Raw genomic sequence first — 72,089 nt, forward strand, 5'->3', positions numbered from 1 at the left:
GTCTCAAGGGGGGATCGTGCTGGATGTGGGTCAGGGTCAGGGTCATGATAGTACCCCTGGCGCGCAGCTCTGAAGGAGTCCCATGCAGCAGGGACTCTTCACGCGACCAGGTTTCGGGAGTTGCTGATAAAAAGGGCTCGCGGCTGGCCTGGGGGCGAGCCACGTGGGTCCTATAGGGTCCAAGGGAGTTGGGTAAGGTCTGGGCTAGGGGCTGGTGCGGCTGGGTCGCTGCTGTCTCGAGGAGAAAGAGGGAACCGTGGGGGAAAGCCATCAAGCGCGCAGGCTACTGTCATCTGGTTAAGTGCTTCGTGCATGGCTTCCTGCGTGGCTTAGGGGCTTGGGCTGGGTGTGGCTCAGGTCTGGGCGTGGTCCGGGGTCGCTGAGGGTCCGAGGTGATCGTTCGTTAAGTGGCTAGAGGTGTCCTAATCGGCTAGGAGTCTTGGGCTAGGGAAGAGTAACACACTGAATTTTTCTGTTCTGTCCAGGAGTGTTTCGAGCAACCTAGGGGCAAGTTCTTGGGCTTGGGGCTGGTCAGTAGTATTCATAGATGGGTTGGCTTGAGGTGGCTCAGGCGTGGCTCGATTAAATTGGGAGATGGCTCGGGTGGTTCATGGAGGTGTCAATTTCGAAATTTTAAGAACAAAAATTGAATACATGGGTCCACGGTGGTGGCTCAGTGACTTGGACGGGTAGAATAAATAATAAAAATTTTATGTTTAAAATTTGGGATCAAAATAATGAGTTTTGGATTTATCGGAATTTAATCGCCGTACGAAACGCTAATTAACGAATTAATTGAAACGCCTAGATTTTACTTTAATAAAATTATGGAAAATTATTTTTAAGCTCAAATAATTATTAAAAGTCTAAATTTTGAATTTGAGAATTTTATATTAAGGTTTGGTTTAATTCGTGATTAAAACGCAGTAACATTCTATATTTAAAAAATAAATTAAAAGTCCTCGATTTATGCAAAATGAAAATATGAGAAAATTCATGTAGGCTTAAATAATTATTTGGGACATGTTAGGGTCAATGAAATTAAGTAAATGTCAAAAACGTAAAATTTTACATCTAGAGGTAAAACAGTCATTTTACACCTGGTAATTAGTAAACGTCATGGCAGTGTCCTGAATGTTGTTCTATATGCTAATATGATTATTTTCAATGATTATGGATTTTTATGAATTTATATATGTTAATATGTCAATTTTAAATGTTTATGAATTTTTAAGATGTTAAAACGTTTATTTTAAATGTTTACGGATTTTTAGTATGTTAAAATGTTTATTTTAAAATGTTTATGATTTTAATATGTTAAATTATGATTTTTAAATGTTTATGGATTTTTATGATTTAATCTTGAAATTTAAAAGACATGTTGTATGCTTGGTTTAAAAGAAAAACGATATTATATGCATGGTTTTATTAAGTGATGGAAATACGAAATGTTGAAAGACGTGAAGAGATTGTGACTAAATATGTTGAAATATCGTAAGGGTTATGGTCCCAGTGAGAGCCTGACGATCGTATTTCCGTTGATACGAATAAGAATACGATGATATAATAATATGAATGGGGATATCGTGAGGGGAGAAGGCCCCAGAGGGAGCCCATTTACGAGAAAAGGCCCCAGAGGGGAACCCATTTATGGGAAAAGGTCCGCGAGGGAGCCCGTCTATGAGAGAAGAGCCCCGAGAGAGCCCCGACGATCGCATTTCCAGATGAGGATATGTTAATACATAAGGCCAAGGCCCAGTTGACCGGTGAGAGTGTTGCTGGTGTTCCCTGCCGCCCAGTACTGTGGTTACATGTAGATGGATCCATCGCCCAAAACGTTTAAGAATACGAGTCACAATCACGATCTGAATTCAACAAACATAAATATGTAGATATGAATATGAATATATTTGTGTTTATTTAAAAATGTTTATGTTTAAAGTTGATGCATAAGATTATGAAAATGTTTTTATTTAAAAGTTTTATGCATCATGAAAATGTTTACGAAAATGTTTATGTTTATGCATCTTCATGAAAACGATATTTTAAGTACAAGTATTTTTCACTATGTATGGGCTGTATTTCTCAAATATATAGTTGGTTGTTTTATTTTAAAATGATGTCCAAAATATTTTATGTAATTTTTGGTGGGCTTTTTTATAATTAATTTTAAAATAAAAAAATTTCAAAATTAATTTAGATTTTATTTTTTTTGCAGAAATACCTCAATCCGTGCTTGGTAAGCACGGACGCCGCTCCACGAGAGCACGGTCCGCGCTTTCCAAGCCCAGACGTGCTCCAAGTTGGAACGTCCGCGCTCCGTAAGCGCGGATGCTCCTACGTGGCCCTTACCCCTTCTCCGTTATTCCTCCCCTCACATGTCTTATCCTTCATCACTCTTTCATTTTCATTTTCTCCGTTGTTCGGCCAGTTTCATTTGCTCTCGCTTTCTCCTTTTCTCCTTTTCAGAAGATCAACAACCTTTTTAAGAATGGCATATCATCGAACACCAGAAGATCCAAGTGTCCTCTATTTACAAGCGACATATGTCGTCAACAATTTCTCCCGTAACAGTTGATGATATTGTCAAAGATAAGAGGTCAGACAATGATTTGGAAAATATACACCAATAATTACATACACAATCGTGTACTTGCATACTTGATTGATATGAGTTTTATGGAGTTTTAGAATGTGGTTCACAAATTTTTTATAATCATTTGATTACTGCTCTTGTTGAACGTTGGCGACGCGAGACACATACATTTCATTTTACATGTAGTGAAGCAATAGTCACGTTTACAAGATGTTTCAATAATTTGGGGTCTAACAATTGATGGTGAAGCAGTCACTGGAATAGATATGTCACATAAAGTTGAGGAATGGCAACACATCTGTTTGGATTTGTTAGGATTTATGCCATCATCAAAACATTTGAAAGGTGGTCATTTGTCTATGACTGCACTATACGATCATTTCATATCTAACCTTGTTAATGATGATATTTCAGAAGTAGATGTTGTCAAATATACCAGGTGTGTAGCGTTAATGATTATTGGAGGAATAATGTTCCCTGATTATCAAGGAGGGTCTGCTAGACTAATATTTTTGCAACTGCTACGGGATATTGATAACGTGAAGTCGTATAGTTGGGGTAGTGCAGTTTTAGCATTTCTATACCGTGAATTGTGTAACGCTTCACGTGTAGAGAAGACTTCAATGGCTGGACCTTTATATATCCTGCAGGTATAATTAATGTAATGTGATTATGTATCCTATTTATTTATTAATATTTCATTTCTATATTAATGTCTCGACCTTTATATATCCTTTTTATTATTATAAGCAGATATGAGCATGGAGCAGGATTAAATGTGTTAACCCCGACCGATATGGGCTAACATTAGTTGTGCCTCCATTGATGCAGATGTTATTATTCCAGTTTCTCCGTATGGTGCATGGTAATATTTTAAAAGTATAGTGGTAATATCTAATTTATCTGTTGTAATATTTTGATAAGTAATTGTTTTTGTTAAATTGTAGGTGAAAAATTGGATTTAGCAACACACATTCGCCACACATTCTGTAAGAATTATAAGAGATTCTCTAGATCGCATGAATCATAATGAGGTATTATACAATTTTAATATTTAATAGTGATCAAACGAATTGTTTTTTGTTTTGATAATTGATTATGTAATTTGAATTTTTTTATTTTTTCAGTTTAATTAGATCATTTATCCAAAGAATGACATAGATGTGAAGACGATAATTGGTTCATACGACAACAAAATTTGGCATCAGAGTTTTTGCGGAAACGAAACAGAAGAAAAGAATAAAATTCTCAAATCTTGAACTTGTCTTTCGATCACCATCCCAGAACGCTTCCTGCTCCTCCTCATTCGGTTGTTCTTCATTGTTATCTGAAATTTGTAAGGGGTGAGTGTTTTGGGAAACACTCAGCAATTGGGGGTCAATCGATTCCAAGATACATATAGAACTTAGTTTTCTTAAAACGTTTTTTGAACAAACTTTCAAAACTTAATATCCTTAACTTAACATGACAGAAACGAATCGAATAAATGACAGAATTTATCAGATGATTCAAATCAATTCAGAAACAGATCAAATCAAACGGACACAACAATGTTACTCATCTCATTTCCATGGTCAAATTGTCTCCAATATGTTAGTCCTCTAGGGGGTGAGGCCAGAACATGGTTTTATACCCACCAATGGGGGCCACAACAGAATTACAACTCTCGTCCCATTTAAACATCGAATCGTAACAGTGCAACAGAATTCAAAGTAACAGACAGAACTTTTCAGATTTTCAGATTTCAGAGTTTTCATACGGACACAGCGGAATCAACGAATTTCGAAGCATAGAAGAATCACATAATCGATCGAAATTTTAAATAAAACAGACTGACATTTTCGAAAATAAGGACACACATACATGCATGTCATAACTTATATATTCAAGATTTAAAAATACAAACAAATATACATATCAAAAACCCACTTACCGTATTTTGAAGGTATAGTCCTAATACTTGCTTGGTTTTTGAACAGACTTCTCCCAAAATTTGGACAACACTTCGATTATTTCGTTGAGTAGACCGAGACTTGATTTTTGCAGCACTTCAACGCGAATTTCTGATCGCCTGCACTCCGAAATTTCCCTCCCTTCCTTGATCTCCTTTGGCCGAAATTTGAGAGGTATTGTGGTGTGCTTTTTCTCAACCAAGTGAGTGGTATTTATAGGGAAAAAAAGACCTTCCACCTAGCCCCTTTTGGTCGACCACTTGGAGCCCAAGAAATGAAATAATTGCTATCATAATGGTGGTCAAAGATATGCCAAGCACCAAGAGTCATTTCCTGCATCATTAATGTGTCCTGGTCTCCTAGCTCCTCCCTTAGCTCCTTCATGGATTATCTCAAAGGACATTTCTTGCATACTTAATTTGTGTTAACCTTTAGCTCATCCCTTAGCTTCTTCCTTGGTTATCTCAAAGGTTGCTTCTTGCACATTTAACTTGTCCAAGTCTTTAGCTCATCTTTTAGCTCTTTTTTTGGTCATGTTAGGACAAGCTTGGTTGAGCTGCTTTGAGCTGAAACATCGAGTCCTTGAGCTGGGGTTTTACTCCTCCAGTGATAACTCTTTGATGGATGCGATTACTTGCAGCTTGGCCTCCCATTGAGTTAGTCCCCGAGCTTTGAAGCTATTTTCTCGAGCTAAGTTAGCTGAAAATCTAAGTTCATATTTAATTTCTAGAGTTAGAATGAAAGTTGTTGAGCTTGGTTTAAGTTAAATTTCAAATTCAAATTTCTTACACGATTTGCTTCGGATCGGAAATTCCGGGTTCTCACATCCCTCCCTCCTTAACTTTCGTCGTCGAAACTTGGATCAGCTGGAGTTTGTGAACAAATAAGGGTATTGTGAACGCATTTTATCTTCGAGTTCACAAGTGGCCTCCCTTTCGGTATGATTTGACCACTGTACTTTGACGTATGGAATTGTCCGGTGCCTCAACACTTGGTTTTTGTGTCAAATATTCGGATAGGAACTTCTTCGTATTTGAGTTCTTCATTAAGATTTCCTTCTATTATCAGTGGTGTCATCTTGAGTACATGACTCGGGTCTGGGACATATTTCCTCAGCTGTGAGATGTGTAAAACATTGTGAATTCTAGACATATCAGGCGGCAACGCTAGACGATAGGCTAAGGTTCCCACATTTTCCAATATCTCGAACGGTCCCACATATCTTGGATTTAACTTTCCGGATTTACTGAATCGTACCACTCCTTTCATTGGCGAGGCATTGACAAAAGCCTTTTCACCGATTTATAATTCCAACGGTCTCTTCTTCAAATCGGCCCAGCTCTTTTGTCTATCCTGAGCTGCCTTGAGTCTTTCCTTGATCATGGCTACTTTATCAAAGGTTAATTGAACAAGCTCTGGTCCAGTAATAGCTTTTTCTCCGACTTCGTCCCAGTATAGAGGCGAACTACACTTTCGGCCATACAACGGCTCATATGGAGCCATCTCAATGAGAGCTGTGGTAGCTGTTATTATAAGCAAATTCTATCAACGGTAACTGCTCACTCCAATTCCCATGAAAATCCAATGCACATGCTCTCAACATGTCCTCGAGGGTTTGAATTGTCCTCTTGGTTTGGCCATCAGTATGAGGATGATAGGTTGTGCTGAGAGTGACTTTGGTTCCCATTGCCTTTTGAAAACCCTTCCAGAACCTTTATACAAATCTGGGATCCCTGTCAAATAATATACTTGCTGGAACTCCATGTAGTCTCACTATGTTGCCCATATACAAGGGGGCTAACTTATCCAAATTATAATTCATCCGTACTGGCAAGAAATGGGCAGACTTGGTCAATCTGTCAACGATTACCCAGATTCCATCATGACCTTGCCTTGATCTTGGTAGCCCTACAACGAAATCCATGGAGATGTTATCCCACTTCCACTCCGGTATTTCCAACGGTTGTAAAAGTCCTCCAGGCCTTTGATGTTCCGCCTTGGCTTGTTGACAGACTAAACACTTTGTAACAAAGACAACTATATCTTTCTTCATCCCGTTCCACTAGTAATTATTCTTCATCCAAAGGATACCATTCTCATCAATTTAAAATTCTGGAACTTTTCCTTCCTGGATCTGTTCTTTAATTTTAAGGATGGAGGTTTCTTGACTCTGCTTCAATTTGATGGTCTCTCGGAGACCTGGTTGTACTGATAGTGAAGATAATTTCACATTCCCATGGTTCATTCGGCTCAAAGCATCTGCCACCTTATTTGCCTTATCCGGATGGTAATTGATTGACAGGTCATAGTCCTTGAGAAGTTCCATCCACCTTCTTTGCCTCATATTTAATTCCTTTTGAGTGAAAATACACTTGAGGATCTGGTGATACGTAAACACCTCACATTTTACTCCATAAAGGTAGTGTCTCCAGATTTTTAACGCAAATAATACAACGGCTAACTCTAGATCATGCGTGGGGTAATTCAGCTAATATGGTTTCAATTGCCGTGAGGCATAAGCAATTACCTGACCCTCTTGCATAAGTACACACCCTAATCCTTCCTTTGAAGCATCATTGTATACAGTGAAATTCTTACCATCCTCGGGAAGAACTAGTACTGGTGTGGATGCGAGTTTCGTCTTCAGAGTTTCAAAACTTCTTTCACATGCTTCATTCCAAATGAATTTAGAATTCTTCTAAGTAATTTTGGTGAGTGGAATAGCTATTGAAGAAAATCCTTTCACAAATTTCCTATAGTAGCCTGCTAAACCCAGAAAACTCCTTACTTCAGTCACTGTCTTTGGTTGTGGCCAATCATTGATTGCCTCCACCTTCTTAGGGTCTACTGACACCCCAAATTCAGAAATTACATGACCTAGGAACGCCACACTTTTTAAACAAAATTCACATTTCTTGAATTTGGCGTATAGTTCTTTTTCTCGCAGTGACTGCAAAGTGAAATGCAGATGTTCTCTGTGTTCTTCTTCACTGGGTGAGTACACAAGAATATCATCTATGAAAACAACCACAAATTTGTCGAGGTATGGTTTGAACACTCGGTTCATCAGGTCCATAAATGTTGCAGGGGCATTTGTTAGGCCAAAAGGCATTACTGTGAATTCGTAATGTCCATACCTTGTTCTGAAAGCAGTTTTAGGGATATCCTCAGTTTTGACTTTCAGCTGGTGATAGCCAGATCTTAGATCGAGTTTTGAGAAAACTTTGGCTCCTTTTAACTGATCAAAAAGATCGTCAATTCTTGGGAGTGGATACTTATTCTTGATGGTTATCTTGTTTAACTCCCGGTAATCAATACATAGCCTCATACTTCCGTCTTTTTTCTTTACAAAGAGCACTGGTGCTCCCCACGGGGATGCACTAGGGCGAACCTGCTTCTTATCCAGTAATTCCTAAAGTTGCTCCTTTAATTCAGCTGGAGCCATTCGGTATGGTGCCTTTGAGATTGTTGCAGCACCAGGGACCAAACTGATTTCAAATTATACTTCCCTATCAGGTATCTCTTCAGGTAATTCATCGTGGAAAACATCTAGAAATTCTTTAACAATTGGAATATCTTCCAACTTTAGGACTTCTTCCACTTTGACTTCATTGATTACTGCCAGATAAATCTCTTCACCTCTTTTTATGGCCTTCCAGGTTTGTGAGGCAGATAGTAGAGATTTTCGTTCTTTGTATTTCCCATGGTATATGACTTCCTCCATAATTGGAGTCTGAAGTCTGATGTCTTTCCTCTGGCAATCTACTATGGCATGGTTTTTAGCTAACCAGTCCATTCCAAGAATGACGTCAAACTCAATCATGTTGAGTTGGATTAGTTCTGCCTCAAAATCATTGTCTACTGATGCAAATTTGACAATTTCGATACATTTTGCGGGTTTCAATTATTTTACTGGCAGGTGTTGCCACTCTTAACGGTTCACTAAGAATATCATGCTCAAGTTTAAGCTTCTTAGCAAATCTTTTAGAGACAAATGAATGTGTAGCACCACAATCAAATAAAGTATATGCAGGCATTTTGTTGAGTAAGATGGTGCCTGCCACCACTTCGTTGGTATTATCAGCTTCCTCTTGGGTTATTGCATAAACCCGAGCATTAGTCTTGCTTTAATGTTGTTTGTTGGGCCCCACCCCTTTGTCCTTGTTGTCGGGACAATCCTTAATTCTATGACCCACCTTTCCCCATTTAAAACAAGCACCTGTCTTCCGATAACATTCTCCAACATGTTTTTGTCGACATGTTTTGCACCACTTTCCTCCGGTGTGACCAGCACTGTTAAAATTTCCTCTTGGAGGCCCACCTGAATGATTCGGCTTCTTAAATTTGGGGCCATGTTGAGTAGTTTGGTTGACCAACGGTCTCTTATTCATATTTTCATCTTCTCGGCGCTTAATATCTACTTCCGCACTCATTGTCGCGCCCATCAAATCACAAAAGTTGTTTGGTTCGAACACCACCAAAGCCGATTGAATCCGGCTGTTCAGTCCTCTATTAAAACGATGCATCTTCAAGGTTTCATCAGACATAATTGTTGGAACGTAGGTTCCCAGATCATTAAACCTTGAGGTATTCCAGTACTGTCATATCCGGTGTCTGCCTGTAATTTTTAAATTCATTCAGTTTCTGCAGACGAAATTCGGCTGGATAGTATTGTTTCAAAAACTCTCTCTTAAAAATCTGCCAAGTGATATCTTCCACTTCGGCAAGAGATTGTGGCACGGGTTTTTCCACCATTTTCGTGCTCTGTCTTCAAGAAACGGTGTTACAACCTCTACTCTCAATTATTCAGGCAGCACTTCAAGTAGGTATAATTGCGATTCGACATTTTTGAGCCAATTATGAATGACTTCCGGGTCTCGGTTCCCGTCGAATGTTGGAACTCAATTTCTTCTGAGGGATTCATAATGGTATTTAATCCCACGCGGTTGTGGTTCTTGAGGTGGTTGGATAGCGTTAGCCAATGGGTTCACGAATCCTTGCAACGTCGCTGCTACGATAGTAGCTATCGCCATCTTATCTTCTTGACTGAGATTTACTCTTGGAGGTGGTTGTGGGTTTTCATCTTGGTTGGCGCCACGAGGGTTACGGTTGTTTCGGGGTGGTCTACCTGCCATTTCCTATAAACATGTATTTTATTAATTTGTTTGCCACAATATTTAATCAAAGAAATAATTTCATTAAATTGTAGAGATTTTTTATACAACCAATCTTTTCAAAACAAATGATTAATCAAATATTTCTAGATACAATTGAAGCCTAATCTTGAACTCTCTCTCTCTCTACTCGTCTAATACTTCTCCGTATCCTACTACTTCATTAATTTCTTCTTCCACATGGTTTTCTTCCAGTTGTTCAATGAGTTCTTCCATGTTGACCATCTCATTTTGTAGATGCTCGATGTAATTCTGCAATTGTGTGTTGTGGTGATCGAGATTGTTTACTTGATCCTGTAGTTCTTGTATTGTTGATTGACTTACCTTCTCATCGATTTCTTTCTCCCCAATTCGTTCTTCAAGACGGCGTTGCGTTTTGAGGAGACTATTATCCCGGATTTCGAGCGTAAAAATCCTATCTTGCGCTTTCTTCAACTCTTGCTTTGTGATCTCATGCTGACGCTCCAACTCTAGATGATAAGTAGCATAACGTCTAACGTCTTCGCGTAGTGCTTCTCTTCCACCCTGGCCTTACAAAGATCCTCCATCATGCACACGTTATTCCCGTCTAGCTGGAAGTTATCTCTCTCGAGTTTATCATTTTTTTCTTTCAGTGTTTTAATTTCTGACTCCTTTTCCTGAAGTTGTTTTCGAAGTTCATTTATAATACTTTGAAAGTCCATGTTGGTTTCCTATAAGATAAAAACATTTTTATAAATAAGATACTCATCAATTTTTAAATATGAAATAATATAAAGTTTCAAAATAATTTGGTACACATAATATGTTCTCAGTCACAAGTTTACTACAATCCAGATACTTTATTATAATGCTAATCTAATCGAACATCTCTCCGTCGTCGCTGTCACTGGCACTGTCGTCTCTGGCCACCTCCATCAATGCTACCGACTCTTCCTCCATGTTCTCTATCACCAAATGTAGGTAGTTGTTCTGCTCTTGAAGCCTCTCCATGGCGTCGTGAAGCTTGGAAATGTACCTTTCTTGTTTGGTGTTCAACTTTTCTTGACGCTGACGAGCCCTAGTAGCACGTCCTCTTTCTGTTTCTACTTTCTCTAGCAATTCTCTGTTCAGCGAAGCCGTACGCGCAATGCAAGCTGAATTGGTGGGTATCTAAAGAATTTGGCTCTCAGCCAAGTCCAGATGATGAGCAAGTCGATGTACGTCGGTCTCGAGTATGTACTTGATCTCGCTAAGCTCCTGTTTTTCCAGTTTCTCCCTCGCCAGTTGCGCCTTCAAAGTCGCAATCTTCCTAGCTTGATTATCTATGGTAAGCTGACGCATATGAAGAGCAGCCTGAGCGCGAGTACGTGGAGCAGCCATTTCTTAGGATAAAAATGGAAGTAAAGCATCAGAATCATATCAAAGATAGAAAGGCACAAAGTGGTCGTGGAAAATTTTTGATACCAAGAATTGCGAAGCGATTGAAGGGATAGATTTTTGAAGTTTATTCGAAATTTAGGAAACAAATTAAAGTTGTATTTCAAGAATAGATGTAAGTTGGACTCAAATTGGGATGCACTAGGCTTTTGCAAAAATTTGACGAAGTCAGTCAAAACCCGAACGGGAGTATGAACCTGGCGGTTCTGATATCACTTAAATGTCACGCCCCGAGTTCGAAGCATCGGCGACATCCGGCATTGTTTATCAATTACATTGAAAACAATAAAGCCTCGTATCAAATCAACCTGTCTTTTTCATAAATAAAACATTATCTTTACATTGACAATAGAATAGAAATTACATCAGAGTTTTTGCGGAAACGAAACAGAAGAAAAGAATAAAATTCTCAATTCTTGAACTTGTCTTTCGATCACCATCCCCATAACGCTTCCTGCTCCTCCTCATTCAGTTGTTCTTCATTTTTATCTGAAATTTGTAAGGGGTGAGTGTTTTGGGAAACATTCAACAAGTGGGGTCGATCGATTCCAAGATACATATAGAACTTAGTTTTCTTAAAACGTTTCTTTAACAAACTTTCAAAACTTAATATCCTTAACTTAACATGACAGAAACGAATCGAATAAATGACAGAATTAATCAGATGATTCAAATCAATTCAGAAACAGATCAAATCAAACGGACACAACAATGTTACTCATCTCATTTCCATGGTCAAATTGTCCCCAATATGTTAGTCCTCTAGGGGGTGAGGCCAGAACATTGTTTTATACCCACCAATGGGGGCCAGAACAGAACATAGTTTTATACCCACCAATGGGGGCCACAACTGAATTACAATTCTCGTCCCATTTAAACTTCGAATGGTAACAGTGCTACAGAATTCAGAAGTAACAGACAGAACTTTTCAGATTTTCAGATTTCAGAGTTTTCATACGGACACAGCGGAATCAACGAATTTTGAAGAATAGAAGAATCACATAATCGATCGAAATTTTAAATAAAACAGACTGACATTTTCGAAAATAAGGACACACATACATGCATGTCATAACATATATATTCAAGATTAAAAAATACAAACGAATATACATATAAAAAACCCACTTACCGTATTTTGAAGGTATAATCCTAATACTTGCTTGATCTTTGAACAGACGTTTCCCAAAATTTGGACAACACTTCGATTAATTCGTTGAGTAGACCGAGACTTGATTTTTGCAGCACTTCGACGCGAATTTTTGATCGCCTGGACTCCGAAAATTTCCCTCCCTTCCTTGCTCTCCTTTGGCCGAAATTTGATAGGTATTTTGGTGTGCTTTTTCTCAACCAAGTGAGTGGTATTTATAGGCAAAAAATACCTTCCACCTAGCCCCTTTTGGTCGACCACTTGGAGCCCAAGAAATGAAATAATTCCTATCATAATGGTGGTCAAAGATATGCCAAGCACCAAGAGTCATTTCATGCATCATTAATGTGTCCTGGTCTCCTAGCTCCTCCCTTAGCTCCTTCATGGATCATCTCAAAGGTTATTTCTTGCATAATTAATTTGTCTTAACCTTTAGCTCATCCCTTAGCTTCTTCCTTGGTTATCTCAAAGGTTGCTTCTTGCTCGTTTAACTTGTCCAAGCCTTTAGCTCATCTTTGAGCTCCCTTTTTGGTCCTGTTAGGACAAGCTTGGTTGAGCTGCTTTGAGCTGAAAGATCGAGTCCTTGAGCTGGGGTTTTATTCTTCCAGTGATAACTCTTTGATCGATGCGATTACTTGCAGCTTGGCCTCACGTTGAGTTAGTCCCCGAGCTTTGAAGCTATTTTCTCGAGTTAAGTTAGCTGAAATCTAAGTTCATATTTAATTTCTATAGTTAGAATGAAATTTGTTGAGCTTGGTTTAAGTTAAATTCCAAGTTCAAATTTCTTACACGATTTGCTTCGGATCGGAAATTCTGGGTTCTCACATTTACCCAACCAAGTGGATTTGCAGGAACCTCTAATACTATTCCGTGAGTTGAATATTGCAGGAACCTCTACTACTCGACCTGGTTTGTTCAGTGAGTCAGGGATTGCTGACTATCATTCATTTGGTCAGTAAGAATTTCGAACTCCGTATTGGCCGAACATACATAGTTTTACAAATTTTCTTAATGTTGGTCCTTAACATCTTTTGCATGACAGTTGACCCCAGAGGGATGTTATTTCACCTATCATTTTTCCAGGTTACTCGAACACGAGGAAAATCCTGAAAATGTAGGATTAAGTAGAGGGATGAGAAGACGCAATCCACCAGATTGTGGAACAGGGAGACATTTGTGTCATTTCAATTACGACGATGATTCTTCTGTTTAATTGTAACTATATCATTTTTTTGTTTAACCGTTTCCATTGTTTTATCGTGAAATTTTTATTTTTTGATTGGTATCATATTAATTATGACGATGTACAAAATAATTTGTGTCGGACAAAACAATGATACACAATTAAACAAAGCTAAAATAAAATGATACAAACAAACACAACCACAAAAAAGTTCTAATTGTTGATCACGACCCATCCTCATCATTTTCTGGTGGTGGCACTATCGAGTCATTCCTTGCTGCTGATAGTCATACTGAAAATGAAACGGAGGAATGAACAGCGGAGGTGGAGGGATGGTCCCTGGTTCAACGCCCCTGTGTATTAGCATTGTGTGCATCATGGACTCGACATAGGCGATATGTTCACTGTATTTCAAGTTGACTTGTTCCTGATGAGCCATAAAGGCAAGAGCCTCATCTATTTTTTCGTTTTGGGACTGTCTATGCGGTTGTGGGCGACGCGGGGCGGCGGTGTTCGATCCACCTGTATCTCCCGCATGCGTCCTCAATTCCGCCTGTTGTTTAGCGTATTTACACTGCAAGTCCTATCCACAAATGGGCTTCATTGGTTGCAGCCACTCCTCATCATCACGGAACACAACCCCTGCCATAACACACAACTCTGATATGATAGTAGGAAAGAAAAGTCCAATGTGTCTATCATGAATGCTCATCGTTATTTGAGAATAAATGAGATTTCCCATGTTGGTTTTGTAACCCTCACATAACGCATATAGCACCACGGCCCACTCTTTTTGTACTTCACTCTTGTGTGAGACCGGCATCAATTTCCTTTCCAAAAACAAATACCAAAGGGCATTATCAGTCGTAAGATACTTCTCGTCAAAACAACTCGGTGACCCCCCTACTGGTTTCCAGATAGCCCCTGGATGACACAGGGTGTCGATTATCACAGCGTAATCAGGGCCATCAACCAAAGCTTGGAAAGCGGAATCATCAACTTCGGGTGTTTCTAAAAAAAACATTGATTGTATCCGAATCAAACGACACAAGTTTACCTCGAACAAAGGCCTTTTCATCCGTCCTCTCACCCGCATTTGCATAAAATTCTCGCACTACTGATACCAGCGCTGCTCTAGGTTGATCTCCAAATTTTTCTCATCTCCGCCTCTCCAACACCACAAGCGGCCCTACGTATCGATCTTCAAATTGTCTACGAAATCTCCGCTCAGTAATCGGGTTTCTATGAATCTTGGCATGCTCATACCGAGCCCAAGCCGCCTCACTTACAAATCGAGTTCTATTGAAAGAAGAAAAGGAAGAGCTAGGATTACCTTCCACTTTCTTGGGAGCTATGTCGGTGAAGATGAGTCGAGTGTTGACGTGTGAATGACAAGGGATTGATGGAGAGAAAAATTTTAGAGAGATGGGGAGAGATAGAATGATGATTTTTTTGTGGGAATTTAGTGGTTGGGAATTGGATGAGGATAAGGGGAAGGGGAAGAATATGAAAGAGAGGGGAGGGGGTGTGGGGACTCGCGGTAGAAATCTACAACTGGAGCGCGAGGTCCGCTTGAAATTTTCCAGCGGACAAATCTACCGCCCGAGCGTGACCTGGCGCCCGAGTGGTAGAATTCTACCGCTCGAACACCAGAGTTGTGTTGTAATTTTTCCAGAGCACCTCGCGCATGTGCGGTAGAATTCTACCGCTCGGGCGCGATCGGTGCGGTAGAATTTTTCCATCGCACCTCCTAAACGGTAGATTTCGAGCTCATCTCGTGATCGAGAGGTAGAAAACATTTTATTTTCTAGCGCATTTTGCAACCGAGCAGTAGAAAACACTAACTTCACTCTACACATTTTATTTTATTCTTCTTAACAAATAAAAATCCAATTTTTGTTGAACATGTCCAAGAGTTTTTACGAATTTACAAAATGCATCATCGATGTTGTAACGCACATGGGCTGTTCCCGATTGGGTTTAAGTCCCATCATGGTTATCCCATTACCCATTATTCATAGAATTTCTCCAGCCCAGACACTGGAGGTTTTGCCTTCCCAGGATTAGAACCCAAGACCTCCTGGACTTATATAGATCTTGGCAGCAATCCTGGTACCAGTTGAGCTAGCCAATCGGGAACAGCCCATGTGATCTCAACTGGTACCAGAATTGCTGCCAAGATCTATATAAGTTTTTTTGTAATGCACATGGACTGTTCCCGATTGGGCTTAAGCCTCCTCACGGTTATCCCATTACCCATTACTCATAGAACTTCTTCAGCCCAGGCACTGGAGGTTTTGCCTTCCCAGGATTAGAACCCAAGACCTCCTGGACTTATATAGATCTTGGCAGCAATCCTGGTACCAGTTGAGATACTAGCTCAACTGGTACCAGGATTGATGCCAAGATCTACATAAGTCCAGGAGGTCTTGGGTTCTAATCCTGGGAAGGATAAACCTCCAGTGCCTGGGCTGGAGAAGTTCTATGAGTAATGGGTAATGGGATAACCGTGAGGGGACTTAAGCCCAATCAAGAACAGCCCATGTGCATTACAGATGTTGTCTCTGTCTAACTACCGGTCTGTTCATCTCATTTCTCATTTGAGTGGTTTGTCCCTACCAACTCTTCTTCTTTCGCGTCTAACCGGGTTGTGGTGCAACTAAAAATTTGGAGTATCCCAGTATCGCTCATCTGCTAGAGGTTGGAATCTCCCCTTGTACGTTGCTACGTACTCAGCGATGTTATACCATGAATGCACAAGTGTTTTCGGATCTAAGGAGTGCCACTTAGCGGTGCAAAAAGCATGGGAACATGGGATACGAAAAATCGTCCATTTACCACACAAAAAATCACTCGTTGATAGCTTCACCACCTCCATATGTTGGCCACAAATTGGTCTTCCAACAGTTGCAACCGAAGCAGTTTGCTCACGTACATCATATTTCGCAACACGCACGATGCCCTTATTCTATCAGAAATAAGACACACCATTTTCACCACGAACAACATGTCTGCCTAGGTTCTCCAAGAACCATTTCCAAGAATCTGTTGTTTCTTCATCAACAATAGCAAACGCAACATTTTGTGCTTGTATTTGGTATACAAGTGTGTTCCATCGACACTAATTACTTTCCGGCAATGCCGAAACCCATCAACACATGGCTTGAATGCCCCAAAAACATAGTTCATTGTCTTACTCATTTCAGTGTTTGCTTTTAGATGTTTCACTCCACAACTGTGCCTTGATTATATTTGGACAACGCACCCATATATTTTGGAAGTAATTGAACGGAGCTCTCCCATGTACTATAAGCAATTTCCATATCACGTTTCAAACTTCGTCATGCCTTCGTGTACGAGATTTGATATCCATATTTATCTTTCACATTTTCGATGATATACTTAATCTTGTACGAAAGGTCACATCGAACAACTCCCAAAAGCGTATGTGCCACCATATCACTGTTCAAGTTCTTATTGTCTATACCAACAGTGGTAGATATACATGTGTGAGGCCCGCCATATTTCGTTATTTTCCAATAACCAGTCTTGGCCTTCAATGAAGCGCGAAGTCCCCATCGACAAACGACCGTAGCGGAATTATTTTTGCACCGTAACTTCCACAAAATGTGCGTGCTATCCACGACACGGTACTCACGTCTGACCACTCTGACTGAATAATCCTTTACTGATGCAATAAGATCATTCTTATCTTTCAGTAACATATTAACGCATTATTCACTTTTATCCGGATTGTAATAGCTTGATTGCATGCCAGAAGGTACATCGAAAGAATCAGGAATCTCTTCTCCAAAAAATTTATTGAAAAATGATGGCATTTTAGAAGTGATTGAAAGAAATGGTATTGTATGCCTCTGTAATGTGCCACGAGGTTGTTATTGAGATGATGTCCCCTCATCGGGATTCGTAAAATTATTAACTTCATCATCATTATCATTCACTTCTTCTTCTTCAGACTCGCTATATGACATATCAGGTTCTGAATCAGTCCTCCAAACATCATCATTATTGGCCAGATCCAGACAACGAGCACTGATATCTAATGTCAGATTCGGCCAATATGGAGCATGATTTTGTTCCGACGAAACATTAATATATTGATCCCAAGACCCACTTATATCATCGAAATTTATATTACCGAGTCCTTCAGTAACCTGTGGAACATAAGATTCTTGATCCTGGAAAACACCATATGTAGAGGTAACGGGTTGATTATTTAAACCCAAATTGGATGCATGTGGAACGTAGGATTCATGATCATCAAATCCAACATGATGCTCAATTGAATTGGCTTCCACGTATAAATGCAACACGTGTATATTTTCACATTGCATTATAAACTATAAAGCATCATCATCAACGATATTGACTTGAATTTCATGCCAAGCTGATCTCTCCATGAATGAATATTTTGTTGACAACTTCATAGAAAAATTGGTTGGATCGATTCATAACATTTTATGCACAACTTCAAACAACTCCAACAAATTAATAGATCGTAATACTCGTATCGATCTAACAAATGGAATGTTATATTCAACCGATCCATTATCGATAACTACATGACCACCGAAATACAAGAGTACATCGATGTTAGACATTTTGCAAATGAAATTTGAGAGAAAAAATAAGATGAGATTGATGTCTCATTCGTCGATTTTATCATCAGTTATATATACATGTAGACTACTATTTATATTTGAATTAATTAATCAATCACGTGAATATTCAAAAATCACGTCAAAATTCAGAAATACAGCGTTTACGTTAAACGTTCAGAATCGAAAGTTCACGTGAAACTTGACGAAATGGACGAACAATGATAATCGAAAAATGAGAAAGAAAAAATATATTAAAATAATCAGTGTTTGTGCTTTGTAAGCACAGACGTCTCCACGTTGGAGCATTTGCGCTTCGTAAGCGCGGAGTCTCCAACGTGGAGATACATCCGTGCTTACGAAGCACGGAACATCTCCACATAGGTCATGGTTCGTGCTTCGTAAGCACGGATTGATGTATTTCTGCAAAAAAAAAAAAATTAATTTAATTTTGAATTTTTTTCTATTTTTTAAATTAATTATTAAAAACCCAATTTTTGGTGGTTCGGTCGATGCTAGGGAGGTTTTAAAAAAAATTCTTGTATTTTTTAAGCAAAACGAATAAGCAGACGTTTCAATTGGTATCAGAGCAAAGATCCTGTAAAGGGTTGTGCCACCATCAGCGCTGGAAGGATCAATCATCAAGCCTCAACTTTTAAGTTTAAATGCTTTATATGATTTTATGATGTTATCTGCTTAATTTTATGAATTATATGTTCACGTCACATGTTTCATAGCTTTATGATAACATATGATTTATATATTTTAGAATTTTTATACATAATACGATATGAAATAAGAAATTATTTGATTTCAACGCATGTTGGCTTTGTGGTGGAATTGGACTATGTTGAATTTTGGGTTTTAGTATTGACATTCTACTTTTTGGGCCATAAGTTAATCATGAATATTATGAATGCTTTGGGACACATAGATTTTCTAAGAAAATATTTATGATTCGTGGTTACTAGTCGAATTAATTTTTTGAAATTACACATAATTAATAATTATTCGAGGATTGCAACGACTTGGGAATATAAAAATGTATAAATTGGGATTTTAAATTTTGATGAAAGGTAAGATTGGTTATGAGAATTGATTTTTGGGTAAATAAGTACAAATTTTTGAAATTATGTTTTGGGAAACCTGTAGAAGGAAATGAAGAATACCAAAAATTTATGAGTTAATCGTAGGATTTTTGAAATTAAGGACCGATTAGGATGATTTTTGAGGAAATTAAGAATAGAGTTTGCAATTTTTAAGTGATTTGGAGGCTAGTTTAGCACTAAGAGAGAATTGAATGGGTTAAATGATAAGAATTTTCGATAATTTAGACTTTTAAAGATATTTAGAACCTTGAGATATCTGGGTTATAAGGTTATAAGAAATGTTAATCAAGGGTTTTAAGGATGAAACAATATTAGGTTTTAAAAATATAAGCGTTAGTGGATGCGATTGGGATTTTAAGATTGAAATTTGATAATTTAATGAATATTTTGGGGTATAAAATAAGGAGAATAATGTACAATAAGTATGGTCATCCATCTTTTGATATTGGGAATTGTAAGAAAAAATGAAACTCGAGGTTATAATAGTAATATCACTAAGTCATTATGGGTTTTTTAATTTGTGATTTGAAAATAAGGATTTAGAAGTAAAAATTAATTGAGATCAAAGAGACGTAAGGATATTCTAGAGCTTAAGTTTTATCAGAGTAGCGCAGAAGAAGCGTGTATATTTGGTAAACTAGAACTAAGTCTAAAATTTTAATTATTAAGGATAAGCGAATTTCGAGGACAAAATTCAATTTAAGGGTGGAAGATTGTAACGCCCCGAAAATTTAAAGGTCCATGTAAAACACATGCACGCAAATTATTAAATTCTTTTGTATTTTAATTATATGATTTAATTACATAAATTAATTATGTTGTGCATATTTACATGTTTAAAATGTATTTTTCTATATGGTTGCATTAAAATGTATTTTTATGGGTTATTCGAGTTGCGATCAAGGAACGGAGACCGATGACTGAAAAATAGAAAATGTTTTTTTTATTAAAAATAATTGTTTTAATTATTTAAAATATGGGTGTTGGTTTTTCATATTTTTGAAAATATGGGATTTTGAGTTGATTTTATACGCCGGGGCGTAATTTTTATCGCTGTTGGATTTTCAACAAAAATACGAACTTTTTTACAACTCGGCTAATAAATTCACATTTTTACCAAAACTATTTTAATATTCTAATTAAATCCTAATTAAGACTAATGGGCCTAAATTGTTGTCTTAATAGGCCTAAAGCCTTGTTAGTGATTTAATTAGTATATATTATACAAAACCCTTCCCTTAACCCTATTTTCCCATGCCACTTTTAAGAATTCTGTTCTAACTCATTCATACTCACGACAACACACACCACAAATTGAAGAGGAAAAATCGAGAATTTCCAAGGGACTTTCAAGCCAAGGTTCTTGCCTCGTTCTTCGTCATCATCAACGATTAATCGTGCGTTAAATACGCAAAGACACGTCATATTCTCTCCTTCACTCATCTATTACACCATAATATTTATTTGAACATGTTTTGAATGAAAACAAATTGCACATCATGATATTTTCGTAACTATGCTTATGTGTGTGGTAAACTCTTGTGTTTTGGTTCAAAAATCATGTTTAATTTGTGTCAAGGGCTGCCATGGTTAGGGTATGGATTAAGGGTGTTTTACACAAAGTGTAAGTGTAATGCCCGGAAATTTAATCCTAGTAATCTGTAATTATTGATTTATAATTTGATATGATTACGAAAGGATTAATCGGGACACGAAATAAGATTTTACATGAAGGGTGCAATTTTTGGACAGAACTAGTGGCACCCGAGCGGTAGAAAATGACCGCTCGAGCGCCAATGTTCATTAGGAGCATGTTCGGGCAGAAGAAGTAGCGCCCGGGCGGTAGTTTGTGACCGCCCGAGCGCCAATGTGTAATCCGAAAGGAATCAGACAGAGGACGCCGCGCTCGAGCGGTAGTTTATTACCGCCCGAGCGCCGACCGAAATTCAAGGAAACAAGCCACGTTTCGTTAACCGACCAACTTGATATATATATATATATATGCATATATACGTTCAATTCTTTCAGAAGAAAACGGAGAAAGGGTCGAGGGAGGTTTAAGAAAAATCCTTACGCCTTTTCTGAGAAATCCGTCCGTCCAAATTGTAATCTGACTTCAGTACTGTAATCCTATCGACGTAGGCTACAACTGGACGTAAGTTTTGCTACGTTTTGACATGCTTTGAAAATATGCTATTGTCAGAATTGAATGGAATTCATATATGATGTTCTTGATACGTTAGACATCGTAGAACCGAAGTCAGATTAAGAAACGGACTGATTATGGAATTGTTATGAATTTTTAGGGTATATTGATTTATACCTGACATATTTGAATTGTGATTGGATCACGAATTGTATTGAATATGGGTTATGGATTGTAACTGTTATCTGGTGAGGTGGTATTGACGGGGATACTGAGTTTGTACCGTTATGCCGTTGATTTTGAATTAAATCAAGATTGATCAGATTGTTATTGATTTGAAAAGTATATTGACATAAGATTATTGATATTGTCATTGCCAGACAGACTGTGAATTCAGGACTTCGACTGAGCCAGAAACTGACGAAAGAAATGTATAAGTCAATGTGGTATTGGGAGATCGACTTGAGTCGGATTAGACTGGAGTTTCCCTAAATCACATACTTTACTTTATTGCATTGATATTTGCATTGATTTGACTGATGTACTTGTTCTCTGGAACTATAGATAGCAGGTATCAGATGAGTTATCTTGTGACAGAAGTTCCTGATAGTGGTGGAATCGTCACGGGAACATTGCACGATGTCTCAAGATAATGATATTAGCGATAGAGCTACAGTCCATGACGGATATGTCAGGACACCAGATGTTTGGTTATATCGAGTAATAGGAATTGGAATTCTTCTATTACGGAATTCGATATAGGAACACCATATTTGGTTATATCGAGTAATAGGAACGGAGTTCCTTCTATTACGGAATTCGATATAGGAATACCACATTTGGAAACCGGGATCTCTAGACTAGGATTGAGTCTAGTCTGAATGATTGTTTATGTTTCAGATTTTGATACATATATTTGTTACCTGATTACATGCTTTATATGTGTTTATATGATTGCGTGTTTCGTGGATTTATACTGGGATTTATTCTAACCGGAGTTATCCGGCTGTTTTCTTGTCTGTATGTGTATATGACAACAGGTGGGACATGATCAGAGTCCAGGAGATGAGGAGAGATCGTGATTAGAGTGGAGGCTTCGGACTTGGATTGTATATAGGGGTTAAACACTTGATAGTAGTTGTGTTGAACCCTAGTTTTTACTGATTGTAGACGGTACAGGACTTGTACTTTATTATATACTGATATGTATATTAGCTTGATTTCACTACGTTCCGCATTAAAAAAAAAATTTAGACCATGTTTTATAATTGATTAATTAGTCCCAATGATGATTAAGAACTTGATTAGCGTCCAGGTCCCCACAGTAAGGCCCTATAAACACAACAAGTAAGCTGCAAACGTGAATAACAAAAGATGGAAAAAAACGTAGGCATCAATTAAGAAGGAACCTTGAGTTTGTTGGATTTGTGCAAAATTCATGGGACTCGATCATTATGCATGGGGGCTTGGGGTTCGACCAGGTCTCGAGGGGGCTCGTGCTGGACATGGGTCAGGGTCAGGAAGGGTCTTAGCATAGCTAGGACCCCTAGCGCGAAGCTCTGAAGGAGTCCCATGCAGCAGGGACTCCTCGCGCGACCAGGTTTCGGGAGTTGCTAATAAAAGGGGCTCGCGGCTGGCTTGGGGGTGAGTCAGGTGGGTCCTATAGGGTCCAAGGGAGTTTGGTAAGGTCTGGGCTAGGGGTTGGTGCGGCTGGGTCGCTGTTGGCTCGAGGAGCAAGAGGGAACCGTGAGGGAAAGCCATCAAGCGCGCAGGCTACTGTCATCTGGTTAAGTGCTTCGTGCAGGGCTTTATGTGTGGCTTAGGGGCTTGGGTTGGGGGTGGCTCGGGTCTGGGCGTGGTCCAGTGTTGGTGAGGGTCCGAGGTGATCGTTCGTTAAGTGGCTAAAGGTGTCCTAATTGGCTAGGAGTCTTGGGCTAGGGAAGAGTAACGCACATAATTTTTCCGTTCTATCCAGGATTGTTTCGAGCGACCTAGGGGCTGGTCAGTAGGGTTCATAGATGGGTTGGCTTGGGTTTGGCTAGAGGTGGCTTGGGCGTGGCTCGAGTAAATTGGGAGATGGCTCGACTGGTTCATGGAGGTGTCAATTTCGAGATTTTAAGAACAAAAATTGAATACATGGGTCCACGGGGGTGGCTCATGACTTGGAAGGGTAGAATAAATAATAGAAATGTTATGTTTAAAATTTGGGATCAAAATAATAAGTTTTGGATTTATCCGGAATTTAATTGCCGTACGAAAAGCTAATTAACGAATTAATTGAAACACCTAGATTTTACTTTAATTAAATTATGGAAAATTATGTTTAAGCTCAAATAATTATTAAAAGTCTAATTTTTTAATTTGGGAATTTTATATTAAAGTTTGGTTTAATTCGTGATTAAAATGCAGTAACATGCTATATTCAAAGAATAAATTAAAAGTCCTAGATTTAAGCTAAATAAAAATATGAGAAAAATCATGTAGGCTTAAATAATTATTTGGGACATGTTAGGGTCCATGAAATTAAGTAAATGTAAAAAACGTGAAATTTTACGTCTAGGGGTAAAACGATCATTTTACACCTGGAAATTAGTAAACGTCATAGCAGTGTACTGAATGTTGTTCTATATGCTAATATGATTATTTTCAATGATTATGAATGTTTATGAATTTTTATATGTTAATATGTAAATTTTAAATGTTATGAATTTTTAAGATGTTAAAACGTTTATTTTAAATGTTTAGGGATTTTTAATATGTTAAAATGTTTATTTTAAAATTTTTATGGATGTTTATGATTTTAATATGTTAAATTATGATTTGTAAATGTTTTTGGATTTTTATGATTTAATCTTGACATTTAAAATACATGTCGAATGCTTGGTTTAAAAGAAAAACGATATTATATTCATGCTTTTATTAAGTGATGGAAATACGAAATGTTGAAGGACGTGAAGGTATTGTGACTAAATATGTTGGAAATATCGTGAGGGTTATGGTCCTAGTAGGAACTCGACGATCGTGTTTCAGTTGATACGAATACGAATATGATGATATGATATTATGAATGGGGATGTCATGAGGGAGAGAAGGCCTTAGATGGAGCTCATTTACGGGAGAAGGCCCCAGAGGGAACCCATTATGGGAAAAGGCCCCTGAGGGAGCCCATCTGTGGGAGAAAGCCCCCGAGGGATCCCCGAAAATCGCATTTCCATATGAGGATATGTTAATACGTAAGGTCATGGCCTAGTTGACCGGTGAGAGTGTTGCTGGTGTCCCCCGCCGCCCTAGTACTGTGGTTACATGTAGATGGATTCATCGCCCAACACGTTTAAGAATGTGAGTCACAATCACGATCTGAATTCAACAAACACGAATATAAATATGAATATGAATATGTTGATATGAATATGGATATGAATATGAATATGTTTATGATTACATAAAAATGTTTATGTTTAAAGTTGATGCACAAGATTATGAAAATGTTTTTATTTAAAAGTTTTATGCATCATGAAAATGTTTACGAAAATGTTTATGTTTATGCATCTTCATGAAAACGATATTTTAAGTACAATTATTTTTCACTATTGTATGTGATCTGTATATGTATTATTTGTTATCAAGGATATTGTGGGGACCCGGGTTCTAACTTGGTCTTTGGGATAAAATGGATCGTTAATATAAAAGTGGGTCAAATTTTTTCGCTTTTTAATATTAAATCTAAGGTATATAAACAACATACATGCCTTATTTAAAATACAAACATAAGGTACAATATGTCTTGTTCCAACTACTCTGAACAACTAGTAATAAAATACAGTACATGTCAAAGTACAACTACTAGTTTTTCTGCTAAGCCCGAGATCACCACGCTATGTCCATCTCTCATCCTCTGCGTGACCCAGATCCAGCCCCACCTGTTGTTATGCACACATACAGACATAACAACAGCCGGAAAACCTGGTGAGAACAAATCCCAGTATAAACATGTATACATGCATATAATCAATTAAACATGAAACATGTTATCATGAATGACATCATATGCACATGCAATGCAATGCGAATCAAACCATGTCTGGACTCGACTCGACTAGAACTCTAGGGATCCCGGGGTGAATAAGACGTCACTACCTACCCTCCAATCGGGGTAATGTACGTCTCATTCCTAGACTTCGGTCTGAGCTGTATCAACGGCGGCAATAAGAGTAATGCCTACTCCTATGCTGAGATACACCGAAACGTCTAGATATTTGACAATGCCTGTCAAAGACTCTCCTATCTCAAATGCAATGAATATCAATATGTAAACAACGTATAATCATATTCATGGCTGAATATCATACTGATCATACATGCTTGAATACAATTCTGAAATCAAAGCATAACATGTTAAAAGATTGAATATAATGCTATACACAATTCATAAACATGTTACAAAATATTTAATAATACTCGTATGTGATTTTGGTTGGGAAACTCAAATAATATCTTATTTGAGTTACATCTCCCCAAACAAAACATGACTCATACCTTTCGTCGTACACTATCTGTCGATGCCAATTACTCGATGTCAAAGTCGTCGACACCAATCTGAAATAGCAATGTAATCTGTGTTTCATCAATTCCTAACCCAATCAATACATATACTATCAATTCACTAGTACATTTCAACACCATTGACGGCATAACGGTGTATTTCTCGATACCGGTCAATCCAATTCTCCCTAATCAAAATTGTATCATTCCTCAATTCATAATCATCACCAGATCCAAGACAAGATCTCAAAATCTGCATATACTTCCTTCTATACATGCTGAAAAATCATAATAATAACATACGATATCCGTTCTTCGATCCGATTGCGTTTCTACGATAACAATTCTCTCAAGAACACATATATATAAGCATATCAGCATTTCCCCAATATGTAATTCTCAAAACATGCTAGAATTGAACAATACTTACATCAACTTGTAGCAAATAAAGAGAGGAGTTCAACCCTAAAATCGGATTAAAGTTTGGGTGGCTAAAACTTGAAAAAATCACAATACAAAGCCTTGAAGAAAGTTGGAAGCTCTTCTTCCTCTGAAATCACGATTTCTGTTGCTGAATGAAGGGAATTTCGAGGCCAATCTATATATATACTTTGCATGTTTTCGTACACATGGCAAATCCTTGGATGTACATCTCGGGCGGACATAAATTTCCGCCCGGGCGAGAAACTCTCGGCTCTGGACTAATTTACACGCTCGCTCGGGCGAGCAAAAACGTCCGCCCGGGCGAACAACTCTCGGCCTTCGCCCATTCCAGCAGCCTCGCTCGGGCGGTCAAAAACATCCGCCCGGGCGAGTGACTCTCGACCCTTCTCCGAGGCATTCTCGCTCGGGCGTCAAAAGCGTCCGCCCGGGCGAGTCACTTTCGCCCAAAAATTTACATATTTAACTTTTAAATCTCAACATAATCTGGTTGCATTCATATCTCAAACTAACGTGTTATAAAATCTTGGGCATTACATTTCTCCCCCTCTAAGACATAAGTTCGTCCTCGAACTTGATATAAATCAATTAGAGTATTTAAAACAGCATTATCATCTAAAACTGGATAAATACTCACATCATTGAAATAACTCGGGGTGTTTCTGTCTCATGCTGGCTTCTGTCTCCCAAGTCGCTTCTTCGATGCCATGACGACTCCACTGAACTTTCACAAGTGGAATAATCTTCGTTCTGAGTTGCTTATTTTTCCGATCAAGAATCTGTATCGGTTGTTCCACATAGCTCAACGTCTGATCAAGTTCAGCTTCGTCAGGTTGAATGACATGAGAAACATCTGGCATATATTTTCGTAACATTGATACATGAAACACGTCATGTATTCCGGATAGAGAAGGAGGAAGGGCAAGTCGATAAGCTCGATCGCCAATCTTTTCAAGAATCTCGTAAGGACCAATGTATCGAGGAGATAGTTTCCCGCGTTTACCAAATCGAACAACGCCTCTGAATGGAGAAATCTTTAAGAATACTCTATCTCCTGCCTCAAATACTAACGGTCTACGTCTGATATTGGCATATTTGGCTTGCCTATCCTGTGCTGTCTTCATCCTCTTCTGAATGAGTTTCACCTTCTCTGTCATGTCACGAATCATATCTGGCCCCAGTTCTGGTACTTCTGAGATATCATCCCAGTATAGCGGAGATCTGCACTTCTTGCCATATAACGCTTCAAACGGTGCCATCTCAATGCTCGTCTGATAGCTGTTATTATAGGAGAATTCACAAAGAGGTAGGGAATCTTGCCAACTAGTACCAAAGTCTAGTACTACGGCTCTCAACATATCCTCTAATGTCTGGATAGTCCGCTCTGACTGTCCGTCTATCTGAGGATGATAAGCAGTACTCAGGTGTAAAGTCGTACCTAAGGCCTGCTGTAAACTGTGCCAAAAGTGTGAAGTGAATCGTGGATCACGATCTGATACGATAGACTTCGGCACACCATGTAATTTGACTACCTCTCGAACATATATCTCCGCCATTTGATCATGTCTGTAAGTCATTCTATACGGAATAAAACAAGCTGATTTGGTCAGTCGGTCGATAACGACCCAAATCGCATCGCAGCCTCGAGAAGATCGGGGTAACTTCGTCACAAAATCCATGGAGATGTGGTCCCATTTCCATTCAGGAATAGACAAACTCTGAAGTAACCCTCCTGGCTTCTTCCTCTCGGCCTTCACTTGTTGGCAATTCAAGCATTTAGATACAAATTCCGCAATGTCTGACTTCATCTGCTTCCACCAGAACTGTGTCTTCAGATCATTGTACATCTTTCGGCCACCAGGATGAATACTAAACCGACTACAATGTGCTTCAGACATAATCTGATGTCTCAACTCTGAAACATCCGGCACCACCAGACGGTTATTTACGTACAACACATTCTCCCGCACCCGATATTCTGATACGTGTCCTGTTCTGACCATCTGAATCGATCTCTGCACATTCTGATCTGTTCTTTGTGCTTCTTTTATTCTTCTGATCAAGTTTGGCTCGACTTGAATAGTAGCAAGTCGTAGTGGCTTCCTATCTGTATCAAATTCTAATCCAGCAAAACAGCAATTTTCAACGAGTTTCGTAACACCTATCGTCGATAAGGATAAGGCACATACCTTTCGACTCAAGGCGTCTGCCGCTGCATTTGACTTTCCCGGGTAATATTTGATCTCGCAATCAAAATCTTTTAACAGATCAAGCCATCTACGCTGTCGCATATTCAACTCCGACTGAGAAAACAAGTACTTTAAGCTTTTGTGGTCTGAATAGATCTCGAATTTCTCGCCATAAAGATAATGGCGCCAGATCTTCAGTGCAAATACAATAGCCGCCAATTCAAGATCATGAATGGGGTATCGCGTCTCGTGAGTCTTCAATTGTCTCGAGGCATATGCAACCACATGCCCTCGCTGCATAAGAATACATCCCAAACCTCTGTGAGAAGCATCACAATATACAACAAAATTACCCGTACCTGAAGGAATCATCAGGACAGGTGCGCTGGTCAGCCTCTTCTTCAATTCCAAAAAGCTAGACTCACACTCCTCAGACCATAAGAACGGTGCATTCTTCTGTGTCAATTGCGTAATTGGCTTCGCAATACGGGAGAAATCTTGGATGAATCGTCTATAGTATCCCGCGAGACCCATGAAACTGCGTATTTCAGGTACAGAAGTCGGTCTCGGCCAACTAATCACAGCTTCCACTTTACTCGGATCTACGGAGATACCATCTCCCGATATGATATGTCCCAAAAAGACAACTCGGTTCAACCAAAATTCGCACTTTGACAATTTGGCATACAATTTCTCATTTCTCAGTGTTTGCAACACAATTCTGAGATGTTCTGCATGCTCAATCCTGTTCTTAGAATACACCAAAATATCATCGATAAAGACAATAACAAAATCATCCAAATACCTCTGAAAGATTTGATTCATCAAGCCCATGAATACCGCCGGAGCATTTGTCAAACCAAAAGGCATAACAATGAATTCGTAATACCCATACCTGGTTCGAAATGCTGTCTTCGGTATGTCTACATCTCGAACTCGAAGCTGATGATATCCGGATCGTAAATCAATCTTGGAATATACAGACGATCCTTGTAGTTGATCAAATAGATCATCAATTCTAGGCAATGGATATTTATTCTTTATCGTGGCCTTATTCAGTTGCCTGTAATCGATACACAGCCGCATCGATCCATCTTTCTTTCGCACAAATAGCACTGGAGCACCCCAAGGAGATACACTAGGCCTGATATATCCCTTGGCTAGCAAATCTTCCAACTGTGCTTTCAGTTCTTTGAGTTCGATGGGTGCCATCCTATATGGAGCTCTCGAAATAGGGACGGTACCTGGTGTAAGATCAATACTGAAATCTACCTCACGAACCGGAGGTAATCCTGGGATTTCATCTGGAAAAATATCAGCAAATTCCCGCACTACTGGTATTTCTGCCAACGCCGGGCTCGACTTCTGCATATCTACAGCATAAATAAAGAAACCCTCTGCTCCTTTCTGTAATAATCTGTTCATAGTAAGAGCCGAAATCAAGGGAATCCGAGATCTGGAACCCTTCCCGTAGAATTTCCACTCGTCGGTCATCTCGGGTCTGAATCTGACAATCTTGTGGAAACAATCCACGGTGGCTCTATACTTCGTTAGCATGTCAATACCAACTATACAATCAAAATCAGCTAGACCCAACACTATACACTCTAGGTCAATCTCATGCCCCTCAAACTGTAGAATGCAATGTCTAACCGTAGTTACAGATATCAATCCACTTCCCAACGGAGAATTAATAGACACAACATCTAGCAAAGACTCAACAGGCAAAGAATGCAACAATGCAAATCGCTCTGAAATGAATGTATGCGATGCACCCGTATCTATCAATATATAAGCAGGATAACCGCAAAGGAAACAGTTACCTGCAATGACATCATCTGGGGCATCCTGTGCTTGCTCTTCAGTCAAGGCAAACACCTGAGCCTGTTGTCTCTGAGGCTGACTCCCTGGCTGGCCACCTCTGGCTCGAGGCTGGGTCTGTGCTGGTGGCGGCTGAAATGAGTGAACAGATGAAGCTTGCCTCTCAGGCTGAGTCACGGAGGCAGACGATCCTGCAGCCTGAAATCTCGATGCACCACTCCTCTGAGGACAGACCTTGGCATAATGCCCCTGTTGTTTGCATACGTTACACCTGCCCACTACACCTTGACATTGTTCTGTGGCATGCTTACCTCCACAAATACTGCAATATCCACTTGCCACCTCTAGACTCTGGCCAAAACCTCTCTGTCTTGACCCGCTGGAGCTCGAAGAACTGCTCCCTGCCCTCTTAAACTGTTTACCCTTTGCTTTCAATTGATCTTTGCGTCCGCTGCTGCTACCACCACTTTCGAATCGAGGAGGAGGAACTTGGGATGGAGGTAGTGGCGGTCTCGGACTCGGAGCCACATACGGAACACTTCGTTGTCTCAGCAACCCTGCTTCTGCTCCTTTGGCACGATTCAATGCATCCGAGAAATTATCGGGTCTCCCAGTATTGACCAACGTAAAGATATCTGGATTTAGGCCATTTATAAACTGATCCGCCATGGCCTCATCATTACCGGAAACGTGAGGTGCAAAACGAAGCAAAGAAGAAAATTTAGCAACGTACTCTTCGATATTCAGTTGCCCTTGCCTCAGGTTTGCAAATTCAGCGCCTTTATCTTTCCGGTAGGATACAGGGAAGAATCGCTGATAGAACTCAGTTTTGAACACTTTCCATGTAATCTCAGTGCCACGCTGTTCTAGTGCTCTTCTCATATTCACCCACCAATACTTAGCCACGTCTTGCAGTTGATGGCCAATGAGCTTCACTCTCTTCTCATCACTGTACCCTAGAGACTCGAACAACATCTCGATATCCTCCAACCAGCTTTCGCATTCAATAGCATTTTCTGTACCCTTTAAGGTCGGTGGTCGGAATGACTGGAATCTCTTTAATAGAGTCTCCATGGGCGTAGCAGTGACATCCATCGTATCTCCGGATGTGCTACCCTGCTCTGGCGCTGGTGGTCGTACTGGCACAACTGCTCTTTAGGAGGCATGTATCTAATAATCCAACTGATTAGAATACAAGATATACAACTATCTCAGCCCTCCTCTAGTCAGTTACCTCTGATCTAGAATCGGTTCTGATTCAGTTTATTACATGCTGTAATCACATCAGATACAATACAACACATAATAGGGAAAGCAATAATCATGCTAGCACACAAAAGCAAGGAAGATGACTCGATCTACCCCGCTCATTCTACTCTATTTCAGTCTACAGAACCTAAGGCTCTGATACCACCTGTTGTGGGGACCCGGGTTCTAACTTGGTCTTTGGGATAAAATGGATCGTTAATATAAAAGTGGGTCAAATTTTTTCGCTTTCTAATATTAAATCTAAGGTATATAAACAACATACATGCCTTATTTAAAATACAAACATAAGGTACAATATGTCTTGTTCCAACTACTCTGAACAACTAGTAATAAAATACAGTACATGTCAAAGTACAACTACTAGTTTTTCTGCTAAGCCCGAGATCACCACGCTATGTCCATCTCTCATCCTCTGCGTGACCCAGATCCTGCCCCACCTGTTGTTATGCACACATACAGACATAACAACAGCCGGAAAACCGGTGAGAACAAATCCCAGTATAAACATGTATACATGCATATAATCAATTAAACATGAAACATGTTATCATGAATGACATCATATGCACATGCAATGCAATGCGAATCAAACCATGTCTGGACTCGACTCGACTAGAACTCTAGGGATCCCGGGGTGAATAAGACGTCACTACCTACCCTCCAATCGGGGTAATGTACGTCTCATTCCTAGACTTCGGTCTGAGCTGTATCAACGGCGGCAATAAGAGTAATGCCTACTCCTATGCTGAGATACACCGAAACGTCTAGATATTTGACAATGCCTGTCAAAGACTCTCCTATCTCAAATGCAATGAATATCAATATGTAAACAACGTATAATCATATTCATGGCTGAATATCATACTGATCATACATGCTTGAATACAATTCTGAAATCAAAGCATAACATGTTAAAAGATTGAATATAATGCTATACACAATTCATAAACATGTTACAAAATATTTAATAATACTCGTATGTGATTTTGGTTGGGAAACTCAAATAATATCTTATTTGAGTTACATCTCCCCAAACAAAACATGACTCATACCTTTCGTCGTACACTATCTGTCGATGCCAATTACTCGATGTCAAAGTCGTCGACACCAATCTGAAATAGCAATGTAATATGTGTTTCATCAATTCCTAACCCAATCAATACATATACTATCAATTCACTAGTACATTTCAACACCATTGACGGCATAACGGTGTATTTCTCGATACCGGTCAATCCAATTCTCCCTAATCAAAATTGTATCATTCCTCAATTCATAATCATCACCAGATCCAAGACAAGATCTCAAAATCTGCATATACTTCCTTCTATACATGCTGAAAAATCATAATAATAACATACGATATCCGTTCTTCGATCCGATTGCGTTTCTACGATAACAATTCTCTCAAGAACACATATATATAAGCATATCAGCATTTCCCCAATATGTAATTCTCAAAACATGCTAGAATTGAACAATACTTACATCAACTTGTAGCAAATAAAGAGAGGAGTTCAACCCTAAAATCGGATTAAAGTTTGGGTGGCTAAAACTTGAAAAAATCACAATACAAAGCCTTGAAGAAAGTTGGAAGCTCTTCTTCCTCTGAAATCACGATTTCTGTTGCTGAATGAAGGGAATTTCGAGGCCAATCTATATATATACTTTGCATGTTTTCGTACACATGGCAAATCCTTGGATGTACATCTCGGGCGGATATAAATTTCCGCCCGGGCGAGAAACTCTCGGCCCTGGACTAATTTACACGCTCGCTCGGGCGAGCAAAAACGTCCGCCCGGGCGAACAACTCTCGGCCTTCGCCCATTCCAGCAGCCTCGCTCGGGCGGTCAAAAACATCCGCCCGGGCGAGTGACTCTCGACCCTTCTCCGAGGCATTCTCGCTCGGGCGTCAAAAGCGTCCGCCCGGGCGAGTCACTTTCGCCCAAAAATTTACATATTTAACTTTTAAATCTCAACATAATCTGGTTGCATTCATATCTCAAACTAACGTGTTATAAAATCTTGGGCATTACAGATATGACGTGTTGAGTCTTTAGACTCACTAGATGTCATTGATGCAGGTGATTATGATAATAATGTTTATGGATGTCTTGATGGTTGATTTTGCTGGACTGAAGGTGCACGTAACCCGAGGACCGACGCTAGTTTTCCGCACTAGTTATGATTTATTATTTCAAGTTATATTAAAAATATTTTAGGACTTTTTATTTATGTTTTGAGAGGTTTTTGAGAGATTATAGTATGGGCTGTATTTCTCAAATATATAGTTGGTTGTTTTATTTTAAAATTATGTCAAAAATATTTTATGTAATTTTTGGTGGTTCGGACGATGCTAGGTAGGTTTTAAAAAAAATAGTACTTTTTAAGCAAAACGAATAAGCAGACGTTTCATGAAGAGTTCTCGAGTTTATAAGGCGATTGGGTATTGTAAATTTATTTGAGCATTTGATTGGATAAATGAACATTGACATATTACACACACACGTGACTCTTGAGTAATCATAAATTACATGAAAATGGATAAGTCGGAGGCCAATATCAATGCTTGCATATCTATGACTTCTAGTTGTTAGAATTAATATTTTGCCGAGTTCTTATTTTTATTTTGCTCGGGACTAGCAAAAGTTCAAGTTTGGGGGGTTTATATAAATGCAAGAATATAACTTAATTTATATGTTAATCCATTTTAATTATGTTAGTTCTAGACATAATTACGCTTGGTATTTGTTGTTTTTTGTGTCGTGCAGGAGATAAACCATTTTTTGACGAATGATGGCGATTAGGGGCATGTTTTGATTGTGAATTGCGATGGATTAGAGCGACATCGCCAAGGAACCATCGCCGCAGTGCTAATATCCCACACCAAAGAACAAGCGCCTAGGCGCTGTGTACAACGCCGCGGCTTCAGAATCACCGTACAGCTAGCGCTCAGCGCAGCGGTGCCACACCCTCGAGAAACAGGCGCCTAGGCGCTACTTACCCAGCGTTGCGGTGCTAATGGTGGCGAAACTCACCAAATGGGCTTTCAACTTACGGTCCGAACAAAAATAATAAAAAAGAGGACCTAGGTCAGACTATAGGAGAGCCGTTTTGGAGAGAAAACAGTGAATAGAACAAGAGCAAAAACAAAGAAGAAGATCTGGAGTGCGAAGATCGATCACAAAGACGAAGAACGACGAATCTGGGGACAGAGATGTCACTTCTGATTTGTCTTCTAATCTTTCAATTCTTCATTTTTAGTGTTGTGATGTATAAAACTTCAAACATGTTTTGTCTTTGCTTAGATTTCGTTATGAACTAATTTTCCAGTCTAGATGATGATGTAGCTTTATAGACACGATGATTTGACGTGGTTGTTTATATTATTGAATTCTGTTTTGGTTTAATTGTGTTTCTTGTTTTTATCGATTGCAATTTACTGGCCATAAATTGTTTTTGTCTGATTAATCTACAACTTGGGAGAGGGATTGGATTATAGATAATTAGAAAAACATCGTTGAATGTTTATATCGTTCGGAATGTGTATAACTTTAGCGAGGCCTGTGTAAGAATATTGGTTGTATTTATCATTTAAATTTAGATTTTTATTAGGAATGTTTGAACCGATGTCCAGGAATTTAATTCACATAACCTGAATGCATGCAATCTAGGGTTTATTTAAATTATCTGTTTAATTATTTTTATGAATTTTATGCATAATTATTGCATGATGGGATTTATTTCATGAAATTTTAGAGGTTCTGCATTAAAGATTTTTAAGTTGCATTTCGTGCTCGAAAGAGGATCGGAGACCGGTGAATTTTTAGGAAAATTATTTTTACTACATGATTAATTTTTATTAATTAATATAAGATGTTTTAAATGTAATTTTCAAGAAATGGACTTTGTTGGGTATTTTTACCCGCCAGAGCATATTTTTCAGCGATACGCAAATTTTATCGAAACAGATGACTTTTTGAAGGTTCGACTAATATTTTCAAAAACTTACCAAAATGAAATATTTTTCGAGATTGTGTTTGGGCTTAAAGGGCCTAAGTTTAAGCTTATTGGGTCTAAAACTTCTTTATAAACTATTATGTGACAATTGAGGCTCATTAACTTAATTTTTAATCTATATAATTATACATAAACACTCCCCTTAACCTAATATCCTTGGCAAAGCCGACACCTCCCCATCCACCATCAGTTTTCCTTCGGTTCTCAGTAGCTCCATTGCTGCAACTTTCGGCCAAGCTCATTTCTTCAAGAAAATAGTCTCTAACGCTTCCCCGACGATCGCTTCTTCGAAGTTCTTGCGTGGAATTCATTAAGGCACACCTTGTATCACTTCTTTACGCCTCACACTTGTTTTATATGCTGATGTGTTTTTTCATGAAAACTTTCGATCCAATCATAAGAGATTTTGGGTTTCATGTGTTTTTCTTGCAATTCATATTCGTTGTTCACGGTTTTTTCTGCATTTTTGGGCAAGGGCTGCTAGTGCTCGATGCTAAGTGCGGTACATGGTGTGAAGGGGTTGTCTCAAGGTTTAGAACCGTCGCTGGTCGCTGCAGGTTGAAGGGCCGAGAGAAATGTTTCAATGGGGGTGGCTCGGTTCTTGGGATAATAGCGTGTATGGGTCATCTACCAACACATGGACATAGACGAGTCTGAGACCATACCTTGGTGGGTTTGAGACAATGCTTGGAAGGGCTTGGGACATTCTGGAACCACCTGATTTAGCAGACCGCAGGCGTGGAGGAGAGGGGCCCAGATGTGGGGACTTCGGGTTCTAGTGCTCTTTTCAGTCGTGTAGGCTGCATGGGCCTGGTTCCTTGAGTCTGGTAGGTCCCTTAGGATCTGTTCTAGGTCCTTGAAGGCTTGGTATGTGGCTGGTGTGAGCTGGTGCGAGCCGAGGTGTGTTAGTAGTCGGGGACTGCATCGTGGGTTTGATATGAGAACTAGTTGAAATTTTACAGAAGCGTTGGGAGCTGCTTTACGTAAATTAGAGGCCTGGATTTTTGTGTTTCTGGACCTTTAGATGTTGTTAAGGTATAATAAAGAGTTTGGAAAAATTCGGTTAAGTTTCGAGTCGATTCGGGTTAAAATCGGGACCCCAGTCCAAGTTTTAAAACGAATCGGTTAAGTTTTGTATTGGGCTCTACATCTAGGAATTTTTATAAAAATGTTTTGGGACATTTTAAGGAGTTTGGTAAGCTTCGGGACAAATTTTAGAGGTCCAGGGGTAAAACGGTAATTTTGGGTTTCCAGGGGCAAAATGATCATTTTGCACCCGATGTGAGATTTTGGTCCTGGCAGTGCTCTGAGCACAATTTTATCATGTTTTAAATGTTTATGCACCGTGATCATGATTTTTAAGATTTTATGAAAATAAACGTTGCATGCTTGGATTTAAAGAAAAGTGCATATGTGCATGATTTTTATAAGTGATGAAAATCATGATGTTTTTAATGATATGAATTAGTTGTTGCTATCAAAGTATATGTAAATGCATAAGACATATATGTAAATTGTGATGATGAGGCCTAGGCACAGTGGATGGGTAATCCTGTCACTGATGTCCGACAGCCGCCGGGTACCGCGGTTCTATGTATGATGGATCTATCATAAATGATGATGTACGATAGTCACATCTAATGAACTGGATTAACTTTATGATAAACGATAAACGATAAATGATTAATGATGATTAAAGATGAGCTGTTTTGACATGTCATAATTTTATACGACACGTTTATGTTACACTTTTAAAGTTCGTGAAAGATATGTTTAGTATGTTATTTTTCACTGTTGTGTGCCATGTATATGTACTTGTTATTTATGGTGCTGGTGAGTTGAATTTTTAAACTCATTAGGCGTGTGTGATGCAGGTGAGTTCGATGTCGAGGGGACTGGAGGTGCTGAACTCTTAGTCGGCAGACTTGGTGGGCGACACGACCCGAGGACCTCATGTTTTTATGCACATTTGCGATTTTATGTTATTGAGAGGATATGCTTATTTTTATATGATGTTGTTTTCATTATTGAATGTTAGGATTTTTATTCGCTTTTGCTCCATTATAATTTTTTTGGTAATTACTTATGATTATTTTTAAAGGATATTTTGAAGTAAGACTGCATGCATGCAACTTATTTAAATGCTTATTTTCAAAATGTGTGAGCATTATAAAAAAAAATATTTCCGCAAATTTTAAAACGGTAGGCGCTACATATATACACATGAAAAATGTTGGTTATTCAGAATGTCAAAGATTATTTGAAAGTTCAATAAAGCAAAAGTTATTTAACCTTTCGATAAATTTTATTTGAACTTTTAGAAATCTAAAGTTTATAAAGCTCCTTCTGTGCCCCCAACACTACTATTCATTTTTGTTCTATCTTCCTAGCGAGTTTTTCCGAGCCAAGGGGAGCGAACTTTTGGCATTTAAAAAAAGCAAAATTTATTAAACTTTTGAGAATACCAAATTTCATTCGAATTTTTAGAAATCCAAAGGTCATTTGAAACCTACTTTATGTATATTCATCTCATTTAATTACAAATGATATTGTAAGGTCCAAAATTAAAATCACGTAATCCAACTGCATGCAAATCTATGGGAAATGTAAAATAGCTAATTAAATAGTTTTAATTGCATAAATTGAATATGATGTGCATGGTTGCATTTATAAAATGTACTTTCTACGCAAATGCATGTAACTTGTATTTATAAAGGTTATTCGATATGCGATCGAGGAACATAGACCGATGGCTGAAAAAGAGAAAATATTTTTATTAAATAATTGTTTTAATTATTTAAAATAAAGTTGATGCTTTAGGATATTTTTAAGAATAAGGAGTTTATACGCCGAGTCGTAATTTTTAACATATTCGATTTTCGACGAAAATATGAATTTTTTGAGAACTCGACTAATATTTTCACGAACTTTCTTAAACGAAATATTTTAAAAATGCACTAATGAGCTTATTGAGCCTATTTTTCCATGGTAATGGGCCTAGGCTTGCACTAGGAGTTATATAACAAATAAATAAGCCTAAACTCTACCCCAAAACCCTTACAAACTCACGCCTCACACACCTTACACACAAGGACTCTCCCCTCCCCCTCAAATACAGCACATACAAAAATTTCTTCAAGGGAAATCATCGGTTTTCTTATGGTTTTCAGTCTAGGAGTTCGTCGTCGTCGTTTTTCGCATCGTCGATTCGTTTTCGTGCGTGATATATGCAAAGGCACGCCATAAATCTCTTTTTTCTCATCTATCACACCATATTACGTGTTTGATTATCTTTTGCATGAAAAACATGATTTCCTTATGAATATTTTCGTTTTTATGCTTGTGGTGTTACTAAAGTATGATTTCATGTTCAAAAAACTGATGTTATGATTACATGAAGGGGCTGCCATGTTAGGGGATCTTGGAGGGACGTTTTTCCATGAGCTTAAGGGCCATAAGATTCACAGTTAAGGCTGCACACGAACTAGAATAGGCTGGAACAAAAATTTATTTCATGTTGGGTTCTAAGGTTCGGGCAAAGGAAGAACTATTGCATGGCTCGGCCAGGGCTTGACCAGGGCTGGGACTGGACGTGGTTGTGTGTGAGGATGATTCCTAGCAAGCACGGCGGCTTGGGAAGAGTCCTAAGCAGATGCAGGTTGGATTGCGGCTTGGCCTGGGGTCAAGGCTAGGTCTGTCAGGGTCTAGTTAGGGTCCAGAGGGTGAGGGCTCGGTGGTGGCTCGAGGGTATGAGTCCTAGCCGAGTTTCGAAGAGTCCTAGGTTGTGTGCTAGGATCGCGCAGCTTCTGTGCATCGTGCCTGGGGCTGCAGTGGGTTAGGTCCAGTCCAGGGGGTTCAATAGGGTTCCTAGAGGGGCTGGGCAGAGGTTGGCTACAGATGGCTCTGGCGTGGCTTGATAAAACCGTGAGATGGCTCAAGGGATAAACCTAGGGTTTGGTTTTGGTGTTTTAATGGCTAAGGGTTCAAACCATGGTCAAGGGGGTTGAATCATGGTCCATGAGGGTAGTTTAGGTATAAAAAGTCTATTTTTAAAATTTGGAAATTTAATAATAAAGTTTGAATTAATTCGAGAATTAAACGCTCTACAAATTTATAATTATGAAATAAATATAAAGCTTCGAATTTAAGCTAAATAAAAATAATAGAAATTTAATTTAAAATTAAATAATTATTTGATATGGTTTATAGTCAATGAAAGAAAGAAAAAATCAAAATCGAGATATTTTATGTCTAGGGGTAAAATAGTCATTTTACACTTAAAAATGGTTAGACGTCATGGCAGTGACCCAAATGCTGTAATATATGTTAAAAATCTTTATTTTAAATGTTTAAAGAATTTTCTGATAAAACGTTAATGCTAAAAGATATGTTGCATGCTTAGTTTAAAAGAAAAAATGATTTATGCATGCTTTAATTTTTATAAAGTGATGAAAATATGAAATGTTGAAGGAAGCGTAGTAATTGTGACTAATATGATGATTATGATGATACGATAATATGTAAGGCCAAAGCTCAGGTGACGGGTGAGAGTGTCGCTGATGTTCCCGCTGCCCAGTACTTTGTTAATATGTAGATGGATCCATCGACCTTCAGTTAATACAAAAGTCACAATTAACGATCTGAATTTAACGAAAATGAAAACGTATACGTATATGATGAAAAAGAAAATGTTTATGATGAAAGAAAAAATATTTAAGTTTATGCATGTTCGTGAAATGTTATTTTAAGTAAAATTAATTTCACTGTTACATATGAATGTATATGTAATATTTGTTATTATGGTTACGGTTTGCTGAGTCCACAGACTCACAAGGTGTGATCGAAGCAGGTGAGCATGATGTTGATGTTGTTGAGGGATTCATGGTTGATCTTACTGGACTGAAGGTGCACACAACCCGATGACCAGCGCTAGTTTTTCCGTATTTATGATTTAAAGTTCATGATAAATATTTTTATGACTTTTATGATGCTTTTTGAGTGATTTTTGAGAAGTTGTTAGAGCTAACTTTATTTTGAAATATCGCTAAGCTTAGGTTTGGTAAAACGAATGACGATTTTATGTTTTGAATTCTTTCCTTTGAATTTTCAGATTTAGTTGGTTTTTATTTTAAAATAGTGTGAAAATATTTTACATGTATGTATATATATGTTTCGGCCAAATTTGGAAGAAAAAAATTTGTACTTTTTAAGAAAAACGAGTAGCGGACGTTTCAGATATAATCCAAAGTCCATTAAATGAGATATTTAATTTTTCATTTAATATATAAAAAAAATTCAACTAAACTTCAACTGCGTCATGTTAACGAAAAAAATAGTACTCTAACAGTTAGTACACTAACTTTGGTAACTTTACGATTTCCAATATATGAATTAAACATCTTGGTTTCAATTCAATGTGGTTGCTTTCAACGAGTCAAGAAAAATCGTTGGGTAAGCCAAAGTCATATATTGTATATGAAATGTCTACTGAAACATTTTTTTAAAAAAGTTATGTCGGAAAATACACTAGCTCAAAAACATTTAATAAGCTAACCAGGCGTTTTAAAAGGTTATCCAACCTCCGAATAAAAATAACTGAGTTAAAAACAATTGAACATCCTCAAAACCTTAGAATGTTGTTTAAAAGAATTCAAGCGTACCATTTCAAATCCTGCTAAATCATCAACGTAGTAAAAGATGAAAATGTATAAAACAAACAATGATCATCCATGACCCATATACATATAGTGCGGAAGAAATGCAAGGTCCTCAGGTTTTCACGTACGGCCCCAGCTCAGCCTACTCAGTCTTCAGCGCCTCCAGTCTCCACATCAACGAGCTCACCTGCATCAAACACATTTAGTGAGTCTAAAGATTCAACACACTTGGACCGTTATAACAAATACATATACATATCATGCAGCAGTGAAAATTACAATAATTAAAATACCTTTCATGATCTTAAAATCATGAACTTAAACATATCGTGTCAAATAATAACGTGTCCAAAACATGTCCCAACATATCAGCATATACGTCTTCATTTTTTTTATTTAAATTTTGTTCATTAGTTGTGACTTTCTTATCATCGTATTAGTCGATGGATGCATCCACATATAACCGCGGTACCCGATGGTGGGGACATCAGCGACAGTATTACCCATCCATTGAGCCTTGGTCTTACATGTCATCGTATTATCGTATCATCGTATTAATTACAACCAAATCCTTTCCTCCAAAAACATATCATCGTATTCATCGCTTAAAAAAATCATGCATATGCGTAAATTTTATTAAAATCAAGCATGCAGCGTATTTTTCATATTTACATAAAAATTCATGTTCGAGATTACATGTACATTTAAAACATGTCAATTTGTGATCAGGGCGCTGCAAGGACTGCTAACTCGACCCGGGTGCAAAATGATCATTTTCCTTTGGAAACCCTAATTGATCGTTTTGCCCCTGGACCTCAAAATTTCAACCAGAAGCCCACCAAACTACTCAAAACACGTCAAAACATATTTATAATCGTTTATTATTCATAAACTCGAGCCTGTTCCATAACTTATACAATTCGTTTTAGAACTTGGACAGGGATCTCGGTTTTAACCTGAATCAACCCAAACCATGACCAAACTTATACCACACCTTAAACACACCCTACCAGCCCATAAAAAACTTGTTTCAGACCATCTAGGACCCTCGGAAAAATCCATATAGCTGCTGGAAAATTCTGCCCTTAGCCACCATCAAACCCTAGTGCACCTACTCCTCAAATATTCGAACCTAGCCCACACTAAGCCGGACCAACCACGAACCAGACCACCCTAGGACCAAGACCATGCCGTGGACCCTCTCTTGGACCAACCAACCCACGCCCACAGCCCCCGTGCGCGCGGATGTGCATGGCTCCTCCCAACAAACCCATGTGAGCCACATTCGAACCAAGCCTTCCCTATCTATTCTCGGCACACAACAGCCATGCTTGGGCCTCCCTAGACTACGGATTGGACCAACCAGGGTCTGGGCCATGGCCTGGTTCAGCCCCACATGACCGTGCACCTCCTTTCTCCTCACCCGATCGACCCAACAACACTATCACTCAAAGTTCCGATCGGCCCTCCCTATAGCTCGTCCTTATCTGACTCCAGCGCCTTCACGCCTTAAATTTCAACATGTACAGCTCCTTAAAACCGAGATTTAGCACCCTTTACACAAACAAGTCAAGAGCGTGAGTTACATGTAAAGGAAAAATGCATATTTCGTGTCAAAATCGTATAAACCTTCACGACAAGATACACTGTAAAGTCTAGGGCTGATCAATTTTTTTATTAACTGTCCGAACCGAATTGCACGCAACATTTTACATAATATTTTTTATAAAAACCATGATTAAAAATATTAATCATAAACCGCACCACATACGCGGTTCGGTTATTTTTTTGTCAAGAACCACACCAAACCGCACCGCCTAAACCGCTTACCATAATATTGGTCCTAGAATTATAATAATTTATCAACAAAATATTCAAATAAAGAAGTCATCATTCATTATATCTCAACTCTTTTTAAAATTATTATCCTTACAAATAAAACTTATTTTTTCTTAATTATTCTTATTATTAGTCTTTTATTAAAGTATTTATTTATTTTGCTACAATATTTTGTTTGAAGTTTCAAAGTAAAAAAAAAAATAAAATTGTGTAAATGTCATTTTTGTTGTGAATGAATGTGTTGTGTTGTTAAATTATTAATTTAGTTTTGAATCTTGATTATTGTTTTATCTATTTTGATTTTTATATGATTTGAATTATATTTTATATTTGAAGACAATATATTGTTTTTGTTTTCAAATAAATTAGAATATATGTTCTAATATTTTTCATTAAAAAACATCAACCGTAAATCGACCGCAACCGCTTAAAATCGCAAGGCTAATTTTTCAAGTAAAACTGCGATTGATTTTTCAAAATACTAACAGACCGCATATGACAATTTGGTTTGAATTTTTTAAAAAAAAAAACCGCAAAACCGCACCGTGATCACCCCTAGTAAAGTCCATGAAATTTAAACTTCGTAACCTGAATGCATGCAATCTAATGTTTTTATTTAAATAATGTGTATAATGATTTTATGCATAATTATGCATGATTAGAGTTTATTTCACGATTATTTTAAAGTTTCATGAATTAGGGTTTTAAGTTGCATTTGGCGCTCGAACGATGAGCGAAGACCGAAGATAATCAAGAAAAATATTTTTATTGAATGATTAATTTTAATTAATTAATATGAAGTGTTTTTAAGAGTGTTTTCAAAAAATTGGGTCTTGATGGGTATTTTTACTCGCCGGGTCGTATTTTTAACCGGTACGCAAATTTTATCGAATCGGTGGACTTTTAGAGGGTCTGGGCAATATGTTCAAAAACATACCTAAACGAATTATTTTTTGGGATTGGTTTTGGGCTTATTGGATTTTTTTAATGCTTAATTGGCTAAAAACCATTCTAATCCTTTTAAAATTCAATTTAGTGCTGTTGTTGGGTCGAGCCACGCCCGAGCCACCTCATGCCCAACCCGAGCCAACCCACCTAGGGAACCTACTGACTAGGCGCAACCCATTAACCAGCCCTTAGAACCAAGTTACAGCCCCTGAACCCTGGACCCGAATGCATGCTTGTGTGCGTGTGTTAGTATTTTAGGTGTATTAGGTTTCCTAGTTGCCTAGGACTCTACCAGCCCTTAACCACTTGACCCCTCATGACCCTAACTTTCCCTGGACCACGCCCAGACCAGCCCAAGCCCCTAAACCCGAGTAGTGAACCCCTGAAGCTTGACAGCAACCTCACGCAACACCCTTGCTGCCATGCACCTTCCTTACGTTCCTCGAACCAGCAGCCAACCCAGCCGTCCCAGCGCCTAGCCTAGCCTTTGTGCACCCTCCTAGGACCCTAAGGACCTAGCCTAACCTAGCCCAGACCCCCTGGCCGAGCCCCTTCTTCCTGCATAAGCTACTAAATCCGCGCTTCTCTTTGATAACTCTCTCGGGTGGAGTCCTAGCTTGCTAGGACTCCTTCCCAGCCCTTGGTCTCGAGTCCTAGCATGGCTAGGACTCTTCCCTCGGCTCAACCACTACCCTGGCTAGCCCTAGTCCCAAGCCAAGACCAAGCAAAGCCACAAAACCCAAAAGCCGAACCCCACCACGACAACAACATGTTACCAGCTTGTTTCCTTTGTTTTTGCAGCGTGTGTGGGGTGTGTCTAAGGCCTCAAACTCGTGTAAACTTTCCCTATATCATCCTAATTCAAGGCAGCCCCTTTAGGCACATAATAAACATGTTTTGGGATGAAAACTCAAGACTTAAAAATCACTTATGAAGCATATGCGAAAATATAACATTATGGCACTTGATTTTTATGTAAAACACAATTAAACTATGGTGTGATAGATGTTTGAAGAAAAGAATATGGCGTGCTTTGCGTATTTAACGCACGATTATTCGTTGACGATTGTGAAGAACGACGACGACAACCTTGGCTTGATTTTTCCTTGAAGGCTTCGACTATTTTCTTTCAAATTGTGGTGTGTGTCGTGTATTTGCTTGTGAAAGAATTGTGATGCTTTTGGGAGTAGGGGAGGCGTGGGGTTTTTGGCTTTTAATGGGGTAGAATTACATATTATATAGTTAATTAAGTACTAACCAAGCTTAGGCCCATTAATCATGTTAATTAGGCTCATTAGTGCTTAATTAAAATATTTAAAAATATTTTTTTTAATAAAGTTTGTGAATTTATTAGTCGGGTTGCCAATACGTTTTTATTTTTGTTGAAAAATCAACACCGATAAAATTTACATTCCGGCGTATAAAATAACCTCAAAACATCTTTTTAAAAAATATGAAAAATCATCATCAATATTTTAAATAACTAAAAACAATTATTTAATAAAAACATTTTACGTTTTTCAGCCATCGGTCTCCGTTCTTCGATCGCAATTTGAATAACCCTTAAAAATACATTTTTACTGCAACCACGTAGAAAATATATTTTAAACATGTAAATATGCATATAATAATTAATGCAATTAAAAATTAATTAAAATACAAAGAATTTAATAACTCGTATGCATGTGGTTCGCGTGGACTTTTAAATTTTCGGGCGTTACATATATGTTGCTTAAGGTCTGGATTCGAGTAGAGCTCGTGATTTTGCATAGGCTGAGGGGTGCGTCTTGTTTGATTAAACCAGGTGTGGCTAGATCTGATGGTTTGAAGGCATCGGTTGTGCAAGGGTCGACCCTAGCCCTATACCAGACCCTAGTGGGGATGATTCGTGGCTTAGGGTGGCTCGAACATGGCTGGAGTTAGAGGATAATTCGATCGAGTGTGGGTGAGCCGAGTAGGGTCACGAGTAGGGTTTCCTTGGTGGCTCGTGGCTGTTGGCGTGATGCAGCGTGCATAGGGCTGAGTCCTTGATATGGTTTGGTCCAGTAGGGTCCTAACGTGGTCTAGGGAGGGCTGGTCCAAGGCTGGTTCTCGAGGGTTAGGTCTAGGGTTGACAAGACGACGAGTTGGTGCGACTAGGGTTTTGGGTCGTTTGTGCGATGATATTCCAGCAGCTATTGGGTCTTGTTTCGTGGGTCTTAGTGGGCTGGAACGTGTGGTTTTATGGCTGGTTAGGTAGGTTTGAGTCATGGTTCGAGTTGGGAAAATTTTGTTATGTTTCGGGTAGATTTGGGTTAAAATTGGGACCCTGGTCCAAGTTCTAAAACGAATCGATTAAGTTTGAAACAAGCTCAAGTTTACGTCTAAGAAATACTTTTAAATACGTTTTGAGGTGTTTTAAGGAGTTTGGTAATCTTCGGGTCGAAATTTTGAGGTCTATGGGCAAAACGGTTATTTTGGGTTTCTAGGAGCAACATGGTCATTTTGCACCTGAGTCGAGTTCGTAGTCCTAGATGTGCCCTAAGCACAAATTTAACATGTTGCCCTAAGCACAAATTTAACATGTTTTTGAAATTTTATGTATCACATATATGATTTTTATGTTACAAAAAATACGATGCATGCTTGATTTTAAGGAAAAATTTACGTATATGCATGATTTTGTTAAGTGGTGAATATGATGATACGTTTTTTTAAGGATGTGAGTTGGTTGTGACTAATACGATGTGTATATGAGATATTGTGAGCTGAGGCCAAGGCTCAGTGGGCAGGTAATGTTGTCGCTAATGTCTCCGCCGTCGGGTATTGTTATATTAGATGGATGTATCGAATAGAGCTGATACGAAAGTCACAACTAATGAACTAAATTCAATTAAAAGAAATTGTATACGTATATGATGATATGATGAGATATGTTTCGACAAGATATTATTTTATACGACATGTTTACGTTTATGCTTTTAAGTTCATGAAATGTATGCAGCTTACAATATTTTTTACTGTTACATGTTATTTATATGTATTTGTTATTATGATACATGTGTGTTGAGTCTTTAGACTCACTAAGTGTGAATGATGCAGGTGAGCATGTCGTTGAGGAGAGGTTGGAGGTGCCGAATTCTGAGTAGGCAGGGCGGGATGTGTGCACGTGACCCGATGACCATATTTTCTGTTGGAAAATAAATTTCAGTGATTTGACAAACTAAGCATCGAATTTATTGAACTAACTGATCAAATAACCAGGCTTCGCAAATCAACTGTTAGTTTTCATTAGCTGAAGATTAATGCGTACCAGCTAAATCTTATCTACGTCGAACTGATCATTTGGAAACTGATCAGTTGAAGCAGAATCTAACTGACTGATCAGTTGAAACAGTCAGTTATGAGTTTTCCAACAGAGTATCCTTCAGCTAATCTCTCACTTGTACACGTCATCAGTTGAGAAAGGCAACCGACAAATAGTGCAACACACTGCAACTCGTAGTGGAACGCCGCATTTCAGAGTCTACAATGTACGAATGTCAGAGAATATTGACGTGGCAATCAACGGATATATGGATTCAAATATTATTTAATATTATCGTTGAGAGGGAAGCCTATAAATAGGTGAAGATGGCAGGTGAGAAGATAACAACACGAACAACTATTCTATTCAAGCTTGTTGTTACTCTGCTAAAATCACCACTCGTATTCAAATATCAAGAGCTCACTCTTATCAGATATATCAGTAGCAATCAAGGTTATATTTACGAGATTTTTAGCATTTTGAAATCATTGTTAGATTCATTCAATTGTGTTAAATTCAGTCACGGACTGTAAAAGTTATTGTGAACTAAGAGTTTCAGTTTTGGTAGTGTTAAGTCCAAACTGAAGTGGGTCAGTACAACTTTTGTATTCAATCAAAGTCTTTTAGTGAAAATCCTATCTTCGTGATAGAAGGGGTGACGTAGAAGCTATTCTATTCTCCGAACATCTAGAAACAAATCGTGTTCATTTTATTTCAGTTACTATTTTCAGGCAGTTATTCTCTCTCTCATTCAGTTTACTTCCGCAACTGTTTTTCAGTTAAATTGATTGTTATCGACTGACGAGATACCGAGCGTCAGTTTTTCATTAAACTGAACCCAATCTTCGAAAAGAATTTATAATTCGTGAGTGTTTATTCAACCCCCCTCTTCTAAACACTTATCACTTTCTAACCGATCCTTTCGAGTGGTATCAGAGCGGTTGTATCTCCTCTCAGAATAATTCTACTCAAACTGTTCATCATGTCTTCCTTCGAAAAAATCCCTATGTTTTCCAGAGAAGACTTCCATGATTGGAAAATCAGGATACAGGCTCACTTAGCTGCACAAGACGATAACATTTGGTATGTCATCACTGAAGGTTTGATGAAAATATTGAAAGCCAACACAGCAGTTGCAATCACTGATGGGGCACCTCATAGAATTGAAAAGCCCAGAGATGAATGGACTGCTGAGGATAAAAGAAAAGAAAATTTGGACAATGTGGCAAAGGATATACTGTACAAAACGCTGGATAAAATAACTTTCAGCAAGATCAAAATGTGTAAGACAGCTAAAGAAATTTGGGAAAAGCTGATCCAGCTTTGTGAAGGAAATGAACAAACCAAAGAGAATAAACTTTCTGTTGCTGTTCAGAAGTTTGATAACATCAAGATGAGAGCTGGTGAATGATGCATGAGTATGATGAAAGAGTCAATTGTATCATCAATGAGCTAAATGCACTTGGAAAAGTGTATACCAACACAGAAGTTGCCTTAAAAGTGATCAGAGGTCTTCTCAAGGAGTTAGACGTTAAGACCATGGCAATGAGGGAGTCCAAAGATCTAAACAAGGTTGAGTTTAATGACCTATTCGCTGATCTGAAGGCCTATGAGTTTGAGCTGCAAACTCGACAAGGAGAACCTTCCACTCCAGCAGCCACAACTGCCTTAGCTGCTGTCAGAACAGAACCATTTGGTTCAGTCGAGAAGGTTGCTGATCAACTGAGCAATGATGCTATGTCATTGTTCATCAAAAAATTGGAAGGTTTACGAGGAAAAATCGAGGAAACTTCCAGAAGCATTATCAGATAAACAATTCTAAAGAGGAATCAAATGCTTCCTATAATTGTGGCAAATCCGGTCACTTCATTGCTGACTGTCCCAAACCTAAGAAGGATAGTAAAGGCTCGACTGAAAGAAAGAATAAGTCATATGAGCACAAGAGGAGACCCAAGGATGATAAGAAGTCTTTCAGGAAGAAGCATGAGGTGTTCTTAGCTGAAGAAAGTAAATCAAAATGGGCAGAAACTGACAGCGAAGAATCAGAGCCAGAAACCTCATGCAGTTCCAGTGATGGTGAAGAGGAAGTGAAGTGTCTAATGGCTGGTGATACAGAAGTGGAGTCAAGAAGTCAACAGGTATTTGACTTCAGCTCAACTGACTTCACTAGAGAAGAACTCATTTCAACTCTTCATGACATGGTTAATGAGTACCGCAAGCTTTCCTTCTCTTTTGAAAAGGCCAGAGCAAAGCAAACTGAACCCATAGACAAAAAACTAAAACTGATGAATCAGTTGATGAGTTGAGTCTAAAAAGGGAGATTGCTGAGCTCAATGCTGAAAGAAGCAGGATTCAATCAATGATTCAGAAGTTGATGCTTGAAAATTCAAAGCAAACTGAGCTTATTCAGGCTTGGAACAAATCATCTGCTGCATTAACTGAAATAAAGAGCTCACAGAAATCAGTTACTGATAAAAATGGTTTAAGGTTCAGTAACCAAGATGAAATGTCTTCCAATGATACTTGACCAAAACTGAATATGGATAAAGGGAAATACATTCACTTTGTCAAATCAGTTGTGGTACAAGAACAAACTGAGTCAAGTAAACTGGTTGAACAGCCTACTGAAAGTACGAACAAGGCTAGAAGATATGGTATTGGTTATGGCCCAAAAGTTTTAACCGACTCACGCAGTCAGTCGTCAAAAAGATCCAGCAGGAATTTTTCAAATGGCTACTCCAATTACTATAACAACAAGCCAATTTAGAAAAGATATCGGCTGAACAATCAGTTGAACAAAGCTAAATCACATGTTGTCTCATCTGCACACTACACACGAAGCACACACAAATCGAGAAAGACCATCTGGAATACAGCAACTGGACAGTCAGTCAGATTAATCCAAGTCTGGATTCCTAAAGGACTAATCAGTTTTGGACTTAAATAGATATGGGTACCAAAATTATATCTTGTGTGTGATTGCAGGTAACAGGTACAAGCAAGGAAACAATCTGGTACTTGGATAGTGGATGCTCACGACACATGGCGGGAGATGCAAACTTGTTATCTCAACTGATCAAGTACACTGGACCAAACATCAGTTTAGGAGATAATTCCAAAGGTAAAACTGTGGGTAAGGCTAAGCTTATCCTTGGTAACTTTATCATTAATGATGTTTTATTAGTTGAGAATCTCAAGTATAATCTGATTAGCATCAGTCAGTTATGCGATAATGGATTCTCAGTTCAGTTTGTTAAACATTCTTGTTCAGTCAGAGACGCAACTGATGAGGTCATACTAACTGGCAAATGGTGTGGAAAGACTTACAAAGTCAGTTGGAATGATCAACCTTATGCCCCAATATGTTTTATTGCTTCAAAATTCTAAAAACTGGTTGTGGCATAAGAGATTAAACCACCTGAACTTTAAATCTATTGCATATATAAGTAATCACGATCTTGTCACTGGTTTGCCCAAAATGAATTTTACCAAAGATAAAATTTGTTCAGCATGTCAGTTTGGTAAACAAGTAAAATCTTCTTTTAAAAACAAGGTCCGTAAATCTTCTTCCCGATGCTTACAGCTGTTACATATGGATCTATTTGGTCCAATACCTATCATAATCTTAGGGGGAATGAAATACACCTTGGTGGTTGTGGATGATTTTTCAAGATTTACTTGGGTTATATTTCTAAAATCCAAAGAACAAACTGTTGCACAACTGATCAAGCTTTTCAAAAGACTATTAAATGAGAAATCAGTTGGAATTGATAGAATCAAATCCGATCGAAGAACTGAATTCATCAATCAAATTCTTTCAAATTTTTTAGAAAATGCTGGAATTAAGCATGAGCTCTCAGCAGCTAGAACTCCTCAACAAAATGGTGTAGCTGAGAGGAGAAATCGAACCCTTAGAGAAGCTGCTAGAACAATGCTTGCTGATTCTGGTATTTCTCAAAGATTTTGGGCAGAGGCATTAAACAATGCGTGTTACACTCAGAACAGATCAATGATTAATAAAAATCATTTTAAAACACCTTATGAGATTTGGCATGGACGAAAAAGTGTGGTTTCTTTCTTCAAAATATTCGGCTGCAGATGTTTTATTCTTGACAATGGCAAAAATCATTTAAAATCCTTTGATGATAAATCTGCAGAGGGAATATTTCTGGGATATTCTTCAGTTAGAAAAGCTTAGAGAGTTTTTAACAATAGCACACTAAATGTTGAAGAGTTTATACATGTTGTTTTTGATGAAACTGTACTAACTGATAAGCCAACTGATTCTATTGAGCTAGTTGATCGATATACAGATATCAGTTTGGAGGATGATCATGAAGAAGAAAATCATATCAATCGAAACATCCTTCAAACACCAGAACCTGGAATTATGGATCAATCAGTTGAACAGGAAGTCGTTTCTGAAAGACAGTTGGTAGAGCAAACAAATGTTATTCAGTTACCAACTGAAACTGAAAACATTCAGTTTCCTACAGTAGTAGTTGTTGATACAGAAGCAACAAATGCTGAACTCAGATGGAAGAAATCACATCCTCCAGAATTGGTGATAGGTAATCCATCTGACCCGGTAAGACCAAGAAATCAAATGCTCAATTTATTTGTTCATTCAGCTTTTGTATCGCAATTGGAACCGAAGAAAACTGATGAAGCTCTTGCTGATCCAAACTGGACAAATGCAATGCAAGAGGAGCTGAATCAGTTTACCCACAACAATGTCTGGAACCTAGTTCCAAGACCAGTTTCAAAAACTGTTAGAGGTACAAAATGGGTGTACAGGAATAAACATAACGAAGATGGTTCAGTTGTGCGCAACAAGGCGAGACTGGTAGCACAAGGATACAGGCAAGAAGAAGGAATTGACTATGATGAAACATATGCACCAGTTGCAAGACTGGAAGCTATCATAATATTCCTTGCCTATGCATCATTCAAGAATTTCAAAGTCTACCAGATGGATGTAAAGAGTGCATTCCTGAATGGTCAGTTGCAAGAAGAAGTCTATGTTGAACAACCTCCAGGTTTCATCAATTATCATTTTTCTGATCATATCTACCATTTGAACAAAGCCTTATATGGTCTTAAACAAGCTACAAGAGCTTGGTATGAGACTCTTTCAAAATTTCTAACTGATCACGATTTTTCTGTTGGATCAGTTGATATGTAGTAGCCCGAATTCCAAATTGGGTAATTAACGGAGTATTGGTGATTAAGAAGGTTTAATGTGTAATTTTGACCGAGTCATGATCGGACGGACCGAAGATGGTTCGGAAGCACAGAATAGGTCGGAAGGTCCGAAGTGAGTTCGGTGGATCCGATCATGAGGTGTCAAGAGCAGCTGGACACGTGCATGTTCGGACGGTCCGAAGTGTATGATCGGAGGATCCGATCATGAGCTGTCAAGAGCCAATGGACACGTAGCGTTCGGACGTTCCGAAGTGTTGTTCGGAGGATCCGAACATGGCCTATAAATAGTGCTCGAATTCCTCATTTTGGTATTGCCATTTCTTGAGATTGAATCTTTAGTGAGAGATTTGGAAGGTTCCAGGGTTAAGTTGTTGGTCGAGCGATAGCCAAGAGCTGCCAGGAGTAGTAGCGTAGCGGCGCCTGAGTTTCGAGGCAATCGACATCAAAGGGCTGTCGACGGACGAAGGTAAACCCTAAACCTTTGGTAGTACTAGGGAGTACTGGTTTTGCTAGTCGAGCATGGTAGTATTGATTGAGTATGCTTTTGATGCGTAGGCTTGTGCTAAACCTGATTAGCGGTGTTGGGTAAGGCTAGGCTTGCTGTGATAGAGGTACGAAAGTACTATCCGAGATATCCTGGTTGAGTATACATTCTTATATGTGTTGCATGATTATGTGGTGCATTGATATAGGTCATATGATGCATGCTATTATGTCACGTTTATTACTGCACGTTGCATTTCATGTTGAGCCGTATTCTCCTTCGAGATAGCCTTTACTGTTGAGCTGTATCTCTTTCGAGATAAGCTATATCTTGGGGCCGCTCAGCCCTGTCTTGTGGACGCATGGACACCGAGAGTACACAGTGGCCGACGGGTCGGGAGGGCTTCGGTGGTCCGGGACATTTTAGGTCCACGTCTGTCTTGTAGTGGATGCAGTGACCCAGAGGTGTACCGCGCGGCACTATCCACTTGGCGCCTCTAGACTGAGCATTGTTGAGATCCTTTTGTGACTCCTGTTTCTTGACTACCCCGGTATCATGATCATAGCATATGCATTTCATATAGGTCTGTATACTCATACTTTTGTACTGGGCGTTCTTATCGCTCACGTCCTCGGTTTTGTTTATTCTTGGACACCCCATTCCCACGAGGCAGGCCTCAGGTTGGACAGCTCAGGAGGAGCAGGAGGAGGACGTTGAGTAGCTGGTGGGTTTAGTTTATCGGTATTGTTTTGATTCGATTGGGTTGTATAACTATTTTTGTTGACTTTTCCGCTGTTATCTCTGATTATTGTTAATTAGGTTAATTGCATGCTTAGTTTTTGATTAGTAGGTGATTCTGGAACGGGTCACTAAGATAGTACTTTCGTACCTCTATCACAGCAAGCCTAGCCTTACGCAACACCGCTAATCAGGTTTAGCACAAGCCTACGCATCAAAAGCATACTCAATCAATACTACCATGCTCGACTAGCAAAACCAGTACTCCCTAGTACTACCAAAGGTTTAGGGTTTACCTTCGTCCGTCGACAGCCCTTTGAGATATCCTGGTTGAGTATACATTCTTATATGTGTTGCATGATTATGTGGTGCATTGATATATGTCATATGATGCATGCTATTATGTCACGTTTATTACTGCACGTTGCATTTCATGTTGAGCCGTACCTCCTTCGAGATAGCCTTTACTGTTGAGCTGTATCTCTTTCGAGATAAGCTATATCTTGGGGCCGCTCAGCCCTGTCTTGTGGACGCATGGACACCGAGAGTACACAGTGGCCGACGGGTCGGGAGGGCTTCGGTGGTCCGGGACATTTTAGGTCCACGTCTGTCTTGTAGTGGATGCAGTGACCCAGAGGTGTACCGCGCGGCACTATCCACTTGGCGCCTCTAGACTGAGCATTGTTGAGATCCTTTTGTGACTCCTGTTTCTTGACTACCCCGGTATCATGATCATAGCATGTGCATTTCATATAGGTCTGTATACTCATACTTTTGTACTGGGCGTTCTTATCGCTCACGTCCTCGGTTTTGTTTATTCTTGGACACCCCATTCCCATGGGACAGGCCTCAGGTTGGACAGCTCAGGAGGAGCAGGAGGAGGACGTTGAGTAGCTGGTTGGTTTAGTTTATCGGTATTGTTTTGATTCGATATGGTTGTATTGGGTATTTTTATTTTGAGTTATTCTAGACTTCGATTGGGTTGTATAACCATTATTTTGTTGGTATTTTCCGCTGTTATCTCTGATTATTGTTAATTAGGTTAATTGCATGCTTAGTTTTTGATTAGTAGGTGATTCTGGAACGGGTCACTACATTTATGGTATCAGAGCATGCATACGATTTTGGGATATAGATTCTGTTTTGGGATTTCCGTTGACCAATTTACTAGTTTCCCCATTCTATGTTGTAGCAATGGCTGACCACTTTGGTGATGAGAGTAGTCAGGGAAGTGTAGGTCGTTGGGGTGACCAGGACGATTTGTTAAGCGTCATAAGTTACTGTATGTTTCTCTTGATGTCATTCTTTCCGTTTCTACTCCGATGGGTCATTCGGTTTTAGCCAAGCGTCTAGTGATGGGTTGTCCCTTAGATTTTGAGGGTAATGATGTTGTTATTTCGTTTTGTTCATTCTCTAAACTTGATTTCGAGGACGAAATCGTTTTAAGGGGGGGAGAATGTAGTAGCCCGAATTCCAAATTGGGTAATTAACGGAGTATTGGTGATTAAGAAGGTTTAAGGTGTAATTTTGACCGAGTCATGATCGGACGGACCGAAGATGGTTCGGAAGCACCGAAGAGGTCGGAAGGTCCGAAGTGAGTTCGGTGGATCCGATCATTAGGTGTCAAGAGTTGATCGACATGTGGGAGTTCGGACGTTCCGAAGTGTAGGTTCGGTGGATCCGATCATGAGGTGTCAAGAGCAGTTGGACACGTGCATGTTCGGACGGTCCGAAGTGTATGATCGGAGGATCCGATCATGAGCTGTCAAGAGCCAATGGACACGTAGCGTTCGGACGTTCCGAAGTGTTGTTCGGAGGATCCGAACATGGCCTATAAATAGTGCTCGAATTCCTCATTTTGGTATTGCCATTTCTTGAGATTGAGTCTTTAGTGAGAGATTTGGAAGGTTCTAGGGTAGTTGTTGGTCGAGCGATAGCCAGGAGCTGCCAGGAGTGGTAGCGTAGCGACGTCTGAGTTACGAGGCAATCGACATCAAAGGGCTGTCGACGGACGAAGGTAAACCCTAAACCTTTGGTAGTACTAGGGAGTACTGGTTTTGCTAGTCGAGCATGGTAGTATTGATTGAGTATGCTTTTGATGCGTAGGCTTGTTCTAGACCTGATTAGCGGTGTTGCGTAAGGCTAGGCTTGCTGTGATAGAGGTACGAAAGTACTATCCGAGATATCCTGGTTGAGTATACATTCTTATATGTGTTGCATGATTATGTGGTGCATTGATATATGTCATATGATGCATGCTATTATGTCACGTTTATTACTGCACGTTGCATTTCATGTTGAGCCGTACCTCCTTCGAGATAGCCTTTACTGTTGAGCTGTATCTCTTTCGAGATAAGCTATATCTTGGGGCCGCTCAGCCCTGTCTTGTGGACGCATGGACACCGAGAGTACACAGTGGCCGACGGGTCGGGAGGGCTTCGGTGGTCCGGGACATTTTAGGTCCACGTCTGTCTTGTAGTGGATGCAGTGACCCAGAGGTGTACCGCGCGGCACTATCCACTTGGCGCCTCTAGACTGAGCATTGTTGAGATCCTTTTGTGACTCCTGTTTCTTGACTACCCCGGTATCATGATCATAGCATGTGCATTTCATATAGGTCTGTATACTCATACTTTTGTACTGGGCGTTCTTATCGCTCACGTCCTCGGTTTTGTTTATTCTTGGACACCCCATTCCCATGGGACAGGCCTCAGGTTGGACAGCTCAGGAGGAGCAGGAGGAGGACGTTGAGTAGCTGGTTGGTTTAGTAAAAAAATATGCTAGACGCGCTCAATTGGGTGAAATTTTTGAATTAGATCGTGCAACTTTGAAATCCGATGGTGTTTTTCGTAGCAGTCCAAGGGGGTGGTCTATAATTGCCTAAAAAGGTCCAATATATATACATTATTGGACCTTTTGAATAACAGTCAAGAAGATCTTATGAAAATTGAGCATTTTAATTAGGTTAATTGCATGCTTAGTTTTTGATTAGTAGGTGATTCTGGAACGGGTCACTACATTTATGGTATCAGAGCATGCGTATGATTTTGGGATATAGATTTCTGTTTTGGGATTTCCGTTGACCAATTTACTAGTTTCCCCATTCTATGTTGTAGCGATGGCTGACCATTTTGATGACGGGAGTAGTCAGGGGAGTGTAGGTCGAGGGGGTGATCAGGACGATAGTAGGCGTCATCGTGACCGTGAACATCGTCATCGTCGGGATGGTCCTAGGCGTTTTGATTTGCATCGTTTTATTCAGAGGGGGCCTAAGCCTCTAGTTGGTGGAGAGACTCCCGATGATGCTGAGGATTGGTTAGAGCGCATGGAGAGTTGTTTCGTTTTGTTCATTCTCTAAGCCTAGATTTCGAGGACGAAATCTTTTTAAGGGGGGGAGAATGTAGTAGCCCGAATTCCAAATTGGGTAATTAATGGAGTATTGGTGATTAAGAAGGTTTAATGTGTAATTTTGACCGAGTCATGATCGGACGGACCGAAGATGGTTCGGAAGCACAGAATAGGTCGGAAGGTCCGAAGTGAGTTCGGTGGATCCGATCATGAGGTGTCAAGAGCAGCTGGACACGTGCATGTTCGGACGGTCCGAAGTGTATGATCGGAGGATCCGATCATGAGCTGTCAAGAGCCAATGGACACGTAGCGTTCGGACGTTCCGAAGTGTTGTTCGGAGGATCCGAACATGGCCTATAAATAGTGCTCGAATTCCTCATTTTGGTATTGCCATTTCTTGAGATTGAATCTTTAGTGAGAGATTTGGAAGGTTCCAGGGTTAAGTTGTTGGTCGAGCGATAGCCAAGAGCTGCCAGGAGTAGTAGCGTAGCGGCGCCTGAGTTTCGAGGCAATCGACATCAAAGGGCTGTCGACGGACGAAGGTAAACCCTAAACCTTTGGTAGTACTAGGGAGTACTGGTTTTGCTAGTCGAGCATGGTAGTATTGATTGAGTATGCTTTTGATGCGTAGGCTTGTGCTAAACCTGATTAGCGGTGTTGCGTAAGGCTAGGCTTGCTGTGATAGAGGTACGAAAGTACTATCCGAGATATCCTGGTTGAGTATACATTCTTATATGTGTTGCATGATTATGTGGTGCATTGATATATGTCATATGATGCATGCTATTATGTCACGTTTATTACTGCACGTTGCATTTCATGTTGAGCCGTATCTTCTTCGAGATAGCCTTTACTGTTGAGCTGTATCTCTTTCGAGATAAGCTATATCTTGGGGCCGCTCAGCCCTGTCTTGTGGACGCATGGACACCGAGAGTACACAGTGGCCGACGGGTCGGGAGGGCTTCGGTGGTCCGGGACATTTTAGGTCCACGTCTGTCTTGTAGTGGATGCAGTGACCCAGAGGTGTACCGCGCGGCACTATCCACTTGGCGCCTCTAGACTGAGCATTGTTGAGATCCTTTTGTGACTCCTGTTTCTTGACTACCCCGGTATCATGATCATAGCATGTGCATTTCATATAGGTCTGTATACTCATACTTTTGTACTGGGCGTTCTTATCGCTCACGTCCTCGGTTTTGTTTATTCTTGGACACCCCATTCCCACGGGGCAGGCCTCAGGTTGGACAGCTCAGGAGGAGCAGGAGGAGGACGTTGAGTAGCTGGTGGGTTTAGTTTATCGGTATTGTTTTGATTCGATTGGGTTGTATAACTATTTTTGTTGACTTTTCCGCTGTTATCTCTGATTATTGTTAATTAGGTTAATTGCATGCTTAGTTTTTGATTAGTAGGTGATTCTGGAACGGGTCACTACATGATAAGACATTGTTCAAATTTTCAAAGAATGATCACATTTTACTCGTTCAAATTTATTTTGATGACATTATATTTGGGTCAACTAACCCCAAATTATGCGAGAAATTTGCTAAGTTGATGCAGGAGAAATTTGAAATGAGCAAGATGGGTGAACTGATATTTTTCCTTGGACTACAAGTGAAGAAACTGGAGACAGACATTTTTATCAGTCAAACTAAATACACGAAGGAGTTGCTGAAGAAATTTGGCATGGAATCGTGTTCAGCTGCAAGTACTCACATGAGTTCATCAGTTAAACTGGACACTGATCAAGGGAGAATATCTGTTGAGGCGACACATTACAGAGTTTAATAGGTTCATTATTGTACCTAACTGCTAGTCGTCCTGATATTTTATTTGTTGTCTATATGTGTGCTAGATTTCAAGAAAACCCTAAGCAATCACATTTTTGAGCTGCCAAACGTATTTTAAAATATCTTAAAGGCACTCAAAATGTTGGGTTATGGTATTCTAAAGACTCCTCTCTCAATCTAGTTGGATATTCAGATGCAGATTATGCAGGATGTAAGCTTGATCGTAAAAGTACAAGTGGATCATGTCAGTTTCTAGGAGACAGACTGATCTCTTGGTTCAGCAAGAAGCAGACATCCATTGCTACCTCCACAACTGAAGCAAAATATCTTGCTGATGGTAGTTGTTGTGCTCAACTGCTCTGGATTCAGCAACTACTAAAATACTATGGAGTTATTGCCAAAGAATCGCTCATATTTTGTGACAATACAAGCACGATTGCTATTACCTACAACCCAGTTCTTCACTCAAGGACCAAGCACATAGATTTCAGGCATCACTTTATCATAGATCATGCTTTGAAGAAGGACATTAGACTGGAATATGTCTCAACTGAACAGCAAGCAGCTGACATCTTCACCAAACCATTGCCTGAGACTAAGTTTTATTACTTTCGCAATATACTTTGATTAATTGATTTATCTTAATCAGTTCTATTGTCAATTACTGTTCATTCAGTTTGTCTTTTATCTATTTGAATTTCAACTGATGTCAGTTAATCTTTTGTCAGTTATTATGTTCAGTTCGTGATTTACTTATCAACTGATGAGATTAACTCTTGCAGGAAGATAAAAGACAAAGATAAACTAGATAAACATTTTATTCATTTAAAGAAATAAGCACGGAGTACAGTGAAATATTCTTCCTCAACAGCAGACCTCCACTTGGCCAACCAACCGGTTAAAGCTTCGGTGGAAGTCTTAAGGAAGCTGTCTGATTCAGCAATTTGTTCTAGGATCTTCCTTTACTTCTGGAACATTAATAGGTCGACATCTTCATCTGCGAAGATGTCCACCATATCAGCAACGTGCAAGCGCTCCCGATATTTCTTCATTTTTGCCACCAGTTTGGGGGTGGTATGCGCTCCACACTCCTGGAGGTACTGGAGTTCTTGAATATCTTCTCAGTATAAGAGAATCTTGTGGAAGACCTCATCTTCCATGGCAGTCTTTCTTTTCTCCATAGTTGAGTCCTTAAATACTTCGGTCATATCAGGAGACTTCGAGTTACTTGCACCTGCCATTATAAGTTTTGGATAATTCTTTGCTAATATGATTGAAACTAACCGAGCTATTCTTATTTATAGCCCAGGGTCAAGGAAACTGAAAGGACGAAGTCGTTACGGCAGAAGATTAACCTACTAAGCATAAGATTTAATTTAATTCGTCTTGCTTAACTTCTCGTAATTTAAATATGCATTTATTAAGGGGGAATATTGGTTTAAAAGGTTAACTGAGAAGACAGCAGTTAGTGAATCTTCAACTGAAAAGACACAGTTTCACAACTGATCGTTCAGCTGATTATTTCACTAATTTTCTCACATAAGTTAAAAAATTAACCATTTTATATTCCAAATCAAGTGATGTGACTGATTATCAAAGCATAAAATGTTGTCTTTCAACAAATAATAGGTTGAAACGTGGACCCTTATAATCCATGTCTTTTCAACACACGCTTTTACCACACGTACACACGTCTTTTATTTAAAATTTCCTTGACTAACGCGTGTCCAATAATTTGAACAGGAACGTACATAAGTACTTTGCCCGCTCCATTTCAGGTTTTCTTTCTTACGCTTACCTTGGATTCTCAGAGCAAAAGCAAATTCAAGCTTTCTTTTTTGCAGAAAATCATTCAGTTTTAATGACAAATCAAATTTCAGCACACATTTTGAATGCTATGGCTATTGACTTTGAAAGCAGATGGTTTGAGGACGTTTCTTGGACAATCTTCTCAGGAAATCTACCCGAAGGAACTTCATGATTTCTACTCAAATGGGTATGTAAATTCTGATGGAAACGTCATCACTACTGTCAATGGTCAGTTGTTGACCATTTCTGAAGAATCTTTTGGAGAATTGTTCTTATTGCCTACTGATGGGATCAACAACGTTTCTGAGGTTAATACATCCGATATTGAGGAGCTGCAATCGTTATTGTCAGCAGATGGTCGGAAAATCAAAGTTTCCTATCCCAAGAAAGAGTTGAAGCCAGAAATTCAACTACTGGTTGATATTGTGGCTAAGGGGATCTTCGCTAAGGCCAATTCTTTTGCTTGCCCTTACTCTTGAAAAATTTCAAGCGATGACTGTGATTATGGTTGAAAATAAAGTGAACTGGAGGCATATCATCTTCACCATTCTGCGCAACATGCTCAAATCAACCAAGCAGTCAAGGGAGTATGCAGCTCAAATCAGTTATCTTTTGAAGGTCAAGGGGCTAGTGGTTGATAATGCTGAAAAATCTGTCAAATTCAAAGTCTTCAACGCCAAGAACGTTCAACCACCCAAGACTAAACTGGACATCTCTCCTGATCAGTTTGTAAAAATTAAAAAGGAGATAGGGACGCAACAGGATGTTCTCAAGTCAGTAAAGAAGGGAAGAACTTTGGCTCAACTGAAAACAATCAAGAGAAAATTGATTGTCAGTGAATCAGATTCTGAGGAGAAACCTTCTCAGAAGATTACAAAGAAACAAAGGACACGGAAAACCAAGCCGGTAGCAATGCCGGAATCTTTCCTAGCTGATAGATTGAAGCAATCAGACGCTCAACAGCCTATTCAGGCTATTCCTTTAAAAGCCATTCTAGCTGATGTTTCAGCTAAAGATCAGTTACCTCCACCAACTGATCCATCCAAAAAGGTCATCACCACAGCTAGTAAAAAGAGGAATCAGCAAGAGTTTCAGCTCCTTTGATCAATATCAATCGACCTACCATATTTGCTCCTACTCGACCCAAAGGAATCAAAATTCAGGAACTAGTGGATGCTACTCATTCTGGACTGAACATTCCGCACACTCTCTCTGATAAGAAAGGCAAGGGCAAGTTGATCGAAGAGCCCAGGCCATCAAATGCAATTCAAACTCACATTGACCTTATCTGGGAACAGGTCAACGCATTTTCTGAATCCATAATGAAAGTTTATAATGCTTGGACGAGTTTCAGAACTCACACTTTTGCCAAATAATTGAAAAAGAAGTCTAAACTAAATAAATTCATCAAATTGGAAGCAGCTGTTCTCAAAGTGGTCAAAGCTGCTACCATTGACAGGCACTGGGGAGAAAAAATTATTCTTTGATCAAATAAGAGCCAAAACGTTGGGTCAACTGATTGAGAAGCTCAAAAGAAACTACATTTCTACAAATCCAACTGCTTACAGTGATCGAGCTGTGCTTACTCAGTTGGACCCAGATCTTATTGCTCTGCAATCGTAGATAAAGTTTTGGGAACTGGATCAAGAATTAGTCAATCATGAAGGCATTTCAGAAGAAAAAGAAGATGAATCGTCATCACAACACAAACAGCCATACCCAGAACAAGCTTCTGCTACAACTGTAGAGCCAATTTAGGTTGTGCCTCAATCTTCTTCTGCTGCTGATCCTCAACTATACTCGGTCGCTGATTTGACACTTGCTAATATCGATGAAATCATTCAGTCAGTAGCCCAAGAACTTCAGACAAATGTGCCTTCAACTGAATCAGTTGATCTCCCAACAGATCAAGCAGCTACAGATGCTCCTATCTCTCTCACTGCGGAACCAGTTCAGCCTCTTGTCTCTGCTGAACAAGTTGTTCAAACTGATGTGCCCATTCACTCACCTGTTGAGACTAATGTAGAAAATGTTGACACTGAGGAGGCTCAGTTTCATGCTGTTGAATTTTTTCCAACTGACAAGCCGCAACAAGTATCAGTTGACCAACAATCAGAACCACCAGTCACTAACCCTCCAACTGAAACTCCCACAGATCACCAACTTAATCAGTAGGACAGTTCATCTGATGCTCTGAATCACTCTTCATCTCCTCCTATTCAAGAAGAAGACAGTATGCAAGACTTTCCAGAGTTGACACATGCTGAAACAGTAGTATCTGACAAGACTATGGTGGTCTTTGATACCAGGGAACAGGAACCAAGGATTACTAAACCTGTATCTCCTCATCCATCCTCAGACATGGATTTAGTACTTGAAGAGATTCAGGACATTCAGCTCAACATATCAAAGATAATGAAAGAAATCAGGGAAATTCAAAGCACTCAACTGGCTCACTCTCTGAAGCTGAACTCCTCAAGTGAATTCAATTCAGGGAAACTGAAGTCGATTCAAACTGTTGTGACCTCTATCTACTTTACGATCGATGAACTTAAAAAAACATAGGCTTAGCTGAGAGTCTCTCCCTTACTCAAGACTCAATCAGCAAACGATTTGAATCTATGGAGACATCTGTTTCCAAGAAAATCGACTTGCTGCAAACCACTGTATTGACTGCTGTCAAAGATATTGCAGCTGATGTTAGAATTTTATCTCGAAAATTCGATGTGCTTGACAAAAAGGGGGAAGCAGCTAGATTGATGAAGGAATAAGAAAGGATCAGAACTGAAGAGACAACTATTGTCAGTTATTAGTTGAAGATTATTTGTTTTCTTTGTACGAATCTGTACACTAGAAAAATTATTTTATCTACAATGATTCAAAACATTCTCTTTACTTCAGCTGATCAGTTTATTAAGTTCCAAGTTTTGTCAATAACCAAAAAGGGGGAAATTGTTGGATACTAAATTTCAGTGATTTGACAAACTAAGCATCGAATTTATTGAACTAACTGATCAAGTAACTAGGCTTCGCAAATCAACTGTTAGTTGTCATTAGCTGAAGATTAATGCGTACCAGCTAAATCTTATATACGTCAAACTGAAGAGTTGGAAACTAATCATTTGAAGCAGAATCTAATTGACTGATCAATTGGGAACTGATCAGTTGAAACAATCAGTTATGAGTTTTCCAGCAGAGTATCCTTCAGCTGATCTCTCAGCTGTACACGTCATCGGTTGAGAAAGACAATCGACAAATAGTACAAAAGACTACAACTCGTAGTGGAACGCCTCATTTCAGAGTCTACAGTGTACGAATGTCAGAGAATATTGACGTGACAATCAACGGATATATGGATTCAAATATTATTTAATATTACCGTTGAGAGGGAATCCTATAAATAGGTGAAGAAGGCAGCTGAGAAGAAAACAACACGAACAACTATTCTATTCAATCTTGCTGTTACTCTGCTAAAATCACATCTCGTATTCAAATATCAAGAGCTCACTTGTTGGAAACTAAATTCTGGAGTTTACCAAAACATAAATCAATCGATTAAATCAACTAATACGCGAAAGCAAATTTGGCAGCTGGACTTATCAACTGAAATCAGCTGACACAAAACTGATCAGTTGAGAACTGATCAGTTAAAACATTCAGCCGAAAATATTAAAGCTTCTCAACTGAAGATACCTCGGGAAAGATCATTCAACAGACAGAAAGACATATCAGACAGCAATTGAATATGGAAAGTCGCACCTCGATCACTACAGCATAGAACAATGTGTTTCGGCTATTGCATTTAAGACGTCGTATCACAATCAATGAAGAGAACATTGCCCAAAGGAATATTGAAGAAGCAATCAACAGATACATAAATTGAAAGTTACCGTTGAAAGACAAGTCTATAAATATGACTAAAGAGCAGTTGAACAAGATGACGATCAATCAATCTCAAACTTGCTATTACTCTGTCAAAATCTCAGCTCACTCTCATTAGATTTATTCGTAGCAATCAAGGCTACAAGTTGAGCAAACTAGCACTCTGTAATATTGATAATTCAATAAGTGCTAAGTTCAGTTACTCACAAAGATCATTGTATTATACTAAGAGTTTCAGTTTAGGCAGTAGATAAGTCCTAACTGAAGTGGGTCTGTACAAGTGTTGTACTCGATCAAAGTCTTTTAGTGAATATCCTATCTTTGAGATAGAAGGGGTGACGTAGGAGTTATTCAAATCTCCGAACATCCAGAAACATATTGCGTTGTCTTTACTTCAGTTTTTCATTTTCAGTTAGATACTCTATCTTTCAATCAGTTTACTTTCCGCAACTGTTTATTCAGTTTAACTGATTGTTATTGACCGACGGGATATTTAGTTCAATTTGTAATAAGACTGAACTACCTTTTTCGAAGAACATTTAAATTCGTAGAAGTGTTTATTCAACCCCCCCCCCCCCTCCCTTCTAAACACTCCTTAGTCAATAACCGATCCTATCAAGTGGTATCAGAGCAAGGCATATCCTATCAAAGACTATCTATACTCAATCTGATCACTATGTCCTCATTCAATAAGATTCCTATGTTCTCCAAAGAAGATTTCGATGATTGGAAAATAAGAATGCAGGCTCATCTAGCTGCACAAGACGATGACATGTGGTACGTTATAACCGACGGACCCATGAAGATTTTGAAAGCAAACACAGCTGTTGCTATTACTGAAGGGGCACCTCACCGAATTGAAAAGCCCAGAGATGAGTGGACTACTGAGGACAAGAGAAAGGCAAATCTAGACAATGTTGCAAAAGACATATTGTATAAGACACTGGACAAAGTAACGTTCAGTAAAATCAAAATGTGCAAAACCGCCAAAGAAATTTGGGAGAAGTTAATTCAACTTTGCGAAGGCAATGAACAAACCAAGGAAAACAAACTTTCACTTGTTGTGCAGAAGTTCGACAACATCAAAATGAAGATTGGAGAAACAATGCACGAATATGATGAAAGAACCAGCTGTATCATCAACGAACTGAATGCACTTGGAAAATTGTATACAAATAAAGAAGTAGCGTTGAAACTAATCAGAGGACTTCCCAAAGAATGGGATGTCAAAACTATGGCAATGAGGGAATCAAAAGATCTGAACAAATTTGAACTTCATGATTTATTTGCTGACCTGAAAGCATATGAGTTTGAACATCAAACTCGAGAAGGGGAACCATCTACCCCAGCAGTAACTACTGCCTTGACTGCTGTTAGAAGTGAACCAACTGGTTCAGTTGAGAAAGCTGCTGATCAACTGAGCAATGATGCTATGTCACTATTCATTAAGAAATTTGGAAGATTCATGAGGAAAAATCAAGGAAATTTTCAGAAGAATTATCAAAGAAACAACTCTAGAGAAGAGTCAAATGTATGTTACAATTGTGGCAAATCTTGTCACTTTATTGCTAACTGTCTCAAGCCGAAAAAGGACAATCAAGTATCAACTGAAAGAAAGAAGAAAGTGTATGAGCATAAGAAGAGATCTAAGGACGACAAGAAGCCTTACAGAAAGAAACATGAAGTACTCCTAGCTGAAGATAGCAAAGCCAAATGGGCAGAAACTGACAGCGAAGAGTCAGAACCAGAAAGTTCTTACAGTTCTAGTGAGGATGAGGAACAAGTAAAATGTCTGATGGCTGATAACATAGAAGATCAATCAAGCTATCAGCAGGTATTTGATTTTAGTTCAACTGATTTTACAAGAGAAGAACTCATATCAACTCTTCATGACATGGTCAGTGAGTATCAAAAGCTTGCCTTATCATTTGAAAAAATCAGAGCAAAGCAAGATGATCCCAAAGACAATAAGACAAAAACTGATGAATCAGTTGATATGTTGAGTCTGAGAAGGGAGATTGCTGAACTCAGAAATGAAAGAAGCAGGGATCAATTAATGATTCAAAAATTGTTGCTTGAAAATTCAAAGCACAATGAGCTTATTCAGGCTTGGAACAAATCATCTAAAGCTTTAACTAATATACAGAATTCTCAGAAATCAGTTGAAGATAAAACTGGTTTAGGATTCTGTAGTAAAGATGATTCGCCTTCCCAAGATACTCAACCAAAACTGAATATGAACAAAGGGAAATATATTCACTTTGTAAAATCAGTTATGGTACAAGAACAAGCAGAGTCGAGTAAACTGATTGAACAGCCATCTCAGAATATGAATAAAGGAAAGAGATGTGGGATTGGGTATAATCCAAAAAGTAAGACTGACTCATGGAGTCAGCAACTAAAAACTCTTAGCAGAAAATATTCAAATGGCTACTCAAACTACTACAACAGTAAGCCAGTTCAGAAAAGATATCGGTTGAACAATCAGTTGAAAAAGGGCAAAACACATGTTGTATCATCCACACACCATACACCAAGTACACACAGACAAGGAAGGAACATATGGAATACAACAACAGGACGGTCAGTTAGACTGATTCAAGTCTGGATTCCTAAAGGACTAATCAACTTTGGACCCAAATAGAAAAGGGTACCAAAATCTTATTTTGTGTTTAATTGCAGAAAGTAGGTACAAGCATTGGATCAATAGGGTATTTGGACAGTGGATGTTCACGAAATATGACAGGAGATTCAAATTTATTATCTCAACTGGTTAAATACACTGGTCCAAACATCAGTTTTGGGGATAACTCCAAAGGCAAAACTGTGGGTAAGGGTAAGCTTATCCATGGTAACTTCACCATTAATGATGTTTTATTAGTCGAGAATCTTAAGTATAATCTGATAAGCATTAGTCAGTTATGCGATAATGGATTCTCAGTTCAGTTTGATAAACACTCCTGTTCAGTCAAAAACTCAACTGAAGAGATTATTCTAACTGGCAAAAGGTGTGGAAACACTTACAAAGTCAGCTGGAATGATCAACCTTATAAACGAGTATGCTTTATTGCATCTAAATCATCTCAAAACTGGTTGTGGCATAAAAGGTTAAATCGTTTAAATTTTAAATCCCTTGCCTATCTGAGTAAGCATGAACTTGTAACTGGTTTGCCCGAAATAAATTTTTCAAAAGAAAAACTTTGCTCAGCATGTCAGTATGGAAAACAAGTACGATCCTCTTTCAAAAACAAAGGCTGTAAATCTTCATCCCGATGCTTAGAATTATTGCACATGGATCTCTTTGGTCCAATACCAGTCATGAGCTTAGGGGGAATGAAATACACCTTGGTGGTCGTAGATGACTTTTCAAGATTTACTTGGGTCATATTTCTCAAATCCAAAGACCATACGACTGCACAATTGATTAAACTCTTCAAAAGACTTTTAAATGAAAAATCAGTTGGAATTGATCGAATCAGATCTGATCGAGGAACTGAATTCATCAATCAAACACTTTCAAGCTTTTTAGAAAATACTGGAATCAAGCATGAGCTCTCAGTAGCAAGAACACCTCAGCAAAACGGTGTAGCTGAGAGAAGGAATCGGACTCTTAAAGAAGCTGCTAGAACAATGCTTGCTGATTCTGGTATTTCTCAAAGATTTTGGGCAGAAGCAGTAAACACTGCATGCTATACTCAGAACAGATCGATGATTAATAAGAACCACATGAAAACACCATATGAGATCTGGCATGGAAGAAAAAGCATAATCACTTACTTGAAAATATTTGGCTGTAAATGCTTCATTCATGATAATGGTAAATATTATTTAAAGGCTTTTGATGCAAAATCTGCAGAAGGAATTTTTCTTGGATATTCATCAGTTAGCATAGCTTACAGAGTATTTAATAAGAAAACCTTAAATGTTGAAGAATCTGCACATGTTGATTTTGATGAAACGACACTAATTGATAAGCCAACTGATCAAGTTGAGCTAGCTGATCAATTTACAGATATCAGTCTGGAAGATGATGACTCAGACGAAAGTCGTAATAATCAAAATATTCTTCATACACCTGAACCTGAGATATTGGATCAACCAGCTGAATTAGAAGCAAATCCTGACAATCATTTAGTGGAGCAAACTAATGTGAATCAGTTAACAACTGAATTAGCTCCAACTGAAACTGAGAACATTCAGTTACCTAACGAAGAATTTGCTGACAGTGTAGCAACAAATGCTGAACTTAGATGGAAGAAATCACACCCTCCAGAACTGGTAATAGGTAACCCATCTGATCCAGTAAGAACAAGAAATCAGATGCTCAATCTATTTACTCATTCAGCTTTTGTATCTCAATTAGAACCAACAAAAACTGACGAAGCTCTTGCTGATCCGAATTGGATTAATGCAATGCAAGAAGAGCTAAATCAGTTCGTTCATAACAATGTCTGGAACTTAGTTCCAAGACCAGCTTTTAAAACTGTTATAGGAACAAAATGAGTGTACAGAAACAAACTGAACGAAGATGGTTCAGTTGTGCGCAACAAAGCAAGGCTAGTGGCACAAGGATATAGACAAGAAGAAGGAATTGATTATGATGAAACATATGCACCAGTTGCAAGACTGGAGGCAATCAGAATATTTCTTGCCTATGCATCCTTCAAGAACTTTAAAGTCTATCAAATGGATGTGAAAAGTGCATTCCTAAATGGCCAATTGCAGGAAGAAGTCTACGTTGAACAACCTCCAGGTTTTGTCGATCATAACTACCCTGATCATGTCTATTATTTGAACAAAGCGTTATATGGTCTCAAACAAGCTCCAAGAGCTTGGTATGAAACTCTTTCAAAATTCCTAACTGATCATGATTTTTCTGTTGGATCAGTTGATAAGACTTTGTTTAAATTTTCGAAAAATGATCATATCTTACTTGTTCAAATTTACGTTGATGACATTATTTTTGGGTCAACTAACCCCAAATTGTGCAAGAAATTTTCCAAGTTGATGCAGGATAAGTTCGAGATGAGCATGTTGGGTGAGCTGACATTCTTTCTTGGTTTACAAGTGAAGCAACTGGATTCAGGAACATTTATCAGTCAAACCAAATATACCAAGGAATTGCTGAAGAAATTAGGCATGGAAACATGTTCAGCAGCAAGCACTCCAATGAGCTCATCAGTTAAATTAGACACTGATCAAGGGGGAATATAAGTTGAGATGACACTATACAGAGGTTTAATAGGTTCATTATTGTACATAACTGCTAGTCATCCTGATATTATGTTTGTTGTATGCATATGTGCAAGATTTCAAGCTAATCATAAGCAATCACACTTTTCTGCCGCCAAACGTATCTTGAAATATCTTAAAGGCACAGAAAATGTTGGATTATGGTACTCTGAAGACTCATCTTTCAATTTAGTTGGCTATTCAGATGCAGATTATGCAGGATGCAAGCTTGATCGGAAAAGTACAAGTGGATCATGTCAGTTTCTTGGAGACAGACTGATCTCTTGGTTTAGCAAAAAGCAAACATCCATAGCAACTTCCACAACTGAAGCAGAATATCTTGCTGCTGGAAGCTGCTGTGCCCAACTACTCTGGATTCAGCAACAACTGAAAGATTATGGTGTTGATGCAAAGGAATCACCAATATTCTGTGACAACACAAGTACAATTGCTATTACATACAATCCAGTTCTTCACTCCAGGACTAAGCTTATAGATGTCAGACATCATTTCATCAGAGATCATGCACTGAAGAAGAACATCATATTAGAATACGTCTCAACGGAACAACAAGCAGCAGACATCTTCACAAAACCATTACCAGAGGCTAAGTTTTCTTATTTCCGAAATATTCTTGGTCTAATTGATTTATCTTAAGATATTATTAGTAATATAACTTCACTAACAGAATTAAGTACAGAAAATAAGAACACAACAAATTGAGAATAATATTTCACTAAGAATACCAACGTTCCCAATTTACAGAAGAAATCATAGATCCAACTGTATCTAGCCATGCCCTAACCAAATCATTCAACTCATAAATTCGAACTCCAGCAAATGCCCTTGACTTTGAGATCTTATCAACAACATGCCACTCCTTCCATAGCATTGCTTCTAAAAGACACTTGTCTTCAACCAAATCATTAACATGTCTAACTTCAAAACGAGCAAGGTATTTCAGTGCTCTTGCTTCCTGAGCACGAGTAGGAATGACACCACTGTCACTCACCATCTTCAACTCATAAATCTTTTCCCAGGTTGTCAATACCTTCTGAAAGACATATCTTTCCATTTTTCTTTTAATTTCAGTTAAGCGAGGAGCTGACTGATCAGTCACATGAACGTGAGTGCTACTACATGCATCAGAATCAGACATGTTGAAATAGTTTTGAACTGATGTGGTATCACATTTTTATCACTATCATCTCATTTATAAGAAAAAGGTGTTGAAGAAGTTGAAGAATCACAAGTCAATTAAAGCGTCTCTCACATTTACCGAGGACATTTAAGATATCAGTTGATCATTGTCAACTGATAACAGTTTGAATTTTATTAGTAGTTTCATTATCAACTTATGAAAATTAGTTTTTCATCAGTTCATTTGTTTACTTATCAAAACTGATGACTGTTAGCATTTCATTAGATCATATAACAGATAATTGTGTGAAGAAATAAAACAAAAAACGATGCACTAAATATTTTATTCATCCATAAATATTTGAAAGGATTACATTATCATAAGTTTCCTTCACACTAGCTATCCACATATTCATCCAAACAGCTAGTGCTGAGGACGAAGTTTTGGAGAAACTGTGTGAAGAAGCGATGCTGTTAAGAATCTCCAACTCTTTGCGCAGCATCAGCTCATAAAGATGGCCTTCCTTGAAGGCATCCACCTCTGCAGAAATCTTTAAGTGCTCTCGCACCTCTCTCAGTTGGGCCATCCGCCTGAACGAAGTAACCCTTCCGGAGTTATACAAGAGCTCGAGCTTCAGTAATTCTTCCCAGTAGGGAAGACTAGTATAGAAAACTTTGTCTTCTATAGCAGCTTTCTGTGCTTCCAGCGAAAAAGGATCAACGTTTGAACTACTTGCTCCTGCCATTTATCTTTGAGTATTTTCTGCTGATGATAGTAACTAACTTCTCTATTCTTATTTATAGGCCAGGTCAAAGAAGATGAAAGGACACTCCTTTAAAAGACGATTACACTACCACGCCTTGGGATTATCTTAATCAGGATTATTTTATTTAATGCATCTATTTAGGGGGAATGAAGGTTTAAGAAGTTAACTTAGAAGACAGTTGTTAGTGAATTCTCAACTGAAAGGAATCAGTTTTCCCTAACTGGTCGTTCAGTTGATTATTCAACTAATCTTCTCATCAAATTTAAATAATTAAACCTATTATATTCCACATCAAATGACATGACTGTCTGCTAATTCATGATGAATTTCAGTTTATAATGTGTACACATTTTTAACC

This window comes from Primulina eburnea, chromosome 16 (assembly GCF_022965805.1).
Source record: "Primulina eburnea isolate SZY01 chromosome 16, ASM2296580v1, whole genome shotgun sequence".
Taxonomy (NCBI): Eukaryota; Viridiplantae; Streptophyta; class Magnoliopsida; order Lamiales; family Gesneriaceae; genus Primulina; species Primulina eburnea.